This window comes from Procambarus clarkii, chromosome 28 (assembly GCF_040958095.1).
Source record: "Procambarus clarkii isolate CNS0578487 chromosome 28, FALCON_Pclarkii_2.0, whole genome shotgun sequence".
NCBI classification, from domain to species: Eukaryota; Metazoa; Arthropoda; class Malacostraca; order Decapoda; family Cambaridae; genus Procambarus; species Procambarus clarkii.
Window position 1 is genome coordinate 39,933,980 of NC_091177.1, and position 72,089 is coordinate 40,006,068.

General features: G+C 42.3%; 1 protein-coding gene across 2 annotated transcripts; it reads right to left on the reverse strand.

Moving 5' to 3' along the window:
- Positions 1-16,064: 16,064 nt before the first annotated feature.
- Positions 16,065-43,822, reverse strand: LOC123755064 (transcription and mRNA export factor ENY2). Of its 2 annotated transcripts, XM_069332946.1 has the most exons (4): positions 43,609-43,822; positions 36,264-36,351; positions 17,575-17,676; positions 16,065-16,861 (listed from the first exon to the last, which is right to left on the reverse strand). In XM_069332946.1, exons 1-3 carry the CDS (start codon positions 43,735-43,737, stop codon positions 17,603-17,605), a joined length of 291 nt encoding a protein of 96 aa, XP_069189047.1. In that variant the 5' UTR covers positions 43,738-43,822; the 3' UTR covers positions 16,065-16,861; positions 17,575-17,602. The 2 variants fall into 2 exon arrangements, with proteins under 2 accessions (XP_069189047.1, XP_069189046.1); XM_069332945.1 differs by having other exon boundaries at positions 16,065-17,676; positions 43,609-43,821.
- Positions 43,823-72,089: the final 28,267 nt, after the last annotated feature.

Below are 72,089 nucleotides of genomic sequence, written 5' to 3' on the forward strand. Positions count from 1 at the left end.
TATTCAAGGGGATGACCATAAAGTGACAAAGAGGGACGAAGAACAACCCGTTTCCGCGTAAAAGTCATGGCACAAGTCTTAGAAGTAGAGAACTTAAGCCATGATCGGTGGCCCAAGACGACACGGCATCAATTGTAAGTTGAAGCCGGCGCTGAAGGAGAGGCGAATCATCACCCTGACAGCAAAGGGTAAGATCATCGACATAAAGAGCAGAGAAGACACCAGAAGGAAGAGAGGCAAGAAGACCATTGAGGGCAACCAGAAAAAGAGTAGTGCTCAGAACACTACCCTGGGGCACACCTTCGATTTGCTGAAAAAGAGGCAGAGAGAGCGGTACCAAAGCACACCCGAAAGGAACGACGGGAGAAGAAGCTGCGGAGAAAGAGAGGGAGATGACCACGAAGGCCAAAAGAATGAAGTTGAGATAGAATACGATATTGCCAAGTGGTGTCGTAAGCCTTTTCCAGGTCAAAAAGGATGGCAACAACTGAGGTCTTCACAGCAAAAGCAGAACGAATATAGACCTCCAAGTTCACCAGGACATCTGTCGTGCTGCGGCACTTGCAGAAACCAAATTGAGAAGGGGAGAGGAGGTGATGGTGTTCCAGGAACCACATCAGACGAACGTTAACCATACGTTCAAAGAGTTTGCAGACACAACTTGTGAGAGCAATAGGGCGAAAGTCCTTAGGGGAAGTACCCAGAGACCCCGGTTTGCGAACAGGGAGGACAACGGCATAGAGCCAGTCCTCAGGGACTGACGACGACTCCCAGATCCGATTATACAGACTCAGTAAATACTGAGACGTGCACGGAGGGAGATGGCGAAGCATCTCATAATGAATACCATCGGAGCCCGCCGCCGTAGAACCGCAGAGGGCCAGGGCAGAACGAAGTTCAGAGAGAGAGAAGGGATCATTATAGGGAAGCTGAAGATGAGTGCAGAAATCTAAAGGACGAGACTCAAGGACAGGTTTACGAAGAAGAAAAGATTGGGGAAGATGAAGACCAGAGCTAACAGGATTAAAGTGGGAACCCAGTACGGAAGCGACCTGCAACGGGTCCGCCACAAGAGTATCATGGAGGTGAAACCGGGGAAACATCGGGAACGAACTTATCCGCTGTAACGGTTCTATTGTTACGTAAAGTATGGTGACAAATAAACACAGACACTAAGATACTATATATATATTTGGTCGAATATACAGAAGTACACAGGTGATACTTTGGTGTGAGTTGAGCGCACTGAGCGTCGGTACAGTGGTACAGTATCTTGCAAGTGTCTGCTCTAGACCACACTTGAAAGTAGACTCTGGTTAATGTTTGCTATTCTGCTGCTTATATGCTCGGGCAACTCCTCACCGTGTTGCCCGGGCAACGCCTCACCTCATTCATCTCCAAAGGTTGACAGGAATATTAACAATGCATTTGGAGCGAGTATATTATTGGGATAATCTACTCGCTACAGAACTCCCCCTCCCAGGGGATGAAAGGAAAAATACTTGACCGTGGAACTTAGCTGGTCGGTGAACTGTACGCCCTGCTCGCGTTACATAACCATCAAGGTTAACTTCCGACAAAGTGTCGGAAACGCAAGCTGTAAGTCCTGTACTGCGCAAAGGGCTTGAGTCGGCCAAGTATCAAAATGCAGTGAACATGTAGATGAATCTGATGACAGAGCAGCTGTCGTGGGCGTAGGACAAGCAGTGCCCTGGCAGCGACGGAGAGTCGGCAGGACAAGCTGTAGATCCCACATTATGTAGTTACTGATGAAGCTGCCAGATGAGTGAGTAGTGATCGTGGAGCAGCAAGCCGTAGTAGATGAAAATGCAGAGATGATCGCGATGAAAATCATAGCTGTGGCAAGGGTGTTGGCAACGTTCCACGACAGGTGGCTGCGGTCCACAGTAAGCAGCAGCAGTGGAGGTCCAGTGAGAGTCCATGTTGTAGTCCATCGTGGCTGGGTATCGTCGAAACTCTCCGGGGTCACCAATGTAACGGTTCTATTGTTACGTAAAGTATGGCGACAAATAAACACAGACACTAAGATACTATATATATATTTGGTCGAATATACAGAAGTACACAGGTGATACTTTGGTGTGAGTTGAGCGCACTGAGCGTCGGTACAGTATCTTGCAAGTGTCTGCTCTAGACCACACTTGAAAGTAGACTCTGGTTAATGTTTGCTATTCTGCTGCTTATATGCTCGGGCAACTCCTCACCGTGTTGCCCGGGCAACGCCTCACCTCATTCATCTCCAAAGGTTGACAGGAATATTAACAATGCATTTGGAGCGAGTATATTATTGGGATAATCTACTCGCAACACCGCTATCTTGCGGATACGCTTCCAGATCTGGGCCAGAGGAGTTTCAGACGTAATTGTTGAGACATAAGATGCCCAACATTCACGTTTAGCCGTACGGATGGCCCTACGGGCCACCGCACTCGCTTTCCGAAAGAAAAGAAAAGAATCGGTCATCTGCCTACGGCGGTGCCTCTTCCTGGCTGCACGCTTACAGTGGACAGCCCGAGCACAGTCCGCATTCCACCAGGGAACGCACTTCCGTGGACCCTGAGAGGAAGAGCGAGGGATAGAGCGGAGGGCAGCGTTGAAGACAGTGTCATGAAAAAGGAGGAGAGCGCGAGAGAGAGGCAGAAGGGAGAGGTCAGAGAGAGTAGCACTGAGGGTAAATAGGGTCCAGTCCGCCTTAGCAAACTGCCACCTAGGGAAAGAGAGGGAAGGGCGAAAAGAGAAAAAGGAAACAAGGATGGGGAAATGATCACTTCCATGGAGGTCATCAAGAACCTGCCACATGAAATCTAAGTAAAGAGAAGAAGAGCAGAGAGAAAGATCAAGACAAGAAAGGGTGTGAGTCCGAGAGTCCAAATGAGTGGGCTCACCAGAATTCAGAAAAGACAGGGAAGAAGAGAGGAGAAACGGCTCAAGAAGGCGACCCCGGGTATTCGTCAGAACGTCACCCCAAAGAGAATGACGACAATTGAAGTTATCCAGCAGGAGCACAGGCTCCGGCAAGGAGTCAAGGAGGTGTTTCAAATCAGGAAGAGAAAGCGGGACATTCAGGGGGAGATAAACGGAACAAACTGTGTACCATTTCCCCACAAAGATACGAGCAGCAGAACAATGGAGAGGCAAAGGAAAAAGTAAAGGAACAAAGGGAACGGAACATCAGCACGAATCAAGAGAGCAGAAGAATTAGAAGCCCCAGCAACGGCTGGGGGGGGGGGGGGGGAGAGAAAGGAATAGCCACGAAAACGACCAGGACGAGCACCAAGCATCGGCTCCTGGAGACAGACACAAAGGGGCGAAAACCGTGAAATCAGAAGTTGGAGTTCGAGGAAATTGGCGTAATAACCTCAAACGTTCCATTGAAGAATGGACAACGACGAGAAGAGAAAGGACAAAAACAGAGAACAAGGAAGAAACAAAGGCGAAAGAGCAACAGAGCACGTTAAAGAATATCAGGGTCAGCAAAGTCAGGGTTAGGGGGCATGGGTAAACTGAGCAAAGACGGAGAGAAGGAAACGGGAGAACAGATCAGAGGTGGGCGGGCGGGGTCCGGAGGAGGAGGAGGAGGAAGAAGAGGAGACAATGGAGAGGAGCAGTCAAGGACAGCAGCAGGAAGAGGGGGGGGGGGTAGAAAGAGGGGAGCGAACCTCAGCAAGGGCAGCAACCGAGAGGGAAGCGGGGACTGAAGAAACCTCCATAGCAGGAACAGGGGGCGCAACCACCGAAATGGGAGGGGAAGGAGCGAGAGAAGCAGAAGTAGGGGCCGAGGAAGAAAGCGAAACCTTCTTACCCGCCGGGGAGGAGAAAGGAGAGGAGCCAGGCTTACGCTTCTGACTTTAAGAGACAGGTGTCCCAGCAACCACGTACTGGGCAACGGATTCTAGCGTCTCAGCAGGAGAAGCTGAACGAGAGCACACATGACGGTCGTTTGGAGAGCGATGGACATCAGCCTGCACCGACAGGCGGCGGGGAGAGTCAAGAGACAGAGGGGAAGGATGGGAAGGAGGAACGGAGGGAGACGAGGAAGAAGACACAGGAGACACGACAGACCGGGTAGGAAGAAGGGGAACCCCAGACAGAGGACCAGGAGGTGGATCCTTCGGGAGAGAACCCAAAGGAACAGAGGAGGGGGCAGTGGGCGTATCAGGGTCCAAGGCCCAGAAACGGTTGTGAGTCTGAGGAAGGCGGGAAGGACGAGGAGAGGAAGAGCGCAACACGCGAGCATAAGAGATATTAGCATAAGGCGGGAGCCGGCGAACCTGGCGTCTCGCCTGAGGAAAAGATAAACGCTCCCGGTGCTTCAAGTTGAGGACGGCTGCCTCAAGCTTGTAATGGACACACACACGGGAGAAGGTAGGATGGGCCTCACCGCAGTTGAGGCAACGAGCCTGAGGAGAAGTGCACTCCTACTTTGAGTGACCTTCGCCACCACACAAAGGACAGAGAGAGACAGTCCCAGAGCAACGGAGGGCACCATGCCCAAACCTCCAGCACTTGTTACAGAGCCAAGGAGAAGGAATGTACTCCTGGACAGAGCACCTGGCACCAGCAAGAATGACAGAGAGTGGAAGGGTCCTACCATCAAAGGTAATCTTCACAACCCGGAGGGGTTGACGGCGACTACCACGAGGGGGACGAGTAAACGTGTCCACCTGGAGAATAGAATGGCCCTGGGCAGCAAGGATATGTCGAATATCGTCGTGGCAGTCGCGCAGGTCCTGAACACCGGTCGCAACATGGGGTGGGAGCAGAATAGTGCCAACACTCTCCATCCATGTATTTAAAAGCAATTCTAAGGTTAGAAAGTGTAGCATAGGCTCCTCGCACAATGTTCTTAATGTGGTCCTCAGGTGACATTTTTCTATCTAAAACCACCCCGAGATCCTTTTCTTTATCAGAATTCTTTAAAGATTTCTCACATAATTTATAGGTTGTGTGGGGTCTATGTTCTCCAATTCCACATTACATAACATGGCATTTATTCACATTAAATTCCATTTGCCAAGTGTTGCTCCATCTACTTATTTTGTCCAGGTCTTCTTGAAGGGCATGACAATCATCTAAATTTCTTATCCTTCCTATTATCTTAGCATCATCAGCAAACATGTTCATATAATTCTGTATACCAACTGGTAGATCATTTATGTAGACAATAAACATCACTGGTGCAAGAACTGAACCCTGTGGTACTCCACTTGTGACATTTCTCCATTCCGATACATTGCCTCTGATTACTGCCCTCATTTTTCTATCAGTCAGAAAATTTTTCATCCATGATAGAAGCTTACCTGTCACCCCTCCAATATTTTCCAGTTTCCAGAACAACCTCTTATGTGGAACTCTGTCAAAAGCCTTTTTTAGGTCCAGATAGATGCAGTCAACCCAACCATCTCTTTCCTGTAATATCTCTGTGGCTCTTTCATAGAAACTGAGTAAATTCGATACACAGGATCTTCCAGATCGAAAACCATACTGTCTGTCTGATATTATATCATTTCTCTCTAGGTGTTCTACCCATTTAGTTTTGATAAGTTTTTCCAATACTTTCACTATTACACTTGTCAATGATACAGGTCTATAATTGAGGGGGTCTTCCCTGCTGCCACTTTTGTAGATTGGAACTATGTTAGCCTGTTTCCACACGTCTGCTACGATTCCTGTACACAGGGATGCCTGAAAGATCAGGTGAAGTGGAATGCTGAGCTCAGATGCACATTCTCTCAGAACCCATGGTGAAACGCCATCTGGGCCAGCTGCTTTGTTCTTCCCGAGCTCCTTTAGCATATTTTCAACTTCATCTCTAGACACCTCTATCCGCTCTATGTTGTTCTCTGGAATTCTTATTGTGTCTGGTTCTCTGAAGATTTCATTTTGTACAAACACACTTTGGAACTTTTCATTTAATGTTTCACACATTTCCTTTTCATTTTCCGTGAATCTGTTTCCCATTTTCAACCTCTGGATATTATCCTTTACCTGCAATTTGTTGTTTATGAATTTGTAGAATAGGCCCGGTTCTGTTTTACATTTATCTGCTATCCCTTTTTCAAAATTTCTTTCTGCCTCTCTCCTTACTGCTGTATAGTTGTTTCTCGCATCTTTGTATCGCTGGTATGTTTGGGGGTTTGGCCTCTTCCTATACCGATTCCATTTTTGTGTCTTTTGGTCTCTTGCCCTCTCACAATTTCTGTCGAACCAATCCTGTTTTCTGGCTCTGCATCTCTGTTTTGGTATGAATGTTTGTGTGCCTTCCTCGTATAGTTTTAAAAATTTGGCATACATTTCATTTACTTCCCTGCCTAGCAACAATTCTGTCCAATTACACATTAAAAAAATTTCGAAGTTCCCCATAGTTGCCTCTCCTTAAATCGAGTTTATCAACTGTTTCAATGTCCCCATTTCCTTCTAGATGATATCTTAAAGCATACTTAATGTCTAACAGGACGTGATCACTCTTTCCCAAGGGAGGAAGGTACTGGATGTCAAAAATCTCTTCTTCTTTCCTGTGTGTGTGTGTGTGTGTGTGTGTGTGTGTGTGTGTGTGTGTGTGTGTGTGTGTGTGTGTGTGTGTGTGTGTGTGTGTGTGTGTGTGTACTCACCTAGTTCTCACCTAGTTGTGTTTGCGGGGGTTGAGCTCTGGCTCTTTGGTCCCGCCTCTCAACCGTCAATCAACAGGTGTACAGATTCCTGAGCCTATCGGGCTCTGTCATATCTACACTTGAAACTGTGTATGGAGTCAGCCTCCACCACATCACCCCCTAATGCATTCCATTTGTCAACCACTCTGACACTAAAAAAGTTCTTTCTAATATCTCTGTGGCTCATTTGGGCACTCAGTTTCCACCTGTGTCCCCTTGTGCGTGTTCCCCTTGTGTTAAATAGACTGTCTTTATCTACCCTATCAATCCCCTTCAGAATCTTGAATGTGGTGATCATGTCCCCCCTAACTCTTCTGTCTTCCAGCGAAGTGAGGTTTAATTCCCGTAGTCTCTCCTCGTAGCTCATACCTCTCAGCTCGGGTATGTGTGTGTGTGTGTGTGTGTGTGTGTGTGTGTGTTTGTGTGTGTGTGTGTTTGTTGTTACATATGACCGAAAAGGTAAGATTAATAATTCTAAAACAAATTTTCTCAATATTTCTAATGTTTCTTTTCACTGTCGATGGTAATTGAAAAATCAATTCTCCAAAATTTACTTTTATTTCTAGTCTGACGCGATGCCTGAACGCGTTTCATAATAACTTATTACATTTTCAAAGACTTTAATTTACATACACAACTGTAACCTGTAAACACGCAAATTCGTCCATACTTATAGTCGCATTATACTCGTGGGTGAGGTTATATGGTACAATAGTTTTGGGTGAGGTGAACAAACTTGTGACAAACACAAGACAAATCAGGAAACTATGGGTATTAATTGGATATGAGAACATAAGAATTGAAGTAACTGCAGAGGGCCTATTGGCCCATACTTCCTCTTGATGCTTCTATATTGGTTCGGAGTCTTGAAGTGGGTAGAATATAGTTGTGCATTAATTGGCTGTTGATTGCTGGTGTTGACTTTTTTATGTGTAGTGCCTCGCAGATGTCGAGCCTCCTACTATCGCTGTATCTATTGATGATTTCTATGTTGTTACCATGTTACAATACCGGCTTACTTGCATAGTTTTGGTGAATAAAACATGTAGATAGGTATACATAACATGTGTAAATAGTGTAATACAAACAATAACAGTATGGTGGGAGGAGCAATAGAGCAATGTTGGCGAGTAAGGTGTTTGAGGAGTGAGGGTGTGGCAGCTGACACACGCGGAGTTCTGAGCGTGTTGCTGGTGAATGTATATAGTGTGTGATAGTGTATAGTATGTAAATAGACTGTATATATACATAAATTAGCATGATACAATGGAAATATGTGCCGGATATGTGTACACATGTGTCATGCACGTAACAGTGTCTTTGGACAGTACGGATGTTCTCCTGCCATAATATAGTGTACGTATTCATTATACATAGGATTGGCACGTAAAAGCAAATAAAATGTATTTGGAACTGTGCACAGAAAATGAACAACAATATATTTGCGGCAACTCTGCATCCTGGCCCTGGCTCCCTATTGGCCCCGGGGTCATACACCACAGGCGACCAGGGAATGATGCCGTCACACGCGAACTTACGGACCCCATAGCAGCCAAACTACGTGCAATACCAACCTTCTGTTACTATACCTATACTCAGGGAAGGGTTTTTGACACATAACAAAAAAGAATTTTTTTCCAGCGAATTTATTTCCTGCGCACTGGGGGGGTTGTCATATTTGGAGGCCGCGCAGTTAAGGGGTTAAGGGTTAATGATCTAAAAATCAGTCCAACACTTTCGTACTCTCGTGGCGCCTAAACGAGTCACCAATTTTTCTCTCGAGACCAAGGATTTGACTCAAAAACGAGTCAAACAAAAAAATATTTGTATAAAACTCATTTTTTATCCGATCGACTTTGGGATAGTTTCAAAATGAGCGTCTTTAAATTGCGCATAATTTGATACTGTAATGAAAGATGTAACATGAAACTTGATGTCAAAACACTTGAAAGATTATAAATATGTTTTTGGGCCAAATTTTAAAACATTTGTTAAAATTCTATTTATTGTGCTAATATTATGGGGCTAGTTTTAAAATGCGCGCCTTTTGATTGTGAACAATTTGATACCAAAATGAAAGATGTAACATGAACATTTATGTCAGAACACTGGAAAGATATAAATAATTTTGTACTGACGAGCGTCCAAACTTAAAATATTTGTTAAAATTCCAGATATTGCTCTATTATTATGGGACTAGTTTTAAAATATGCGCCTTTATATTGCGAACAATTTGATACCAAAATGAAAGACGTAAGACGAAAATTGATGTTATCAAACTGAACGAGTATACACATTATACTCCACCAGCAGAACACTCACCAAGGAGGCGATTTGAGAAGGGACAGAAGAAAGTGAGCCTCAAAGCGATGTACACAAACATAGATGGAATTACAAATAAAGCAAATGAGCTTGGAGAACTGGTACTAGAGGAAAACCCAGACATAATAGCCCTCACAGAAACAAAGATCACGAAAACGATAACAAATGCAGTGTTCCCACAGGACTATTATGTTATGAGGAAAGAGAGGGAAGGAAGAGGTGGGGGTGGTGTAGCTCTGCTGGTAAGACAAGGCTGGGATTTTGAGGAGATGGATATTCAGGGCTGTGAAGGTTTTAGTGACTACATAGCAGGTACTGTAACAAATGGAGGGAAAAAAATTATAGTCGCAATCATATATAATCCACCACCAAATGACAGAAGACCTAGACAGGAATATGATAGAAACAACATGGCCACCATTAACATAATAGAAAGAGCAGCTTCTGTTGCTAGCAGGAATGGATCTGGACTACTAATTATGGGAGACTTCAACCATGGGAAGATAGATTGGAAGAACAGAGACCCGCATGGAGGACCAGAAACATGGAGAGCTAAGCTGCTGGACGTGGCAACAAGAAACTTTCTAAGCCAGCACACCAAAGAACCAACAAGAATGAGAGGAGAAGATGAACCAGCAATGCTTGATTTGATATTTACCCTAAATGAATGGGATATAAGGGAAGTTAAGATGGAAGCGCCCTTGGGAATGAGTGACCACAGTGTATTGAACTTTGAGTACCTGGTAGAGCTAGGACTTATCTCCCCCCAAAAAGAACTAGGAATCAAAAGGCTGGCATACCGAAAGGGGAATTATGAACAGATGAGAAGTTTCCTAAGTGAAATACCTTGGGACACAGACCTCAGAGACAAGTCTGTACAGGGTATGATGGACTATGTTACCCAAAAGTGTCAGGAGGCAGTAAACAGGTTCATCCCGGCCCAAAGGGAAAAATCCGAGAAGCAACAGAAGAATCCATGGTATAATAGGGCATGTATGGAAGCGAAGAAACTGAACAAAAAGGCGTGGAGGAACTTCCGGAATAACAGAACACCAGAAAGCAGAGAGAGATACCAGAGAACCAGGAATGAGTACGTCAGGGTGAGAAGAGAAGCAGAGAAAAATTTTGAAAATGATATAGCAAACAAAGCCAAGACCGAACCAAAGCTACTCCACAGTCACATCAGAAGGAAAACAACAGTGAAAGAACAGGTATTGAAACTTAGAACAGGCGAGGACAGGTATACAGAGAATGACAGAGAGGTGTGTGAGGAACTCAACAAGAGGTTCCAGGAGGTCTTCACAATAGAACAGGGTGAGGTCACTGTGCTAGGAGAAAGGGAGGTAAACCAGGCGGCCTTGGAGGAGTTCGAAATTACGAGAGAGGAGGTCAAGAGACACCTGCTGGATCTGGATGTTAGAAAGGCTGTTGGTCCAGATGGGATCTCACCATGGGTACTGAAAGAGTGTGCAGAGGCACTTTGCCTGCCACTCTCCATAGTGTATAGTAAGTCACTAGAGACGGGAGACCTACCAGAAATATGGAAGACGGCGAATGTGGTCCCAATATACAAAAAGGGCGACAGACAAGAGGCACTGAACTACAGGCCAGTGTCCTTGACTTGTATACCATGCAAGGTGATGGAGAAGATCGTGAGAAAAAACCTGGTAACACATCTGGAGAGAAGGGACTTCGTGACAAATCGCCAACATGGATTCAGGGAGGGTAAATCTTGCCTTACAGGCTTGATAGAATTCTACGATCAGGTGACACAGATTAAGCAAGAAAGAGAGGGCTGGGCGGACTGCATTTTCTTGGATTGTCGGAAAGCCTTTGACACAGTACCGCATAAGAGGCTGGTACATAAGCTGGAGAAACAGGCAGGTGTAGCTGGTAAGGTGCTCCAGTGGATAAGGGAGTATCTAAGCAATAGGAAGCAGAGAGTTACGGTGAGGGGTGAGACCTCCGATTGGCGTGAAGTCACCAGTGGAGTCCCACAGGGCTCTGTACTCGGTCCTATCTTGTTTCTGATATATGTAAATGATCTCCCGGAGGGTATCGATTCATTTCTCTCAATGTTTGCGGACGATGCTAAAATTATGAGAAGGATTAAAACAGAAGAGGACTGTTTGAGGCTTCAAGAAGACCTAGACAAGCTGAAGGAATGGTCGAACAAATGGTTGTTAGAGTTTAACCCAACCAAATGTAATGTAATGAAGATAGGTGTAGGGAGCAGGAGGCCAGATACAAGGTATCATCTGGGAGAGGAAATTCTTCAGGAGTCAGAGAAGGAAAAAGACTTGGGGGTTGATATCACGCCAGACCTGTCTCCTGCAGCACATATCAAGCGGATAACATCAGCGGCATATGCCAGGCTGGCCAACATACGAACGGCATTCAGAAACTTGTGTAAAGAATCATTCAGAACTTTGTATACCACATATGTCAGGCCAATCCTGGAGTATGCAGCCCCAGCATGGAGTCCATATCTAGTCAAGGATAAGACTAAACTGGAAAAGGTTCAAAGGTTTGCCACCAGACTAGTACCCGAGCTGAGAGGTATGAGCTACGAGGAGAGACTACGGGAATTAAACCTCACTTCGCTGGAAGACAGAAGAGTTAGGGGGGACATGATCACCACATTCAAGATTCTGAAGGGGATTGATAGGGTAGATAAAGACAGTCTATTTAACACAAGGGGCACGCGTACTAGGGGACACAGGTGGAAACTGAGTGCCCAAATGAGCCACAGAGATATTAGAAAGAACTTTTTTAGTGTCAGAGTGGTTGACAAATGGAATGCATTAGGAAGTGATGTGGTGGAGGCTGACTCCATACACAGTTTCAAGTGTAGATATGACAGAGCCCGATAGGCTCAGGAATCTGTACACCTGTTGATTGACGGTTGAGAGGCGGGACCAAAGAGCCAGAGCTCAACCCCCGCAAACACAACTAGGTGAGTACAACTAGGTGAGTACATTAGGCCGTGGTGTGCCAATTGCTGCTCATTCACGGGTAATTTTAGGCTTTGCTGTGGGGAGTCATTCCGGGCTTCTGGACATTATATGCACATACACCTGTAGGGAATTCTATTGCGAACTAAATGATACCAAAACGAACGACGTAGCACGAGAATTAAGGTGAGAAAACTGAAACGCGTCTACACATTTCGGTGTCGCGTGGGCTCGCCTGCACACCCGGAGTATGACCTCTAAATTTGTGGAGCACATGCAGGGCGCGAAAGTGTTGAATTGAGTGTATACTCAATTTAAGGATTTAACAAAATTTAGCAAAACATAGGTAGACATTTTAGGAGGTAAGGTAGGTTATGTACAGTTGATTAGGTAGTACTTATTTTTAACATCAGAGTGGTTTGCTGTGTCCTCTATATTGTTTACTCATGAAAATCCTAGTGTCACCTGCACAATGTTCGACAGAGTTCCACATAAGAGGTTGTTCTGGAAACTGGAAAATATTGGAGGAGTGACAGGTACGCTTCTAACATAGATGAAAAATTTTCTGACTGATAGAAAAATGAGGGCTGTGATCAGAGGCAATGTATTGGACTGAAGAAATGTCACAAGTGGAGTACCACAGGGTTCAATTCTTGCACCAGTGATGTTTATTGTCTACATAAATGATCTACCAGTTGGTATACAGAATTATATGAACATGTTTGCTGATGATGCTAAGATAATAGGAAGGAATAGAAACTTAGATGATTGTCATGCCCTTCAAGAAGACCTGGACAAAATAAGTACATGGAGCGCCACTTGGCAAATGGAATTTAATGTTAATAAATGCCATGTTATGGAATGTGGAATAGGAGAACATAGACCCCACACAACCTATATATTATGAGAGAAATCTTTAAAGAATTCTGATAAAGAAAGAGATCTAGGGGTGGTTCTAGATAGAAAACTATCACCTGAGGACCACATAAAGAATATTGTGCGAGGAGCCTATGCCACGCTTTCTAACTTCAGAATTGCTTTTAAATACATGGATGGCGATATACTAAAGAAATTGTTCACAAATTTTGTTAGGCCAAAGCCAGAATATGCAGCAGTTGTGTGGTGCCCATATCTGATCACTACATACAAAATAGTAACAGGAATTGATAAAATCGATAGGGAAGATTTCTTGAGACCTGGAACGTTAAGAACAAGAGGTCATAGATATAAACTAGCTAAACACAGATGCCGAAGAAATATAAGAAAATTCACTTTCGCAAACAGAGTAGTAGACGGTTGGAACAAGTTAGGGAAGAAGGTGGAGGAGGCCAAGACCGTCAGTAGTTTCAAAGCGTTATATGACAAAGAGTGCTGGGAAGACGGGACACCACGAGCGTAGCTCTCATCCTGTAACTACACTTAGGTAATTACAATGTTGTGATACGTCAATATTTCTCCTTGTGATGAGGGAATGCATTTTAAGGACAATTTTGTTTTTAATATTTTCTTATTACTTGTGCACATGGGTGTTGCATCATATAAATAGTAGTGCAGCGCAAAGGGTTATCACTTTATGCGGATCAGGACATAACCTGGAGTCCTGTTTCGCCTACCCGCTTCCGCAATGTGGACATAAAATGTCCTGAAAAAAATATTTGTATAAAATTCAATTTTAATCCGATTTACTTTGGGTTTGTTTCAAACTGCGCGCCATGAGGCTCTCTTTCTCACCACTAGGCTGCATAGTACAATAAGTTCATGAAAAGTGTGGACCACTTCAATCAAATGGTATTACCATTTTACTGTACCAGGAAAACTCACAAGTGGACCAAAAAGATAACGTTTTATTTCCTGCAAATGGCATTGCATAATGCCTTTGTTTTGTACAAATACAACACAACTGATCAAAAAAAGCTAACATTGCTACAGTTCCACGAGGTGGCAATTTGGGCCCTATTGTACTGGGACCCGGAAGATTGGCTTCAAACAGCAACAGTATCTCAACACTTGCGGCACGCTCCAGACATAAATGATGACACAGGTCCTGCCTATGCTGACGCCATGCAAACTCCCGGACCATCTGGTGTGAGGCGGCCCTTGTTCACTTCAACACCTCAAGCTGAAGCAGCAACCGAATCAGAACCCGAGATGTCTTGCACACTGCCATTTGACGAGACGGTTTTGTCAGATGACTCTGACTCTGACTCAAATGTTGAACCTCCAGCGATTCAGTTGATTCTGAAAATCGCATCAACTACAAACTGAAATGAGTATTTTGATACCAGAATGAACACTGTATCACATAAACTGCCGTAAGTAGACTCGAACCTTCATAGATTTTTTTTTGGGTGTAGCGTGTGTCTGCATGAGTGTCCCAAACGGGTTGCAGGTGGGTGACTTTAGCCGTTTATACTGGTAATGCTTCCCCCATATCATGTATTATATGCATATGTCTGTTTAGGGAATTTTATTCCGATCAATGTACAACCAAAAATAACTGTGTGCAACAAGTATAAACTTGACAAACATAACAACAGTAAAAACATTTCGTGTGTGTTTGACGCTCACTGATATGTTCCAGCTTTGTTTTATATTTGGCGCTATTCTATCTTACACTTTGTTGATCTTTTTTACCTACGGGCTCATAGAACATTCTATTGTGAACACATTGGCACAAAAATGAATGACGTACATAGAATAATAATGTCAGGACAGTGAAATAAGTATAAACTTTCAAAGCGCCATATCGCACATGTGTCGTCGCGTCACCGATACCGGGTAACAGTTCGGCCACTTCCCACTCTTGTGGGTGGGCCGCGACCATTATTCTACGTTTATATTCATATCACCGTGTTGGGAATTTCATTGCGAGTCCATTGATACCAAAATTACCGCTGTAGGACAAGTATGGAGGTGATAACAATCCCAAGAGTAAAAACATTTTGTTGCTGTTGGGTGCTCACGGCGAGTCATCTACGTAGTTATTTATTTGGTGCTGGTATCCCTATACCTTTCGTGACCTTTTTTATTGATGTTCTTCTAGAGAAATTTATTGCGAACACGTTGGTACCAAAATGAAATACATAGCTTGAGAACTAAGGTCAGGAGAGTAAAAAGAGTATACACATTTTTGTTTTGACGCTTAAGCGACAAAAACGCAGCGCGCACATACCGCTTTTTTTTTTTAACCTTAGCCGGGCGCGCGAAAGTGTTAATTAAAGTAATTATTATATATCTCTCCATGGGTCTCAAGAAAGCCAGTAATAAGGTTCAGGCCAAGAAAGCATATATTACAATGCAAACTTTTGTTGAAACGACTCACCCAGAGCAAACTGTAGTAGGCCGTTACATTAACCTTTTTAATGACACTGATGCCTTACTACAGACAAGTGTTACAACGAAGGGAAAAACAATCCTCTATGGATAGATTTTTAGTGAGAAGATCAAACAGTGAGCCACAAGCATGTCCTGGTGGTATGCAGGCAAAACGTGCCAGGTAGTGTACCCCAGAGAAGTCATCACTGCCTGATGTTATAATTGAAGAGGACTTACTTTCCAAACACTAACACCTCTCCTCCTCCCCATCTTCCATACGCCAACAACAGTCATCAATAAAGGTAAGCAATAACTTGTACATACTTTAGTACTAAAGATTTGGGTGAATTAGGTATAAAACTTATTTTGAAGTTAATTTTTTTGGGAGTGTGGAATGGATTAATTCAATTTACATTATTTCTTGTGGGAAAATTCGCTTCAGTTTATTAATTTTCGGGTTGCGAACCGTCTCTGGAAATGGATTAAATTCGTAAGCTGAGGAATTTAATTTAAAGTTTAATTCCATGGAATTCTTGGCTAACAGGGAAAATAATAAATGCATGTAGCATCACAATACAATGTTATATTTGTTCGGTAATATGTTTATTGTTTGTGATGTGTGTCTACATATGTATGAACATGTTGTACTGAACAGGGCGAGAATAGCTTGAGCTACCTCCTCCCTTCGTGTGTATTTTACCTCAATAAATGTATTTCAATTTCAATGTTATATGTATTATTTTCATCAACTTAAGCCTACCTCCATTTTATGATAGGATACTATATTATGATGGAAAAAAAGTTAACTGCCAGACATTTTTATTAATAAGTTACACTAGAAACAGAAAGGTTTATTGTCATGAAAGTATAACTTACATGCTTTATAAAAATCTTTTCCAAGGTCATCTTGTCCTCTTGTTACCTATAAATTCGCACCACAAGGCACAATGATTTTTTTTTTTTCAAAATTAGGAAATACATTTTTCCCTAGTCTAAGGTGAATCAAACTCCAATAAGACTGTTTATGATAGGAGCTATAATCTTGTATGTTCAAATATAGCAAATATCTAGTATAAAAAAGAGTAAATACTGTACTCTAAAATCACAGACATCAAAAGGGTTGTTAATTTTCAATTTGTACATTTTCACTCCAAATTAAAAAATGGTAATTTCCACATCAATAAAATTTCAAGCAACTGATCTGTTATGTATTTTAAATGTAAACCAAAAGGCATACAGAATGTACAGGTTAATAGTGAATAATAATAAAAAAAAGTGCTATGACACCACTGAATGACATTCATGTTTGCATTCGGATGATGCTAAAATATGTCATCCATACTCCAACAGTAAACGTTCCGACGACACTAAAACGTGTCATGTCATACGATTGTTATTCATAAAACATTCATATATTCATACTGTTGCTCATAATCTGTTGTAAATACATTTTTGTTCTTACTTCTGTTCTCTAGAGACTTCTTTGCAAACATTTTGATATGAAATTTAGTTATAATCCAATAAATAACTTAAGAGAATGTAAAATTAATGTAAACTTTTCTGCCAGCAACTTGCACTTTGCTGTATCAGGAACCAAGTCTGGGAAAGAGAATGGAAAATTGCTATTTATAACTACCCAGACATCTTCATATATATGTAGAGGAGAACCTGTACATTTCTAGACAGGCAATTGCATAGAAATACAACAGCCTCTATCTTGAAGTACGTAGCAGCAGCCCGGAGAGCACGGAACGATTACGGTCGGGAAAGAACAGAGGCGCCAGACACACAAAGTGTTAACAACATAAACAAGACTTACATGCACACTAAGTGTCAGCTCCATACAAGATAAAATTGAATTTGCCAGAAATGCATCTTTTTTGTCCTCAGTTTTAAAGTTTTATATGTAATACCTCGACTTAGTATGATAATTCTTGATACATCATATCAGGTTATTTAACAAAGCATTCTTGGTTCTTTTGTCATATTACAAATTCAACACATTTGCATACACCAACATTTAAATCAGGAATAGAAATGCCTGCTTAAAATACATAACATTCTCTGAAATTTTCTACATTTTGGTACCTGTAATATGTTGCAAGAATCATATTTCGGTGTGTTCTTTAAATTGGGTATTCTCAAATTATTGCATTACTTTTTGTTTTCTCAATAATATTAGTTGACCGATATTAAAAGCTTATACTGTACTGTATGAGTGAACTAAACAAACTTTACAATTTACATTCATTTATTCAAATTTAGCTTGACAAATGACAAATTGCCTGATAAGAAAAAATACACAGTTATACCTTTAAGGCAACAATGAACCACAGATGATCACTGTGCTTGTGAAGCCAGGAACTTTTTTATTTCTGCCAGCAACTCTCGCTTCACTGTATCGGGTACCAATTCTGTGGACGAGAATGGAAAATTGCTATTTACAACAACCTTGACATCTTCATAATATATTTAGAGGAGAACCTATACATAGGCGGTATGCCTAAGTGGTAGTGAGGAGGACAGACAAGATGATAACAGACCGTTTGAAGTAGTAGTGAACAAAAAGAAACAGAGAAATAATAACAGACAGCGAGACAGTGAGAGTGACGATGAGATTACAAAGAGACCAAAGAATGAGACCCTACTCAGCAAGACTCAAGACAAGCAAGACAAGACAAGACAAGAAGAAAGAGGCTGTTGTTCCCTACAACATGCCAATTGAATTTCCACCAAAAGCTAGAGTGGACGGTACGTCTAGCTAAACAATGTTTGGAATACGAACCACTTTTCAAGGAGGGTCTTCACCGGCCCTACATAACAGTTGGGACTGAACAGGCCGTGGAACGCCTCACGACGGTTGGTTTTGAAAATGTAGTGATGGTTCCTCCAGAAGAAGGTATGTTGCACACAAAGATCATAGTTTTCAAGTTTCCAACTTATTTGGATCCTGACTGTCTTCTTCTTAACAATGATAATGTTGTCTGGGCAAAGAGGAACAGTGTTCGTGGTGACAAACAAAGCCAGGTTGTTGCCTTGGTAAAGGGTGAGGCGCCGGAGAAAATTTTTGTGCAACGACTAGGCTATAGGAACGTTGCAAAATACGTTGAGGAGCCCATACTGTGCATGAAGTGTTCACGTTGGGGACATATGGCATGGAAATGCCAGTTTGACCCCAGGTGTCGGTATTGTGGGAAAAAACACGACTCGCGAGAGTGTAGAGTCAAGATTGAAAGAAGTGAAAAAATCATCCCATTTTGTTGCAACTGTCGAGGCAGCCACAATGCTGGTTCCTCTCTATGCCCCATGTAGCCTCATCTGAAAGAGACTAGGACGGGTCTTACAAGCAGGATAGATGTATCCTCGCAGCAAGGAAAGATTGTGCAAGAGGAACATGGAGGAAACAGTTGGAAGCCAACGGCAGCCCCTATGATCAATGTGTGGGAAAAAGGGACGGAGAAAGTAAAGGCGAGCTTAGGGAAAGTACATCATGCAGTGGAAAAACTGAAACCTTGTGACGACAAGGTTCAGGACAATATGGTCGCCTCTGAGGTTGGTAATCAAATTTTGGAGTATCTAAAAAAACTAGATAAGAGGATTGAGGCATTGGAAAAATTGGCTATGGAAGGTAGACGGGGTGAAGATGGTGGTGAAACAGGACGTGTAATTGAAAGTATAACGGGACGTGAAATGGAAAGTGAAACGTGTGTAGAAGAAAGTAATGATGTGCATGAGGTAACGATGATAGAGGATAGTCAGGAGAATACACTTTCTAGTAGTGTTCTCGGTGTTCAACCTCCTGTTGTGACAAATGGTGAAAGAACGGTTAGAGTAAAACGGGTTACAGAAATAACAAAGAAAATAGATATGAATAATATTACCTTCGATGTTAGTAGTAGTTGTGAAAGTGGGGAGAAATAAAAAATGTTACGGTGTTGGAAGGAAGTTTCTAAGGTACTCTCGTATCTCATGGAATGTGACGGACAGGGCAAAGGTAGTTTTATTATTAATCATGGATGAAAGTAAATTGAGAATATCTTGGAACATTAATGGATTAAAAACTAGAGCGGTGGATGTACACTATTATACTCTTAGAGAAGATATTGACATAGTAGCACTCCAAGAAACTGGGGATAGGGATGGTAGCATACTGAGGCTAAATGGCTATAGAGGCTTTCACTTATATGCTGATGGAGGAACTAGGGGGGTCTCATGTTATGTCAAAAGTACCATACCTGCCGAGATAACTGAAATCCCTCAGAGATATAGAGGTATTGAAAGTATTAGCTTGCGGATACAATTAAAGGACCAAGAGTTAAATTTCATTAATCTATACATCTCTGATAGCTACCTTGATTTAAGATACTTGCCAGATTCCTTCTTTTCTGAAGATACACTTGTGGTAGGGGATTTTAATGCCAGACACCCAGCTTTAGGATCAAGGGGTAAAGCAAATAGGAATGGTTGCAGATGGTACCAGTTTTTGCAGGAACATGAAGATGTTCAACTGCTGGGCGAGCCCTCTCCTACTCATTTGAGGGGAGGGAGATTAGATTATGCTTGTTTAATAAATGCTGAGGGCATAGAGGGGAATTGTCTTACTGTGGATGAAATGCTAAGTGATCATAATGCATTACAAATACAGCTTAAACTAGATAAAAAGCATGCCTGCCTTCAGAGGAAAAGGTTAAAGTTTAATGAGGGAGAATTAAGGGGTCTTGTTGGCCATATTAAGTCTTGGTATGATACTTATAAGCCAGTTTCAGCAGAAGCATTTTATGAAGATTTAATTAAGGAGGTAGATGTATTTAATGCAATATTGAACCGGAAAACATCTAGTATAAAAAGGCATCCCCCCAGAAAAGAAAATTATACACATGACAAGATGCTTAAGGGGTGGACATTAACAATGAGAAGAGCTCACAGGGATTGGAATAGGAATGGTAGGACTGAGGAAGGGAAGAATGCTTTACTGGCAGTTGCTAGGCTGTGTGGGGAGAAGAGAAAGGAAATTAGGAGCAAGTATTGGCAGGAATTTGCAGAGAAAGTTGGGAGTAACAGAAACTTGAAGGAAATCTGGCAAGATGTAAATAAAATAAGGGTTAAAAAGCATAATTTTGTTGCACATCCAGACCCGCAAGGAATTGCAAATGGGCTCGTAAATAAATGGGCGGAAGCTGCCAAACTTAGTTCATTACCCGCTGTAACGAGAGAGTCATTAGATTCTTGGAAAGATCTAAGAAAGGATTTTATACTTATAGCAGGTAACAGTGGTGATGTCACTTGCACAGGTATTACCAGAGAAGAACTAATAACGGCGATTAAAGTTGGGAAATCTACCGCACCTGGGGAGGATGGAGTAACTTATGAAATACTTAATGAACTTGCCATTATGACGAAAAGCCCACTTTTAGACCTCTTTAATATTAGTTATAAAGAGGGCAGTATTCCCAGTAAATGGAAAAAAGCTATGATCATCCCTATCCCTAAAGCCAATGGAGAGTATAGACCTGTGTCTTTAATCTCGTGTTTTTGTAAAATGATGGAGAGGATCATTTTAAATAGACTTTTATATATAATAGGTGATCAGCTGTCTAGTAATTTGTTCGGGTTCCTCAAAGGAAAAAGTACCTCTGATTGTATTATTAAATGTCTAGCTAATGAAAATGATTATGATAGAATTTTCATTGATTTACAAGGAGCTTTTGATAAAGCCAACAAAGGGGTTATTTTATATGAACTAGCTAGTCTTGGTGTTAAAGGGAAATTATTGCGCTGGATAGGGGATTATCTTTACGAAAGGAAGGCTCAGGTGTGGTATCAAGGTTGTATGTCAGGTGTGAGGTCTTTTGAACTCGGCACACCTCAAGGAGGAGTGTTGAGTCCCACCCTGTTTAATGTACTAATGAATAAGATCATCTGAGAGATACTCAAATGGGGTAACTCCGATCATATATGCCGATGATATTTTGTTTCAGGGCAAAGATATTTCAAAGGTTCAAACAGTGTTGGTCAAAATCGGAAACCTGTGTCACCATATGGGACTGGTGGTTAATGAAAATGAAACTAAGTTTGAATGTAGAAGTCGGAGCCCCATTGTATTGAAAATAAACGGTAAAAATATAGAGAGTTAATATATATAAATATTTAGGCATATATGTTGGATATATCCATGAGAGTTTGGAAGCCGAGATGAACAGACTGTTGGGTCAATGTCGGAAGAGATTACAACCTCTGAAGGCCTTAGCATGCTGTGGAAAGAGAGTGGGAGTCCCTGTGCTACGAATGATATACTTGAGTACTGTAAGATCTCTTATTGATTATGCTGCACCTGTCATTTCTTGTTTTGGTAAAGGTAGGATGGGCAAGTTGGAGAAGGTACAAAATGAAGCCATGAGAATTATCTTAGGATGCCCAAGAAATGCTATGACTGAGATAATGAGGATGGAGTTGAATCTGCAGAGTATTGGGGATAGAATTGAAGAGATAAATGTAGCCTCTGCCATTAGATTAATGAGAGGTGGGGGAGCTAATGAATTAATCCTTTCGGTTCAAAAGGTGGGAAGTAGTGAACAGTGTATGATGAAGAAGTGAGTATATATGAATAAATTATGTTTTAATGTTATAAAGTATGATATTATTACAGAGTGTATTGCTGTGCCCAAGAGAAAATTTACACCACCATGGGAGGATTGTAATGTAGATGTAGTAATTACTCCCTTGCATAAGAAAAAAAGTATGTATGAAATAGGAGAGCTGAGGGCAACATATGATTGTATAATTAAAAAACTGCCTACAGAAAACACTCTACATGTATATTGCGATGGGTCAGTAGCTAGGGATGGGAAGGCAGGATGTGGAGTCTTGATCAGGGAGTACACTGACATCGGCACTGTAGATACTGTTATTGGACGCCGCTTAACTGACAATGTCTCTTCAACGCAGGCTGAACTCCAAGGAGTATTAGCAGGATTACAGGAAGTAGTCAAATGTGGTAAAAATGTTTGCTTCTTTATTGACAGCAGAGGAGCGTTAGAGTCTTTAACCCTTACACTGCTCAGGGGTCATATGGACATTTACACCCCTGTGCGCAAGAAAAAAAAAAAATTCAAAATTTTTTTTTCGTCTTCTAAACATGTTAACACTTTCGCGCTTTATATTAGAGATAACTCGTCACTGGTTTTTCTTACGATTCCGCATAACTGCCTACTTTTCTCGTCAATCGAAAAAATATTTCTATAAATTCCAATTTTTAACCAAAATGGATGGGGATACTTTTGTTTTGTAGAGAATTTATTTGCGAATTTTTTGGTACCAGAATGAATATTATATCACATAAACTTCTATGAGTAAAAAAAAAAATACACAAAGTATGTTTGGGGGTGTGGCGAGCGTGTGGCGAGCGTGTGGCAGTGGGTTCCCTTTAGCCGTTGATATATCCAACACGTGGGAAATATTTGTATGTGTTATGTATATGTCTGTGTAGGGAATTTTACTGCGATCACTGTCATACAAATTATAAAATGTTTCAACAAGTATAAACATGACAAACATCAAACGAACGAAAACAATGCGTTCGTTTCTGCCGCGAACGCATACTGAGCGACGTGGTTCTATATTTGGCGCTTCTCTTACACATGCTTTGTACAAATGTTATACAGTTCATCTTATAGAAAATTTTATTGCGAACACATTGGTATAAAAAAGAAATACGTACATAGAAAAGTAGGGTCAGGAAACGTATAAACTTTCCAAGCATGATTTCCCACCTGTGTTTTCGACAGTGCGCTCGCGGCTAACTGCTCTCCACTTCACACACTCTTGCGGGTGGGCAATTACCTATATTAAACATTCATATGCATATGTCCGTGTAGAGAATTTTATTGCGATTCCAATGATACCAAAATTAGCGATGTAGGACAACTGTAGGCTTCGCAACCATTAAGAGAGAGGAAACATTTTGTTGCTGTTTGGCGCTCTCGGCGAGTGATCTGCATAGTTTTTTATTTGGTGTTGATACTCCTTATGCTTGGGCGGCATTTTATAGGTATGCTCTTATAGACAATTTCATTGCGAACACAGTGATACCAAATTTAAATACGTGCGCCTTCAATTATTGTCAGGACAGTCAAAAGAGTGTACACTTTTTCGGTCTTACCGCGTAGGCGCGCGAAGTGCCGAAAGCATCTGGGGTATTGTTTTTTTTTGAGCGCCGAGAGCGCGAAAGTATTAATTTGTGTCCCCTGAGCACGGAAAAAAAAAAAAATCGTAGGCGACATATTTTGGGCGCAATTGACCGAGGAAGTCTGGCAAAAAGTGGGCGTTGACAGAGCGGTCGTCAGACCCGGTCAGCGTCACCCGCGTTGACAGATGGGAGTTGCCACAAAGATATTATTACCTAATTGTTTCAATGTCTCCGATTGATTTTTTCTTAGTTTTTTTTGCAGTAATATTATTCAATAGTGTGTATTGTAATATATTTATATAATAAAAGTGGTTAATAATCGCTATACTCAAAAGTATGATGTGCATATTAGTGATTCAATTATTATGTTTATAAAACAATAAACAAATAGTTTTGCTGCTATTACACTCTATACACAGGTTATATATAAGTATCTGCATGTTTTGGTCACCATAACGAACCACTAAGTTGGTATTGAGTCGAAAAGCAACGAAGAGTTACCTCCACACACCAGCCAGCCACTCGCTGCCACTCCCTCAACACACGCACTAAACTTTCTCCCCCAACAATACCATTTGTGGTGTTATTACACTATATACAGACGTTATATATAAGTATGTGTATATTTTGTTCACCACAACTGTACAGCTAAGCTGATATAGTTAGTTCAGGCACTAAGAGTCGTCGCTATACACAGATGGCGGCTGACGGCTCCCTCACTCTTTCAAGGTCACACGCACTAAACTTTCTCCCCCAACAATACCTTTTGCAGTGTTATTACCCTATATACATATATTATATATAAATATCTACATGTTTTATGCACCGTAACTGTACACCTAAGCTTGTAGTGCGCCCAAAGAGCATAGTGGCCACCCTCTAAACAGCTAGACAAATCGTGCAGACGACGTCACCTCCGTCACCCATATGGCTCCTCCCCAGCATAATCCTTTTGCTTTTATTACACTAATACACACATTATATATAAGTATCTATATTTGTGTTCACCATAGAGAACCACTGACCTGGTATGGTGAACGCAAACAATAACAGGTGGCCACACAGTCAGTAAACGATGCTGTCTCCCTCCGTCTCTCAGCATCACTCCTCCCACAGCGCTAATTATTACAACAATCCTGCTATTATCACAACCCTGGTTATTTATATCACAGTCATTGGTCATCTGTAATATTGTCATCGCTAAATAATAACAATTATATATTTATTTTGACATTTTTCGGCGATGCTGTGGTCACAAGCTGAACATCAATGCTGTTCGCTCATGCTGCGTGCGCCGGCCTTGGTTGCTCCAACAGTACTGTGCCTCTCACACCTGAGAATATTGCCCACGATTTTTTTTTTAAATGGCATCTGTTTACAAAAGCCCTGAGGAAGCTACTGTGAACCCCGTGTAGCCGCGGGCCATTTGAATCAGGCCTGGCACCCTATGGCGTATATATACGCCATGCGCACCATGGGACATGTTACTCAGGGCGTATATATACGCCATGCGCAGTTTAAGGGTTAAATAGCAGACGCCCAGTATATCAGAATATTGTGATAGAGTGTAGAGAGAATGTTAAGAGACTAGAAAAAACTGGGTATAAAGTAAGATTCATGTGGATCCCTTCACATGTGGGAATACTGTTAAATGAGGTAGTTGATGACATAGCGAAGAGAGTCACTGAAAAAACTCTTGTTGATGTTGTATGTCAGTTAACCTTGAAACAAATAAAAACAAGAATCAAGATGATCCAGGAGGGTGAAGAAATGGTAAAGAGAATGGCAATGGTGGACAGTAGTAACACACTTAAGAATTATTCAATAATAAATACAAATTCGTCCTTCACTTATGGTAAAGGAAAGTCTACTTGGAAGGATTCAATTTACATGAGATTAAGATTAGGATACAAATATATCTGGCAATATGGTGTTGATGTCAGTGAAAAAGATAAGGAGTGTAAATTATGTAGTATGCCGCACGCCCACACCTTAGAACATTATGTATTAGAGTGTCAACTTATTGAAAACTATAGAAATAAGGAAATAAATAGTGTACCACATCAAATTGTTTGGATGTGTGATCATGGTTTGATAGACAGTATACTTAGGAGCTACAAGAATTTTGCCCCCAGAGTGTAACAATTATATGCTGTACTTACTATATAAACCTGCAATGTTAAATGGGATTCTTGTAATGTTATTTGTCTATTTGTACTCATTGAATTTGTGTGCCCCTTGAGGGACTTGAAGTAGAGGGGGGTAGAAATAGCCTAAGCTACTCTATCCCTTTGAGATGTATTTATTGCTTATCTCAATAAACATACTTGAACTTGAACTTTAACCTATACATTCTAGACAGGCAGTGTAGAAAAACAACAGCCTCAATCTTGAGCTATGTAGTAAAACTGGTAACAGGAGTGAATATTCTCCAAGCATGTACACACTAAGAAAACAGTAGGTTTAGGAAAAGGCCTCACTACTTAAAGGGAAAATGTCAGTGATTTTGGGATAGGAAAATATGAAATAGATAGGAATCGCCCCTTAAGAGCAATATTTCATGGAAATTTATTTTAAAGATAATATTTTTGGGGTGGAAGGATTAATTCAATTTATATTATTTCTCATGGGAAAATTTGTTTTGAGTTCTGAATTTTTGAGTTACGACACGTTTCTGGGAACGGATTAAATTCGTAAATGGAGGTACCACTGTAAAGGTTTCACTATGGCTGCACCAACAACATCAAATGTGGCAAATGCTTTGGTTCTCATTACACATGTGACTGTGTGTCAGATATACTCTGCTGTTCCAACTGTGGTGGTGATCATGCCATTACAATACAACCTCGATCCAACGTACCCAGATTTAACGAATCTCCGGCTAGGTCGCAACTTTTCAGGCCGGATTTACTCAATCGGTTCGACGAACAATGGTTCGCCGAAGCGGGGAATGTGCAGATTAGCTTACGATGTTGGAACAGAGTTCACAGACTGGTGGAAAACTTTCCCCATTCTATCACAGTTAATAATCCCTACATATGACAAGTTGGACCACAGAAGTGGACCATATCCACTTGTGTGGACAAGTGGACCAAGTGGGAAAGATTGACCATTGAGGATCACCCTAAACGGTGCCAAACAGATGAAAGAAGTACTAAGGAATGCTAAATAATTACAAAGTGACGAGGAAGGGAAAGTATGGTAGTTAAGACGAGATCTTTCAAAAGAAGACAGAGAGAAGCTGAAACTGAACCTCGTCGAGGCAAAACGTCTAAATGAGAGCAGGAATGAAGAAGAAATCAATTCTTTTTTCTACAAAATGATAGTGATAGGCAGACCAGTAAAATGGTACAAAAAGGCAAACCAACAAAATCACTAGAGAAAGGGGTAGTGAAGAATAAGGAGAGGGGGAAACATGTTCCTTAAAATTACAAACACCAACATAGAAGGAGTGAGATCAAAGATACTGGAGTTAAGTGATGTAATACAGCTGCAGACACCATACGAGTGATGAATGTAGAGAGAGGAGCGTATGCCTATCCGCCCCCCAAGAAGTACAGTATGGGACATACTTAAGGAGGGAAATGGCCTTAGAGCATTCAGCACAGAGGTAAGAGATATGGGCTGACCAAGACAAACAAGTGTCAAAGAGTAACCCCAGAAGCTTAGCGGAATCCTTGTACACAAGGGGATGTCCATAAAGAGACAAAGAGGGATAAAGAATGACACGCCTCTGAGTAAAAGTCATAGCTCAAGTCTTAGATGCAGAGAACTTGAAGCCATGATCGGTGGCCCAAGACGACACGGCATCAATTGCAAGTTGAAGCCGCCGTTGAAGGAGAGGCGAATCATCACCCCGACAGCAAAGGGTAAGATCATCGACGTAGAGAACGGAGAAGACGCCAGAAGGAAGGAAGGAAAGAAGACCATTGAGAGCAACAAGAAAAAGAGTAGAGCTCAGAACACTACCTTGGGGCACACCCTCATATTGCCGAAAAGGTGCAGAGAGAGTGGTACCGAGCCTCATTCAAAAGGAACGATGAGAGAGGAAACTTTGGAGGAAGAGAGGGAGATTCCCATGAAGGCCAAAAGAATGAAGTTGGGACAAAATATGACACCCAGGTAGTGTTATAAGCCTTTTCCAGGTCAAAAAGGACGGCAACAACGGAGGTCTTCGCAGCAAAAGCAGTACGAATATAGACCTCCAAATTCACCAGGACATCTGTTGTGCTGCGGCATTTGCGAAAACCAAATTGAGAAGGAGAAAGGAGGTGATAGTGCTCTAAGAACCACATCAGACGAACGTTAACCATACGTTCAAAGAGCTTGCAGACACAACTCGTGAGGCCGATTGGACGAAGTCCTTGGGGGAAGGCCCAAGAGACCCATGGTTTCCGAACAGGGAGAACAACAGCATCGAGCCAGTCCTCAGGGACTGATGACGACTCCCAGACCCGATTAAAAAGACTCAGTAAATGCTGAGACGAGCACAGAGGGTGATGTCGAAGCATCTCATAATGAATGCCATCGGAGCCTGCCGCTGTAGAACCACAGAGGGGCCAGGGCAGACTGGAGCTCAGAGAGAGAGAGAAGGGATCGTTATAGGGAAGGCAGAGATAGGTACAGAAATCCAAAGGATGAGATTCAAGAGGAGGCTTACGAAGGAAGGAAGGAATGGGGGGGATGAGAACCAGAGCTAACAAACGAAAAGTGGGAACCCAATTCAGTCGCGACCTGCAATGGGTCCGCCACAAGAGTACCACTAAGGTGAAGGACCGGTGAGACATCGGGAACGAACTTACCCGCTATCTTGCGGATACGCTTCCAGATCAGTGGTAGAGGAGTTTGGGACATGATGGTGGAGACATAAGACATCTAACATGCTTATTTAGCCGTACGGATGGTCCTACGGGCCACTGCACTTGCCTTCCAAAACAAAAGAAAAGATTCAGTAGTCTGCCGGCGACGATGTCTCTTCCAGGCTACATGCTTACAGCGGACAGCCTGAGCACAGTCCACATTCCACCAGGGAATGCACTTCCGCATTTCCCGAGAGGAACAGCGAGCAATAGAGAGGAGGGCAGTGTTGAAGACGGTGTCATACAAAAGGAGGAAGGCGCGAGGGAGAGGCAGAATGGAGAGGTCGGAGATAGTAGCACGGAGGGTAAAGAGAGGCCAGTCAGCCCCGGCAAACCGCCACCTAGGGAAGGAGAGGGGAGGGTGAAAAGAGAAAAAGGAAACAAGGATGGGAAAATGGTCACTGCCATATAGGTCATCAAGAACCCTCCACTTGAAATCTAAGTAAAGGGAAGACGAGCAAAGAGAAAGATCAAGACAGGGCAGGAAGCGAGTCCGAGTCTAATTGAGTGGGCTCACCAGAATTCAGAAGAGACGGGGAAGAAGAGAGGATGAACGGTTCGAGAAGGCGACCTCGGGAGTTTATCAGAACATCACCCCAAAGGGTATGTCGACAACTGAAATCACCTAGCAGGAGCACAGGCTCCGGCAAGGAGTCCAGAAGGTGTTTAAGATCAGGAAGTGAAAGCAGGACATTTGGGGGAAGTTGAATGGAACAAACCGTGTACCACTTACACACAAAGATACAGGCACCAGAACATTGGAAAAGTGATGGAAAAAAGTAAAGGGACGAGAGGAACATCAGAGCAAATCAAGAGAGCAGAAGAGTTATGGGCTCCAGCTGATGCTGGGGGGGGGGGGGGGGGGAGAGAAAGGAATAGCCACGGAAGCGACTAGGACGAGCACCAAGCATCGGCTCCTGGAGATAGACACAAAGGGGCGAAAACCGGGAAATCAGAAGTTGGAGTTCAAGGAAATTGGCGTAATATCCACGAATGTTCCACTGAAGAAGAGACATTAACAAAATGAGAAAAGATAGCAACAGAGAACAAGGAAGAAACAAAGGTGAAAGAGGAACACAGCATGTTAAAGAAGGTCAGGGTCGGGATCAGGGTCAGCAAAGTCAAGGTTAGGGGGCATGAGTAAACTGAGCAAAGACGGAGGGAAGGCAGCGGGAGAACAGACCAGAGGCGGACGAGTGAGATCCGGAGGAGGAGGAGGAGACAACTGAGAGGAACAGTCAAGGACAGCAGCAGCAGGAGGAGGAGCAGAAAGAGGGGGAGCGCACCTCAGCAAGGGCAGCAACCGAGAGGGAAGCTGGGGCCAAAGAAACCTCCATAGCAGGAACAGGGGGCGCAACTACCAAAACGGGAAGGGATGGAGTGAGAGAGTCAGAGGTAGGGGCGAGGAAGAAAGCGAAGCCTTCTTACCTGCCGGGGAGGAGGAGAGAAGAGGACCCAGGCTTATGCTTCTGACTCAAAGAGACAGGCGTCCCAGCAACAATGTACTGGGCAACAGATTCTAGCGTCTCAACAGGAGAAGCAGAACGAGAGCAAACACAATGGCCGTTGGGAGAGCGATGGACATCAGCTCACACTGACAGGCAGCATGAAGAGCCAACAGATGGAGAAGAAGGACGAGAAGGAGGATCGGAGGGAGACGAGGAAGAAGACATAGGAGACACGACAGACTGGGTAGAAAGGAGGGGGAGCCCCAGACAGAGAGCCATGAGGAGGACCCTTCAGGACAGATCTCAAAGGAACAGAGGAGGTGGCGGTGGGCGTGTCTGGGTCTAAGGCCCGGAAACGGTTGTGAGACCAAGGAAAGCGGGAAGGACAAGAGGAGAGGAAGAGCACAACATGTGAGCATAAGAGACGTTAGTGTAAGGTGGGAGACTGCAAACCTGGTGTTTTTCCTCAGGAAAAGACAAACGTTCCCGGTGCTTCAAGTTGAGGACGGCCGCCTCAAGCTTGTAATGCACACACACGCGCGGGAGAAGGCAGGGTGGGCCTCACTACAATTGAGGCAGCGAGACTGGGGAGAAGTGCACTCCGACTTAGAGTGACCCTCATTCCCACACACAGGACAGAGAGAGACAGTACTGGAGCAGCAGATGACTCCATGCCCAACCCTCCAGCACTTATTACAGAGCCAAGGAAAGGGAATGTACTCCTGGACAGAGCACCTGGCACCAGCAAGAATGACAGAGGGCAGAAGGGTCCTACCATCAAAGGTAATCTTCACAACCCGAAGGGTCTGACGGCGACGACCACGAGGGGACGAGTAAACGTGTCTACCTAGGGGACAGAATGGCCCTGGGCTTCGAGGATATGCCAAATATCAACCGAGCATTCTTGGAGACCCGAACAGGGTTCTCGCCAAGGCAGGATAAGGCAGCCAAGCAGGAGGCTGCATCCTGAGAAGGAGCAGCAACGACACGTGTACCGAGACAGGTGGGGTTGAAGGTAACAGAGGCATCCACGGAATCAACAAGATGCCGATGGAGGGAGAAATCGTCAGGAGGCGTAGAATCAAGAGGGAGGAGATCAAAGTATTTGGCAAATGAAGCGGGACTAAACAAGGCTTGATATGCATTAGTACGAGAAGGAATCGAGCAAGTGCGGCCATGGCGTGGACGGCGTCGAGAACCCCCAGAGAGAGAGAGAGAGAGGGGGGTTAAAATGCACAGTAGTCATAACGAGAGACTGAGCCGTGCCAGGAGACGAGGTGGTCACCACTGGGGGCTTGTGGCTCGACCCAACCACAGAGAAGGGAGGGGAGCCGAGGGGAAGTAGTCAGGAGGGTCAAAGGAGGAGCAAGGTCGGAGCCCAATGCAGCGGGGGGTACAGAGCCCGGTCTTCCAATACAGTCTGACTCGGGGGCTTGGTCGCCCACCCCACGAGCCTGAGAGGGTACAAAAGGAAAATTTACAGACAAAGACGAGAAGTAACACTTTCATTCACAAATGCGCCCCCCACACCCACCATGGAGCCACAATTAGAGGTAGGACACCTAACAAGAAGCTATCGCCGATCATGCTGGGGCCCCCAAGGGGTGCGTCATAAGTATACGCCCCACAAATGCCATCTTAAGAACCGTCAGTCTGTCGAGATCGGGTTCAGTGACAAAAGGAGGATTAACAATAAAAGGTTCCCCTCGCTCTCGACGTTGGGTACTATAGTTCTACGGGTGCAAGAGTATGCCTTATCAAACACCCGGGCATCATAACAAAAGAAGGCCAAAAGAATGAACAAAACAGGCACAAGGTCAACAGGAAATGACAATCTGAAAGGAGAAGAGGGGGGGGGGGGGGAGAAAAACAAAACAAAAGGAAAGGAAAAGGTGTCTGGCAAAATTCGTGAGGACAGCAGCAGGAGCATAAGACCACAAAAGGACAGAGGAATGGCCCATGGAGCATCACACTCCAGCAGCCGCCCACCAAGCCCCCTCACGGCATCAACGAGCCGGACAGGGAGGGGGAGAGAATAATAACAAACTCTGCTTTCAGACAACATTCAGCCCCCTTGTTTAAATCCCTAAACATACTAAACATAAACTCACTCCACACATTCTCTTGTGTCAATTACATTTACAAAGCCCTGTTCTTAAATGTAAACCCTGCTCTGAAACTCTCCCTGGACAGATGTAATAGGACCCATTATCACAACACCAGAAATAAATAGCATTTTGATATTCCCATAGTCAAACTAAATCTGTGTAAACACACTATGCAAATAAAGGGAGCTAGTCTACGGATTTCACTCCCTAATGAATTGAAAAGCTGTCCAACTTTTGCCTCGTACAAAAACAAAACTAAAAAGTACTGTACCTAATTTCATCTTCATAGTTTCCTACCTTGTGCTTTAAAATTGCACTGTATCTAGTGCTTCCCAATCTCCCAATCTTTATACCTGGTTGATACCTGGTTGATGGGGTTCTGGGAGTTCTTCTACTCCCCAAGCCCGGCCCGAGGCCAGGCTTGACTTGGTGAGAGTTTGGTCCACTAGGCTGTTGCTTGGAGCGGCCCGCAGGCCCCACATACCCACCACTGCCCGGTAGGTCCGGCACTCCTTGGAGGAATAAATCTAGTTTCCTCTTGAAGATGTCCACGGTTGTTCCGGCAATATTTCTTATACTTGCTGGGAGGACGTACCTCCCAGGATTATGTACCTAATCCAAACAATTTTACCATTGTGATCATGCTGTCTTCTTATATGTGCTATCAATATGCTGTATTGTGCGTATTAATCTTTGTTAAATTACCAATCAAGCTGTTCATTGCAATCAATCAGAGCTACCGATGTGCTTTAATATGCCTACTAATCTCTCTCATTTCATTTTTTTCTTGCAATGAACCTATCATTTTATAAATTCTGCTAGAATTTACCTACTTAAAATCATCTGTTAGATTAACCCTTGTATGGCGCCTGGCTATTTAACACTTTGACCCAGGGGTGGCGCCGGACATCATCACCAAGTTTTCTCTTGTGTCCGCATGGGTGACTCCGGCTGGAGTCTCGAGAAAAAATATTTGTATAAATTCCAATTTCTATCCGATCTATTTGGGGATAGTTTACAAATGTTCACCATGAAATTTACGTTTTCTCTAATAGCCAAAGAGCTTATTTGGGAGAACGGCATGGCAGTGAATCATCGTGGTACAACAATTGTATTATTGACATGACGAGTATAATCGTAGTTTTTTTATTTGTTGCCGGTTGAACGCATCCTTATGTGACGTTTTATACTTATGTTCTTCTAGAACATTCTATTGTGAACACATTGGTACAAAAATGAAATACGTACATCAAAAAATAATGTCAGGGCAGTGAATTGAATATACACTTTTCAATGCGGGTTTCGCCGATATGCCGCCGCGGGTAACACTTCGGCCACTTCCTACACTCTTGTGGGTGAGCTGCGACATTGATTCTATATTTACATGCATATGTCCGTGTAGAGAATTTTATTGCGATTTCAGTGATACCAAAATTAACCCTGTAGGACAAGTGTGGAGTTGACAACCCTGAAGATAGAAGAAACCTTTCATTGCTGTCTGGCGCTCACGGCTAGTGATCGACGTAGTTTTTTATTTGGTGCTGATCTAACTTATGTTTTGGTGACATTTTATACTTATATTCTTCTAGAACATTCTATTGCGAACACATTGGTACAAAAATGAAATACGTACATCGAAAATTAATGTCAAGACATTGACAAGAGTATACACTTTTAAATGTTGCCGCTCGATCGCCCGAAACGCCGCGCGCACGAGGGGAAAGTTTTTTCCATTCACCGGAGTGCAAAAGTGTTAACATGTCACTCACAGACGCATACAAAAAAAAAAATTTTTTTTTTTCTTCTAAACCTCTTAATTTGTGTTCACTGATCATGGGAAAAATAATAAAAAAATTGTAAGTGGCATATATTGCCCGCTATAGGGCGGGGAAGTCTGGAAAAAAACAGGCGCTGACTCGGCGTGCGTCCCAGATGGTTTATTGCTCGCCAGCTGTCAGGCCGGAGTTGCCACAAAGAGATAATTACCTAATTATTTCAATGTCTCTGATTGATTTTTCGTAGTTTTTTTTGCTGTAATATTATTCAATAGTGTGTAGTGTGATATATTTATATAATAAAATGAGTGAATCATTGCTGTACTCAAAAATATGGTGTGCATATTGTTGATTCAATTATGTTCATCAAACAGTGAACAAATACTTTGTCGGTTATTACACTATATACACAGGTTATAAATAAGTATCTGCATGTTTTGTTCACCATAACGAACCACTAAGTTGCTATTATGAGTCAAAAAGTAACGAGGAGTGACCACCACACACCAGCCAGTCACTCACTCCCTCAACACCTCACTCGCCCACAATCTCCTCCCACCATACTGTTTTTGCTTTTATTCACTATATACAGACGTTATATATAAGTATCTACATTCGTGTTCACCATAACGAACCACTAAGTTGGCATGCTGAGTGGCAGTGCCAGTGGCAGTCCGCCACTGGCTGCTACTTCCTCCCTCCCTCAAGTCACCTGACTCGCCCACATTCTCCTCCCACAATACTGTTTTTTATTTTATTCATTATATACAGACGCTATATATAAGTATTTACATTGGTGTTTACCATAACGAACCACTAAGTTGGTATGTCGAGTGGCAGTGGCAATGGCAGCCAGTGGCAACCTGCCACTGGCTGCCACTCCCTCCCTCCCTCACCTCACCTGACTTGCCACCATTCTCCTCCCACCATACTGTTTTTGCTTTAATATACAGATGTTATATATAAGTATTTACATGTTTTGTTCACCATAACTGTACATCTAAGCTTGTATGGTGAGTAAAGGCACAAAGACGTAGCTACTCACACAGTAAGCTGGTGGCGGCCGCCGTCAAGGCTAGACGCACTAATATTTCTCCTCCAACAATACTGTTTGTGGTGTTATTACACTATATACACACATTATATATAAGTGTCTACCTGTTTTATTCACCATACTTGTACAAGTAAACTGGTATGGTGCCCAAAGACCATAGTGGTCACCAGTAAACAACATGATAAGTCGTGCAGACGACATCACCTCCCTCACCAAAATGGCGGCTCCCAACCTTCTCCTATTACTGTTTATACCCTCTATAAACACGTTATATATAAGTATCTACATTTGTGTTCACCATAGCAAACCACTAAGCTGGTATGGTGAGTGCAGTCAATAAAAAGTGGCCACACACAGTCAGAAGACAATGCCACTACCCTCCCTCCCACAGCATTACTCCTCCCTCCATGGAGCACAGCGATAAATATCACCACAATCCTGCTATTATCAGAACCCTGGTCAGTTTTATCACAGTCAGGGGTCTTCTATAATAATATCATCGCTACATAATAGCATGAACAAGTATATTATGGCATTTTTAGGCGATGCTGTGGTCACAAGCTGAACAGCAGTGCTGTGAGCTCATGCTGCGTGCGTCAGGCTTGGTAGCTCACTCAATACTGAGGCCCCTAACACCCGGGAATTTGACCCACGATTTTTTTTTTAAATGGCGTCTGTTTACAAGAGCCCTGGTGAAGGTGTGGTGAACCCCGTGTATCCATGGGCCGTTTAAATCTTGCGTAGTACTCCAAAGCATCATATGATGCGATGTGTAATTTAAGGGTTAAGGACCTGCCCGAAACGCTGTGGGTACTAATGGCTTTACAAGAATGTAAATACCATGCTATGTATCCTCACAAACCCAATGTACTTTCTTGTATAGAAATAAATAAATAAATAAATAAACCCATGGCACCGCCTACCCGCTGAAGCCGTAAATGCCAAAATCCACTAGAAAATATCATTAGGACAATTGGCGGGACTTAACAAGCCCCCGGTTTTTTGTCCTCGTCGAGGCCACTATATAGATAGTGGCCCTTGGGTTACATATATACGTAAATAAATACCATCGCTTCTCAAATCTTGGGAGCTACAATGAAAGCTATACACTATCTCTTAGAATTATGTAGGTAAACAAAAAATGTAACATATTTGTATACTACAATGTCAGTGCTGACTGTACAAGTTGAAAAACATAATTTTACTTCAAAATGTACTAATTTTATAAGAAAATTTGATGTAAATAAGTAGCAAGTGGTCACGGATAAGCTCTGATATGCTAGCGTCGTGATTGGCTATAGCTGTAAGATGAAAAATGTTACCTTCTCTCTGATTGGCCAAACTAAAAGCCTAGTGACATCTAGCGAGACCTAAGTGAACTACTTAAAAATCTTTGTAAGTTTACTTTTCTGAATCGCCTTTTGGCACGTTCTTAGCTGGTACTTAGGAACCTTCGTAGCACACATACTTATGAAGAAATACACAGAGCTTTGTGAATCTAGGTCCATGATCCTTGTCAAGAGCACATGGCAAGTTGTACTTTAGAGAATAACCAAATACAATTGCTCTTACGTCTGCCTTGAGGTGTGATTTCCTTTACTAAATCATCAACAGTCACTTTCTGTAATCCTCGCTCTCGTACAATCTCTTTAGCATGTTCCTGAAAAAGATAACAGAATTATTTTGCATTGTATTTTTATTGCACAAGTAACAGTGAAAATCTTTATAAACTATTAGATTACTGTGCAGTACTGTACACTATATTGTACAGAACACAATAATATGTCAAATACTGATTATTTAAAATAATACATTAATATTCTAGAAATGTTTTACCGACCTTATACTGTATAATAAATTGTACAAGGATGTTTGCGATGTTTATTCTGAGGCATACTGTGAGGGTACACATACCAACCATGTGTTTTCTTTGTGTGAGGTTAGTCAGATCTCTCATTACTCAAGCATTTTTACAGGCTTTTCTTCTGAGATAATATTGGAGATAGAGCCATGTCATCCAGCAAAAGTAGTACCGTATGTGTAACAGCAAAGGGAAGATGTACTTCCTTACCATGGCTAAGAAGTCATCTGTTTTATTAGAAACATGATTGTGACTGAGGTGCTTAGATGATTATGGCAGTGGTACAAATATTGTTTCTGACTTAATAAACCAGTGTTGAATGTAATGAAACACCTCTTTCTGGTAGAGCCCCAGTGGCTCCCTGAAGCTATATCACTGAGATAGCTTACTGCATCATAACCTGGAATGGAATGGAATTCAATATTCATAAAGAAATGTAAAGTACCAGTTTAAATCTTGCGTAGTACTCCAACATGTCATATGACGTGATGCGCAGTTGACTGGAACAACTTCCAACACGTCATATGATGTGATGCGCACTTTAAGGGTTAAACAAAAAGTTCCAAAGTGTGTTTGTACAAAATGAAATCGTCAGGGAACCAGATACAATAAGAATTCCAGAGAACAACATACAGCACATAAAGGTGTCTAGAGACGAAGTGGAAAAAATGCTCACGGAGCTAAATAAGAACAAGGCAGTTGGTCCAGATGGAGTTTCACCATGGGTTATGAGAGAATGTGCACTTGAACTCAGCATTCCTCTAATTGATTTTTCAGTCATCCCTGTTTACAGGAGTTGTAGCTGATGTGTGGAAAAAGGCTAACATAGTTCCAATCTACAAAAGTAGAAGCAGGGAAGACCCCCTTAATTATAGACCGGTATCATTGACAAGTGTAATAGTCAAAATATTGGAAAAAATAATTAAAACTAAATGGGTAGAACACCTGGAGAGAAATGATATAATATCAGACAGACAGTATGGTTTTCGATCTGGAAGATCCTGTGTATCGAATTTACTCAGTTTCTATGATCGAGCAACAGATATATTACAGGAAAGAGATGGTTGGGTTGACTGCATCTATCTGGACCTAAAAAGGGCTTTTGACAGAGTTCCACATAAGAGGTTGTTCTGGAAACTGGATTTTTAAAAATGACATAGAAAATGACATAGAAAAATGAGGGCAGTGATCAGAGGCAATGTATCGGACTGGAGAAATGTCACAAGTGGAGTACCACAGGGTTCAGTTCTTGCACCAGTGATGTTTATTGTCTACATAAATGATCTACCAGTTGGTATACAGAATTATATGAACATGTTTGCTGATGATGCTAAGATAATAGGAAGGATAAGAAACTTTTTGATAAGAAACAAAAAAAATCGACAAATGAGTGTACAGAACTCCCCCAGGAACACGAACTAACAAGCATGACGTCACAGGAGCCGCGCCGCATGTCTGCGCAGCTCCCCCCTCCCCGGGAGGGGGAAGGGGGGAGCTGCGTCACCCTGAGACAAAGGGACAGAGAAACCCTCAACTCGCACAAAGCGAGAAGGGACGCAAGGGTCTCCACTATTGGACCCGAGAGCCCCTGGGGGGTTTCCCAGGGCCCCTAGACTGGGTCTGCTAAGGGTTATCCCAGGCAGGGCACTGCTAACTGGCGCCTCAAATTACCAAGCAAACTGCTAAAGCTGAACCCACGGGACGTGTCCACCCGTGAAGGCGAAGCAGGGGGGTGCCACCACACAAACGAACCTAATATAAGAGGGGGGGGGGAACACATGGCAGACCCCCCTACCAGACAAAAACAAATATAAAAGAAAAACCACACAAGTGGACAACGTACCTAGAGGGAACAGAGCCGACCGCTGTCATAGGTGAAAACTAGCTACGCAGTACCCTGCGCCCCACCAGTGCTATAACTACCACTTACCCCAAGGTAAACAAGGGAGGAAAACCCGCAAACACTCGGGGAGGCCAAACACCAAGCAGCGAAAAGCCAACAGAGGTAGACCCAAGGTGACTTGTGGAAGGCAACCCCAAGCCCCAAGGGCGATACTTACTGGGCACTCAGGGAAGGTGACCCTAAGCACATGCAGCCCGAGTACCTGAGAATATTACTCCCAGCTCACACGACCACCGTAAGAGCAGCACTGCAAACAAGTCACAGCACTGAGACAAGACCGGAGCTGGAGCCACACGACCGTGCATTATCCCATCAGCCGAGGAACTTGGGCGGAGATCGCCGGCGCGGGGGTTTGGGGCTCCCCCTTCCCCCTCCCGAGGAAGGGGGGGGGGGAAGCTGCGCAGACATGCGGCACAGCTCGTGTGACGTCATGCTTGTTAGTTCGTTTTCTTGTTCCGTATGACGAACGCTGATTTGAGTAACGTCAACACCACATGGTGGGGTCGTGCTGCTTCTTGCACATTCTTAGACGCCTCCGACGATGCACATAAATTATGTTGTTCTTGTTTAAAGATGCTAACGATGCTGGGATATAAAAGGGTGACTGCTGAGATGTTGGAAAGCATTGACGTTTTTGTAGGAAAAAAGAAATGCAATGTCTGATATACAACAAATGTCAAAAAGGTTCGTTCGGTGTTCGGCAGGTAGGCTGATCCATTATAACAATCTTTCTTTGTTTCAAATGTGTTCCATTTGTTTTGTATTTGTCATTTACGTCTCAATAATGGAGAAGCCTACCTTACATACACTGAATAAACCATTACGACATTTTCCTTTCTTCAAATGTGTTCAATATTTATTTTTCATTTGTCCTATAGCAAAAGGTTTGTTCGGTGGTCGGCAGGTAGGCTGCTCCATGTTTCTTACATACAAAAAACGTAAATAATAAAAAAATGAAGAATTTTGAAAACCAATACAAATGTCAAAAAGGTTCGTTCGGTGGTCTACAGGTCGGCTGCTCCATGTTTCTTAAATAAAAAAAAAAAATAAAAAAAAATAAAAGAACTGTTGAAACAATTTGAAAAATGGACAAATGCCTTAAAGGTTCGTTCAGTGTTTGTCGGGTACGCCGCTCCATTATTGAGAAGTAAGTGACAAATACAAAACAAATGGAACACATTTGAAACAAAGAAAGATTGTCATAATGGAGCAGCCTACCCAACAAACACTGAACGAACCTTTTGCTATAACGAATATGAAAGACAAGGGCTGCTGGCTGGGTTAGTACTGCGTGAGCAACCAATTGTGGCACACATGCCTCTGGCTCTCAAACACCTGTCTCACACGGTGTTGAAAGACTGCGCTCAGTCGGTGCAATTCAGACCCTATTGTTTGAAGAACATAAGGGTCATAACATTGGTGAAGCTAGGCGCAATAAGGGCTTAACACAACGGTCGGATGCCAGTGATACAGCACCTATGAGGATGATACAGCGAGCGTATCCAGTTGTAGCTCTGAGCCCCACCCTTGCCATCTCGAATTTATATAGATGATACATAGATGAATCGTTTTCTGCGTTCAGTGATGTTGCATCTGATACAAGTAGCATAGATGAACAGTGTTAGCGGCTTCCATGGTGGTGTTGTTCATTGATATTTTCAAGATTAGCTGAATCTCTTCCTGACTGATGGACACTCTTTGAGGCTAGCTGAATCTCTTCCTGTGCGGGACCTTACAAAGCGATCTTTTCAAGACTACCTTACAAATTGAGCTTTTCCTATAATCGTTTCAATACTACCTTATGCTTTACAAGCTTGGCTACATACCACCTATAGCCTACATACCACCTTGGACCTATACTGTTTCTGGTATATGTAAATGATCTCCCAGAGGGTATAGATTCGTTCCTCTCAATGTTTGCTGACGATGCAAAAATTATGAGGAGGATTGAAACAGAGGATGATAGTAGGAGGCTACAAGATGACCTAGACAGACTGAGTGAATGGTCCAACAAAGGCTGTTGAAGTTCAACTTGAGTAAATGCAAAGTAATGAAACTAGGCAGTGGAAACAGGAGGCCAGACACAGGATACAGAATAGGAGATGAAGTACTTAATAAAACAGACAGAGAGAAAGATCTAGGAGTTGATAACACACCAAACCTCTCTCCTGAAGCCCACATAAAGAGAATAACGTCTGCGGCATATGCGAGGCTAGCTAACATCAGAACAGCGTTCAGGAACCTGTGTAAGGAATCACTCAGAATCTTGTACACCACATATGTAAGACCAATCCTGGAGTATGCGGCCCCAGCATGGAGCCCGTACCTTGTCAAGCACAAGACGAAGCTGGAAAAAGTCCAAAGGTATGCTACTAGACTAGTCCCAGAACTAAGAGGCATGAGTTATGAGGAAAGGCTGCGGGAAATGCACCTTACGACATTGGAAGACAGAAGAGTAAGGGGGGGACATGATCACAATCTACAAAATCCTCAGGGGAATCGACCGGGTAAACAAGGATAAACTATTCAACACTGGCGGGACGTGAACAAGGGGACACAGGTGGAAGCTGAGTACGCAAATGAGCCACAGAGACATTAGAAAGAACTTTTTCAGTGTCAGAGTAGTTAGTAAATGGAATGCACTAGGAAGTGATGTGGTGGAGGCTGACTCCATACACAGTTTCAAATGTAGATATGACAGAGCCCAGCAGGCTCAGGAATCTGTACATCAGTTGATTGACGGTTGAGAGGCGGGACCAAAGAGCCAGAGCTCAACCCCCGCAAACACAACTAGGTGAGTACATACATGCTTCCGTCCCCTAACAAAACAAATTAATTACAAGACAAGAAACAAGGCATGACAGACCAGATCTCATCGAAGCTTTTAAAAAACTGTACTTGGAGGATGCTGATCCAAACAATTTCTTTCAAAGGTCAGATGTAACACCAACAAAGAGCAACGGTTTCAAGCTAAAAGCAAGGCCACACTGTAGGACTGAACACAGGAGATGCTTTTTCGCCCTCCCAGTGACTATAAGAAATATTGCCAGAACAACTGTGGACATCTTTAAGTAAAACTAGACTGTTTTCTAAAAGAAGTTCCGGACCAACTGGGCTGTGGTGAGTATGTAGGTATGTGAGTCTGCGGGCCGCTCCAAGCAACAGGCTGGTGGACCAAATACAACAAATACAAATATTTATTCAGGTAAAGTACATACATACAAGGTGAGATACAAAAAGTTGATGGATTTATAGATAGAGCTAGTACATACAATGCCTAAAGCCACTATTACGCAAAGCGTTTCAGGCAGGAAAAACACTAAGACTAAAACTTAATACTCGGTGAGACCAAACTTTCACAAGTCAGGCCGGGTTTGGGGAGAAGAACAACTCCCAGAACCCCATCGAGCAGGTACCTACAGGGTTATTAACACCGGAACCACCTACCCGCCGAAGCCGTCAAAGACAAAACTGCTACTTTTAAATGCAGCTGGAAAAAATCATCAGGGCAAATGTGGCTATGCAGCTAGCATCCTGCCCTCATCGAGGCCACTGAATTGTTAGCGGCCATCAAGTAAATTCAGGTAAATAATAATAATAATAATATTATTATTATTATTAATTTATTTAGGAAAAGTACATACATAGTTACAGAGTTACAGTACAGTACAAATATTCTGTTAGATTTAAAGATAGAGGTAGCACATACAATACCTAAAGCCACTAGTACGCATAGTGTTTCGGGCAAGGTGCGGTGGGGAAAAAAACACTTAGACTAAAACTTAATAGTAATTGAGCTTAAAAGTATAAATCGAGTTGAAAGAAAATAATAGAAGATGAAAAAAAAGGGGGGAACATGGTAGGAAATAGCCAATATACAAGTTGGTCAACAAACAGCATTTTTTTTTTAAATAGTAAGACATTGGTTGACATTTATAAGTAAGGTAGGTTACATGGAGTCAATTAGGTAGCACCTAGATTTCATCTCACTATGGCTGAGAGAGGTACAATCTTTGACATGATTGGGAAGGTCATTCCACATTATGGGTCCCTTGATTTGTAGAGCATTCCTAGTTTGATTAAGTCTCACTCTTGGAATATCAAATAGGTATTTGTTTCTGGTGTGGTGCACATGAGTTCTGTTACAACCTTCTAGGAAGCGTTGAAGGTCAGGATTGACATTACAATTCAATTTTAAATATATAGAGCACACAAGAGAGGATGTGCAGTGACTTAATATCTAACATATTCAGAGATTTGAGTAAGGGTGCCAAGTGCTGTCTGGGGCCAGTTAGATATTGTTCAAACAGCAGCTTTGTGTTGGGTATTTAGAGGACATAAGTGATTTTGGATATTATTCCCTAAGAGTCATCAAGTTTCTGTGGATCCCCTCCCATGTTGGAATATGTGGGAATGAACGAGCAGATGTGCTGGCTGCTGAAGGCACTGAAGGAGACCATATTGAATACTTCATACCCAATTCTCTACTACAAATTAGAGGTATTGTCAGGCAACATCACCGTGACAAGGTAACTGAGGAAAGGAGGATAGAAGCACAAATCAGTGAATCTGTACGCTGGTACAATATGGTTGCAGCTGGCAATCCCAATCATTATGGCCGAAGAGGAGGAGGACGAGGGAGATAATCAGTAATAGCGAGAATCCGTCTTGGATACAAATATCCATGGAGATATGGAATGGAAACAACAGTTGATCAGCGAAGTTGCAGAATCTGTGGTGAGAGTGATGGACACCGCCTTGACCACTATCTACGTAAATGTGAACACCTGAGAGAAATCAGAAGTATGTGTAGAGTAATAAACCCCACATTGTTTGAGTTAGGAAAACACTATTTGTCAAATATTGTTACTGTTCTTAAAAGATTTCTCCATTTTGCACCCGCAAGATAACGTAAACTTTTAAGGGTTGATAGATGTTAATCTTCTTGTTTGAAGAGCTGTTCACTTGAGACAGTTAAGCAAGTCCCAGCTGTGTCTGGGTACAAGTGACAGGATGAACAACCCAGCGGGTTTTCTTCCTATTGGGGAATGTTGTACATGCTGCTATGGCGGTATGTCCACTCACAAGATGAGTGGCGCTGCCCAATAAACTCGCCCCTCGGGTCAAAATTTAAAATTTAATTACTCCCTAACCTTGAGCTCGTCCCTCCAGCCACACTCCGTCAGCCGCTGCCGCAGCATATCCTTCAGCCTTTCCTTCTCTCCAGTCTCCACCAGTTTCTGGTTGATGGAGTTTTTCATTTGTGTGCTTCGGTCGGACATTGTCGTGGCAAACCTGGCAGGACTGCTTGTCGACCCGTTTGTTGTGGCGACGCGGAGCAGAGTGCCACAATTACAAGACTGTAATTACCAGGTTTTGTTTACATGCTGCCAGGTGGCGACTGTCTCTTGTTCGCCCGGCGCTCTACAGACTCGTTTATATTAGATTTAGATTTTTTTATTCAGGTAAAGGTACGTACATTGAGTTACATACATAATGTTGGATTTAAAGATAGAGATAGTACATACAATGCCTAAAGCCACTAGTACGCATAGCGTTTCGGGCTTTGCCCGAAATGTTATGCGTGCTAGTGGCTTAACAAGAATGTTAATTCACAGCCTTCAGACCGAACTGTTTGCCTTGATCCTTGCACTGAAATGTGTACAAGTCTCCAAACTTGATACATTAATTGTAAGTGACTCCTTATCATCCTTAAATGCTCTCAACTCTTTAAGACACAACTGTAACATGCTCGTGTCCGAAGCTAGACACAAATACAACAAAATTATTAAGGATGGTAACAGAGTCCATTTCATGTGGTCTCCATCTCATATTGGCCTCCGAATGCATGATAGAGCTGATAAGTTAGTCAAAGAATCTGCCTTTAAAGGAGCCGTTGAGAGTAACCTTGGATTGTCAATGAGCAATCTGAGAGCAGCAGTACACCGAGAACTCCAACAAGATCTTGTAGATCTGAAGCAAAGTGAAACTGACACCAGTAATTCCATCTATCATCATACTATCATGCAAGAGGAGCCACACATCTATGGATCATCCAATAAAATCATCAGACTTCTAGATGTTACTATTTCCAGGGACACATTCTAAACATATCAAAAAAAGTTTCAAAAACTGTGGGCATTCTTTCTAAGATCAGATATTATGTACCACGCCCTGCCCTGGTGACTCTCTATTACTCCCTTATCTATCCATATCTCAACTATGGTATTTGTGCTTGGGGCTCTACTACCCAAAATCACTTACGTCCTCTAATTACTCAACACAAAGCTGCTATTAGGACAATATCCAATTCTGGCCCCAGACATCACTCGGTACCCCTATTCAAATCCCTGAATATGTTAGACATTAAGTCACTGCACATTCTCTCATGTGTACTATACATATACAAAACGCTAAATTGTAATGCCAATCCTGATCTCAAAAGCTTCATAGAAGGTTGTAACAGAACCCATGAGCACCACACCAGAAATAAATACAGTTTTGATATTCCTAGAGTACGACTTAATCAAACCAGAAATGCTCTACAAATCAAGGAGCCCAGGATGTGAAATGACCTTCCCAACCATGTTAAAGACAGTACCTCTCTCAACCAGTTTAAGTTAAAAACGAAGCTATACCTAATAAATTCCCTGTAACCTACCTTACCTCTCTATTGTCAACCCATGTATGTTTTTTGTTTTTATTTTGTTTTACAAATCAACGCTGTTTTAATGTAATTTTCTGTAATAATTTGTAATTGTATTTGTGCTGTTTTTTCAACAATGTTCCCCCCTCTTTTACCTCTATTTTTATTTGTACTCAACGCATTTTTTTTCTTTTTACCCATTAGTTTTAAGCTTTAGTCAGTAGTGTTTTTTCCTGCCCGAAACGCTTTGCGTAATAGTGGCTTTAGGCATTGTATGTACTAGCTCTTATCTATAAAGCCAACAAACTTTGTAAAATCTCTTTATGTATGTACCTTTGCCTAAATAAAAATTATTATTATTATTGTTATTATTATACTGCTCGGCTTAGACTCGGTTACAAGTATCTCTGGGAATTCTCATTATCTGCTGATGTAGACCTGACCAAATGTAAACTGTGTCAACAAAATTATTCGCACACCCTCCGTCACTATGTGATGGAGTGCGAAAAGATACGTGAATTTAGAGACAATTCTATAACCAATGTTCCAGCGATGTGTCAATATTTCATTCAAAATGATCTGCTACCAGAAATTTTAGCCAAATATCACCAGTTTGCTAACTGTAGGTAGTAACTAAGTGATTGTAACCTATCCACCGCTGCCCACTGGATGGGGGGCGGTGTGCAGAACAAACATAAATTGTGACACTAGCTCTCCACATATGTCAGTTGCTTAATTTAGAACCTGTACTTGAGGTCGATCTCGAACCCATTGTTGATGTGATGACTTATATTGAATTTTGTAACTAGCTCATCAAGATTGTAACTTGCTTAGCTAAATGAATTGTGGGGTTCAGTCCCTGAGCCCATTATGTGCCACGGTAACCCTTTCCACTACCGCCCACAAGATGGGTATGGGGTGCATAATAAATGAACTAAACTAAACTAACTTCTCACAAACCCAATGTACCTTCTTGTATAATATATAAATAAATAAATAAATAAATAAATAAATAAGAGGAGCCACACATCTATGGATCATCCAATAAAATCAGCAGACTTCTAGATGTTACTGCTGCTCGGCTTAGACTCGGTTAATCACTAGACCTACTAGAATCACTGATAGTACTGCCACGACTCTAGATCACATCTGGACCAACATAACCTTTCCGCTTACTTCAGGTATAATCACCGATAGCACTACAGACCATTACCCCACATTTCTCTTAACAAACATTAACAAACCACCTCTAGAGACAAGGGAGTTAAGCTTTAGGCTGCACAATGAAACTGCTATAGACAATTTTATAACTGCTGCTGATAATGTCAACTGGGAGTCCGAGTTAGGTAACATAGGGGACATCAACTTAGCAGTGCAATCTTTTCTTCAAAAAACTCTCAGCCTTTATAACACCCACTGTCCTACGCTTACGAAACAAGTCACAACCAAAAGGCTTAACAATCCTTGGCTTACAAAGGGAATACTAAAATCCATTAATAAAAAACATGACCTTGAGAAGAAGTATAGGTTAGGAACCGTCTCTCCAAAGAATTCTCAAAGAATTACTCGTTATTGCTATCTAAAATAATTTGACGAGCCAAACTAAATACTACGAGGATAAATTTACCCAAATAAAGAGCAACATTAAAAAAACTTGGAGCACAATTTCACAAATATTGGGATCTAAGAAGATTTTAAATAACAAACCAACACTCCTTTCCAAAAACGTTGGTCAGCTTTCAGCCTCTGATTCTGCTATTGAGTTCAATAGGTTCTTCTCTTCCATTGGGTCATCCCTTGCAAATGATATTCCATCTTCCAGTACTGATGTTAAAGACTATCTTACATCAGTAAGTAACTATCCACAGTCTCTGTACCTAAAGCCCACTAATTCCACTGACGTTAATACAATACAATACAATACAATTTTATTTAGGTAAGGTACATACATACAATAAATATTTACAAGGATTGTTTGACTTATAGGTAGAGCTAGTACATACAATGCCTAAAGCCATTGGTTTGGAGTTTGGAGTAATGAGATAATCCTTTCCCTTAAAACCAAGTCTAGTGCCCTTGAGGAGATACCAACTTTAATTTACAAAAAAGCCTCCAGATCTTTAGCCCCTGCTATTGCATTGCTCTTCAACAAGTCACTTGAACTCCAAACCTTTCCAGATATGCTAAAAAAAAAAGCGAGAGTAACCCCAGTCCACAAATGTGGTGATCTCACAGATGTTAACAACTACAGACCTATATCAATCCTGCCTAACTTGTCAAAAATATTTGAAAAACTAATCTACAAGCAGCTTTACTCTTATTTAGCCAAATACAATATACTTAGCTCTTGTCAATATGGCTTCAGACCCAAAAAAAACACTAACGATGCACTTATTAGTATGATTAACTTGATTCATGCAGCTCTTGATAAAAATGAGTTCCCTGTTGGGTTATTTGTGGACCTGCGTAAGGCTTTTGACACTGTCAACCACCAAAACCTTCTTCTTAAATTACATCATTATGGAGTCAGAGGACACTCCCTGCAATACCTCAAATCTTATCTTACTGACAGGCTCCAGTATGTTTCTGTGAATAATTCAATTTCTCCCACCCTACCCATCAACATCGGTGTTCCTCAGGGCAGCATACTTGGCCCTCTCCTCTTTCTCATTTACATTAATGACCTTCCAAATGCCTCCCAATACCTCAAACCAATTCTATTTGCTGACGACACAACCTTCATTTACTCCAGTCCTGAACCCCTTGCTCTAAATGCCACAGTAAATACTGAGCTAAATAAAGTCCATCTTTGGCTAACGGCCAACAAACTCACCCTTAACATTGACAAAACTTTCTATATTCTGTTTGGCCATAAATCCTCTAATCAAATAAATCTCAGAATAAACAATACCCAAATTTGTAACAAATTAGAAGGCAAATTCCTTGGCGTTCTCATTGACCACATGCTGAATTTCCAAGGACACATTCTAAATATACCAGAAAAAGTTTCAAAAACTGTTGGCATTCTTTCTAAGATCAGATATTATGTACCCCGCCATGCCCTGGTGAAGCTCTATTACTCCCTCATCTATCCATATCTCAACTATGGTATTTGTGCTTGGGGTTCTACTACCCAAAATCATTTACGTCCTCTAATTACTCAACACAAAGCTGCTATTAGGACAATATCCAACTCTGGCCCCAGACATCACTCGGTACCCCTACTCAAATCTCTGAATATGTTAGATATTAAGTCACTGCACATTCTCTCATGTGAATTATACATATATAAAATGCTGAACTGTAATGCCAATCCTGACCTCAAAAGCTTCATTGAAGGTTGTAACAGATCCCATGAGCACCACACCAGAAATAAATTCAGTTTTGATATTCCAAGAGTACGACTTAATCAAACTAGAAATGCTCTACAAATCAAAGGACCCAGAATGTGGAATGACCTTCCCTATCATGTTAAAGACTGTACCTCTCTCAACCAGTTTAAGTTAAAAACGAAGCACTACCTAATAAATTCCCTGTAACCTACCTTTAATTACCCCTCTATTGTCAACCCATGTCTGTTTTTTTAAACAACGCGGTTTGTCGACCTAATTGTATTTGTGCTGCTTTTTCAGTCATGTTCCCCCCTTTTTTATCCTTATTTTTATTTGTTCTCAACACATTTTATTCTTTATACTCAATCAGTATTAAGTTTTTAGTCTTTAATGTTTTTCCTGCCCGAAACGCTTTGCGTAATAGTGGCTTTAGGCATTGTATGTACTAGCTCTATCTATAAATCGATCAATTTATGTAAAATCTCTTGTATGTATGTACCTTACCTGAATAAACATTTTATTTACAAGTATCTCTGAGAATTCTCATTATCTGCTGATGTAGACCTGACCAAATGTAAACTGTGTCAACAAAATTATTCGCACACCCTCCGTCACTATGTAATGGAGTGCGAAAAGATACGTGAATTTAGAGACAATTCTATAACCAATGTTCCAGCGATGTGTAAATATTTCATTGAAAATGATCTGCTTCCAGAAATTTTAGCCAAATATCACCAGTTTGCTAACTGTAGGTAGTAACTAAGTGATTGTAACCTATCCACCGCTGCCCACTGGATGGGGGGCGGTGTGCAGAACAAACATAAATTGTGACACTAGCTCTCCACATATGTCAGTTGCTTAATTTAGAACCTGTATTTGCGGTCGATCTGTTCACAAATGTGGTGGTCTCACAGGTGTTAACATCTACAGACCTATATCAATCCTGCCTAACTTGTCAAAAATATTTGAAAACTAATCTACAAGCAGCCTTACTCTTATCTAGCCAAACACAATATACTTAGCTCTTGCCAATATGGCTTCAGACCCAAAAAAAACAGCACTAACGATGCACTTATTAGCATGATTAACTTGTTTCATGTAGCTCTTGATAAAAATGAGTTTCCCGTTGGGTTATTTGTGGACCTGCGTAAGGTTTTTGACACTGTCAAACACCAAAACCTTCTTCTTAAATCACATCATTATGGAGTCAGAGGACACTCCCTACAATACCTCAAGTCTTACCTAACTGACAGGCTCCAGTATGTTTCTGTGAATAATTCAATTTCTCCCACCCTACCCATCAACATTGGTGTTCCTCAGGGCAGCATACTTGGCCCTCTCTTCATTCTCATTTACATTAATGACCTTCCAAATGCCTCCCAACATCTCAAACCAATTCTATTTGCTGACGACACAACCTTCATTTACTCCAGTCCTGACCCCCCTTGCTCTAAATGCCTCAGTAAATACTGAGCTAAATAAAGTCCATCTTTGGGAACATATAAATTGTGACACTAGCTCTCCACATATGTCAGTTGCTTAATTTAGAACCTGTACTTGAGGTCGATCTCGAACCCATTAATTGTTGATGTGACGACTTACATTGAATTTTGTAACTAGCTCATCAAGATTGTAACTTGCTTAGCTAAATGAATTGTGGGGTTCAGTCCCTGAGCCCATTATGTGCCTCTGTAACCCTTTCCACTACCGCCCACAAGATGGGTATGGGGTGCATAATAAATGAACTAAACTAACATATTTTCTATATTCTCTGTTAACCCCCAATGTAACTTCTTGTATAGAAATAAATAAATAATTAATAAATAAGGCGAGGGAGAAAAAAAAGCACTTAGACTGAAACTTAATAGTAATTGAGCTAACAGATATTCTAAAAAAAGCGAGAGTAACCCCTGTCCACAAATGTGGTGATCCCACTGATGTTAACAACTTCAGACCTATATCAATTCTGCCTAACTTGTCAAAAATAATTGAAAAACTAATCTACAAGCAGCTTTACTCTTATCTAGCCTAACACAATATACTTAGCTCCTGTCAATATGGCTTCAGACCCCCAAAAAGCACTAACGATGCACTTATTAGTATAATTAACTTGATACATACAGCTCTTGATAAAAATGAGTTCCCTGTTGAGTTATTTGTAGACCTGCGTAAGGCTTTTGACACTGTTAACCACCAAAGCCTTCTTCTTAAATTACAACATTATGGAGTCAAAGGTCACTCCTTGCAGTACATTAAGTCTTACCTTACTGACAGGCTCCAGTATGTTTCTGTGAATAATTCAATTTCTCCCATCCTACCCATCAATACTGGTGTTCCTCAGGGCAGCATACTTGGCCCTCTCCTCTTTCTCATCTACATTAATGACCTTCCAAATGCCTCCCAACATCTCAAATCAATTCTATTTGCTGACGATACGACCTTCATTTACTCCAGTCCTGATCCCCTTGCTCTAAATGTCACAGTGAATACTGAGCTAAATAATAATAAAAATAAATAATAAATTAATAATAAATAAATGTTTATTCAGGTAAGGTACATACATACAAGAGATTTTTACAAAAAATGATAGGTTTATAGATAGAGCTAGTACATACAATGCCTAAAGCCACTATTACGCAAAGCGTTTCGGGCAGGAAAAACAATAAAGACTAAAACTTAATACTAATTGAGTTTAAAGTATAAAATGTGTTGAGAACAAATAAAAATAAGAAAGGGGGGAACATGGCTGAAAAAGCAGCACAAATATAATTAGGTCGACAAACAGCGGTGTTTAAAAAAAACAGACATGGGTTGACAATATAGGGGTAAGGTAGATTACAGGAAATTTATTAGGTAGTGCTACGTTTTTATTTTAAATTGGTTGAGAGAGGTACAGTCTTTAACATGATTGGGAAGGTCATTCCACATTCTGGGTGTCTAGATTTTTAGAGCATTTCTAGTTTGATTAAGTCGTACTCTTGCAATATCAAAACTGTATTTGTTTCTGGTGTGGTGCTCATGGATTCTGTTACAACCTTCAGTGAAGCTTTTGTCAGGATTGGCATTAAAGTTCAGCGTTTTATATATGTATAATACACATGAGAGAATGTGCAGTGACTTAATGTCTAACATATTCAGAGATTTGAGTAGGGGTACCGAGTGATGTCGGACTTGAGTTGGATATTGTCCTAATTCCAGCTTTGTGTTGAGTAATTAGAGGACGTAAATGATTTTGGGTAGTAGAACCCCAAGCACAAATACCATAGTTGAGATATGGATAGATGAGGGAGTAATAGAGCATCACCAGGGCAGGAGCCGGGTACATAATATCTGATCTTAGAAAAAATGCCAACAGCTTTTGAAACTTTTTTTGATATATTTAGAATGTGTCCCTGGAAATTCAGCTTGTGGTCAATGAGAACGCCAAGGAATTTGCCATCTGTTTTGTTACAAATTTGGGTATTGTTTATTCTGAGATTTATTTGATTAAAGGATTTATTGCCAAACAGAATACATAAAGTCCATCACTAGCTAACTGCCAACAAACTCACTCTCAATATTGACAAAACTTTCTATATTTTGTTTGGCAATAAATCCTCAAATCAAATAAATCTCAGGATTTGTAACAAAGTAGATGGCAAATTCCTTGGCGTTCTCATTGACTTAAAGCTGAATTTCCAGGGACACATTCTAAATGTATAAAAAAAAGTTTCGAAAACTGTTGGCATTCTTTCTAAGATCAGATATTATGTACCCCGCCATGCCCTGGTGAGACTCTATTATTCTCTCATCTATCCTTATCTCAACTACGGTATTTGTGCTTGGGGTTCTACTACCCAAAATCATTTACGTCCTCTAATTACTCAACACAAAGCTGCTATTAGGACAATATCTCACTCTGGCCCCAGACATCACTCGGTACCCTTACTCAAATCTCTGAATATGTTAGATATTAAGTCCCTGTACATCCTCTCATGTGTATTTTATATATATAAAATGCTGAACTGTAATGTCAGTCCTGACCTTAAAAGCTTCCTAGAAGGTTGTAACAGATCCCATGAGCACCACACCAGAAACAAATTCCTATCTGATATTCCAAGAGTATGACTTAGTCAAACTAGAAATGCTTTACAAATCAAGGGACCTCGAATGTGGAATGACCTTCCCAATTATGTTAAAGACTGTACCTCTCCCAACCAGTTTAAGATAAAAACTAAGTACCACCTAATTAACTCAATGTAACCTACCTCACCTCCAAAATGTCAACCCATGTCTTCTATTTTAAACAATGCTGTTTGTTGACCAAATTGTATTTTTTTTTTTTCTGCCATGTTTCCCCCCCCCCTTTTTCCATTCTTTTCTTACTTTTTCTGAACACAGTTTATACTTTAATCTCAATTAGTATTAAGTTTTAGTCTTAGTGTTTTTCCTGCCCGAAACGCTTTGCGTAATAGTGGCTTAGGCATTGTATGTACTAGCCCTATCTATAAATCCATCAACTTTTGTATCTTATCTTGTATGTATGTACCTTACCAGAATAAAAAATTATTTATTTATTTATTTATTAGTTAGTTTATTTCATTTATTATGCACCCTATACCCATCTTGTTGGCGGTAGTGGAAAGGGTTACAGAGGCACATAATGGGCTCAGGGACTGAACTCCACAATTCATTTAGCTATGCAAGTTACAATCTTGATGAGCTAGTTACAAAATTCAATATAAGTCATCACATCAACAATGGGTTCGAGATCGACCTCAAGTACAGGTTCTAAATTAAGCAACTGACATATGTGGAGAGCTAGTGTCAAAATTTATATGTAAAACCCGGTAGAAAATCATTAGGTGCATACCATAATATACCAATTAAGGTCTATGGCAATGTGTCGGCAAAAGTAGGCTATAATGGAAAAGAAATTGTCCATGATTTTTGTGTAGTGGATTCACCAAATCCTAGCCTATGTGGTAAGGATCTCATGGAAAAGGTGGGAATTTTCTTTGCGGCCCTGGATGAATTGTCGATAGTTAAAACAATTAAAAGTGCCAAAGATATGTTGGAAAAATATTCAGTGGAGGCAGATAAACCAATTAATAGCATGGTGGCAAAAATTCACCTGAAAAGTGGGGCTTCACCTAAATTTTTTCGTGCAAGAAAAGTTCCGTTACATTACAAGCAACTGGTAGAATCAGCCATGGGAAGGCATGTGACAGAAGGCATCTTAGAACCAATTACACATAGTGAGTGGCAGCCCCAATTGTACCAGTGTTGAAGGTAGACCGAAAATCCATGAGAATCTGTGCAGATGTTAAAGAATTAAATAACCGCATTCATTGTGAGAAGTACCCTTAACCTAAGATAGATGAGTTGTTGTTGTCAGTGGTCTGCAAGGGGGAAATCTTTTCTAAGATTGATCTGAAAGTTGCCTACTTGCACGAACTAGAGGGTTCAGTTCCTGAACCGATTATGTGCCTCTGTAATCCTTTACACCACCGCCCACGGGATGGGTATGGGGTGCATAATAAAAATAATAAATTGGAAAAAAAATGCAAATTCCTGTAGAGGATGAGAGCCAGAAATTGTTAGTGATTAATACCCACAAGGGGTTATTTAAGTATAAAAAACTTGAGACTTCCTTTTGGACTCTCCTCGTCTCCAGCAATTATTTAGAGTTTCATGTTCCAATTGTTAGTAAACATTGAGGGGGTGGCTAGCTTTTTAGATGACATTATTGTATGCTGGGAGAATGAGGAAGTGCATGATGCTAGATTAAAACAGGTTTTGAATATTTTGCAAGAGCACAATGTGAAGATTAATAAGTGTAAAACAACATTGAAGACCAAGGCCATTGAATACCTGGGGTACCATATTTCAGTAAAGGGTTTTACTCCTTCTCACAAAAATGTAGCTGCTATAGTAGATGCCCCAGCCCCAACATCAGTTGAGGAAGTACAGTCTTTTGTGGGGATGGTAACATATTTTTGAGGTTCGTTAAGAACTTTTCAACAAAATTAGCGCCCTTGTATGAATTGTTGAAAAAAAGGCTAGATTTAAGTGGACAGCAAGAGAGGAGAAGGCCTTCAGGAATATTATGCTGGAATTGATAAATTCCCCGGTGCTCACTAATTTTACTGGTAGACTCCCTTTAAAACTGAAGGTAGATGTTTCCCCAGTATGAGTGGGTTGTGCATTATTACAAGAAGTAGATGGTCAGGATAAAGTAGTATATTTCGTTAGCAAGAAATTATCTCCATGTAAAATAGAGCTATTCTCAGTTAGACAAAGAAGCCTTAGATTTGGTATATGCTGTAAAAAAGCTGAGGTATTTTCAGCTGGTAGGAAATTTCTTGCTAGAACAGACCATAAACCCCTGCTAGGATTGTTTGGCAGAGGTAAACACATTCCAGTTAATGCTAATGGTAGAATTCAAAGATGGGCAATGCTACTCTCGCAGATTGAGTATGATTTAGAGTTTAAGCCAGGCAAGGATAATGTAGTAGCTGATGCATTAAGTAGATTGCCTGTGACAGAAGAATTGAATTCCAGTATTCTAGTGGCATTTATTAACCTGGTGGAATCTATGTCTTTTGAGGATATTTCATTCCAGACTATTAGGAAGGCAACTAGTAGAGATTCCAAATTAAATCTGTTGATGAAGTATGTCAAATATGGTTGGAATGATAGTCTATTATATTCAGAGTATACTGCAGTAAAGGCCTTAGTATTCACCAGGATGTACTCTTGTATAGGAATAGAGTGGTGGTGCCTGGGGAACTGAGATGTAAGATTTTGGAACAACTGTTTGTAGGCCATAATGACATAAATGCTATAAAAGCAGAAGCTAGAAGTTGGGTTTGGTGGCCGAAAATAGACCAGGATATTGCTGAGGTAACTAAGAATTGTCACATTTGCTTTAAGAATTATCAGAAACCACAGGCCCCAGTACTTTCCTGGACATGCACTGGGAAACCCTGGTCTAGACTTCATATAGATTATGCTGGATCTATGGATAACAAATATTACTTGGTGGTGGTTGATTCAAACACAAAATTTCTGGATGTTCATGTGTGTAATTCCACCACATCGTCTGTAACTTGTGAAATGCTAAGGAAAACATTTCGTAATTTTGGATTGCCAGACATGGCTGTGTCAGACATGGCTTCTTATTTTGTTTCTGGGGAAATGGAGGATTTTTTTCTAGAAAAAATGGTATTAAACATGTAACACCTGCCCCCTATAATCCTTCTTCAAATGCTCTGGCGGAGAGAGCAGTGAGATCCGTGAGAGAAGGATTAAAGCATTTTATGGAAGGTACTATTAATACAAGGTTTTGTTGATTTTTTTATAGTAAAAAAAAACTGTTCATTCTACTACTGGTAAATCTCCTTCTGGATTACTGCTTAATAGGCATTTTAAAGTGCACATGGAAGCAGTAAAGACAGATCCAGATAAAGAGAAATCGGTAACAAGCTTGGCCAGTCAGTTGGCTCAGGGAGAGAAATTTTTGTTTAACGAGGGGGATGCTGTATATGCAAGGAATTTTGGAATTAGTAAGCCTTGAGTAGAAGGAAAAATTAGGGAAATCTTGGGACGCAGGAATTTCACCGTGCAAGTGCAGAGTTTTGGGAACGTTAATTGAAAAAGACATGCAGATCAACTCATGCCAAGGTTCACTGGGAGTTTTGAAGACCCTTCAGGTGGGGTGGAGCAACTAGTGATACCCATTCTAATAATGAAGGGGTAGCAGCACCTACAGGAGACAGGGAGGCAGAGCATGGGGCAACAGAGGGTAATGGGGATACAGTTAACCCTATGGACTCTGCAGTTAGTAGTTCAGACGAAGGTTCCCCAGAAGTAACAGGTCTGGATCCCAGTTGAGAAAATCAGGAAGAGTCATACGACCGCCTGATAGACTTAACCTGTAAGGGTAGAGTTTAATTAAAAGGGGAGGAATGTTAGGATTAAGAACTACTGACGTTAAGTATAGCATGTTTTGAGCAGTTGCTCTTTTGTTTATAACCTAGTAAATAGTAAGTTATGTAATGTATACCTGTGACGTCATTGTTGTTGCTGTTGAGAATAAACCCTAAGTGGACGAAGATTCTTTCTCTTCCTGCCTAAACGTAACAGTTATGGTACCACTAACTGCAAACAGATTCGCCGCCCTGAAGACTGCACTAATTGCTGCAGCCAAGGCATGTAGAAGCTGAAAGCATGACCTGCTCCTCATCAATAGTCAACCCGTCCTCGACTCAAGTCCATTACATTCAGCGGGAGTTGCTCCCTAGCTCCGGTGGGTGCAGACGTGTTGCCTGAACTCTCCGGCTGTTGGTGGTTGTTTGCCAGTTTGGCCGGTTGGGGGCGTGTGTGGCGTGTGTGTCTCTGCCCTCCTGTGCTGACGTGGAGTTCACGATGGGGGTTCCTCTTCACCCTGTAGTGCGGGCTCAGTCTGTGGGCTTTGAATTTTCTGTACGGGCTGGGTACCCGGAGGTAGTGCTGGTGTGGGATTTGCTTTCTGTCCCTGTGATGGACATTTATGGAGTCGAGTTGGTAACAGCACGTCGGGCGATCATGAAGTTTACGGAGGAGTTGGCGTATCAGGAATTTCTCCGTCGATACAAGGGGCGGACCTTACCCTTGCCGGATGATGCAGGCACTGTGACCCTCTCTGATCGGAGTGGTGCCCTCACTTACGTCAGTGTACATGGGGCGCCCTTGGAGTTTCCGGAGGGTCTGCTACGGCGGTACTTCGGCCGTTTTGGTGCCGTAGTTAGTGTGCGGTTGCACATGATATCTTCCAGTCCGCTCAAGGGTGTGAGGACTAACATTCGCACCCTGGGCATGCAGCTCCGAGCAGACATTCTGTCCTTTGTGCGACTTATGGGATACAACATTCGGGTGTTTTACGCCCGCCAGCCTCGGACGTGTTATCGTTGTGGCCTCTTGGGCCATCAGGTTGCTGACTGTTCTGCACCTGCCGTTGCACCCGTGAACCTCTTCTGCGAGGGGGATTTTCAGCCTCTTCCTGTGGAGGAGGCTTCGGTGGATGTGGACGTCTCTATAGCCGCGGATGTGCCCCCTGTGTCGACTGTTGTGCTGCGTGTTGCGCCCCCTGTTGTTGTCGCCTCTCCTCCGGAGGTTGTGTCATTGCCTGGTGATCGTCCTGCTCTGACTGGTGTCCCTGGGGTTCTTCCAACTGCCTTCTGCTCGAATCCCTCGCTTTCCAGTTCTTCCTCTGCTGCGTCTGACCCTGTCCCTGCACCCTCGCCGTCTGTTCCGGCTGTGCTGGGTGCTGGGGTGGATCTGGCGCTTACTCCTGTGTCTGGCCTGGTGCCCCATGTGGTTGAGGATGCTGCCATTCTATGATGTGTATCGGTTCGCCTGGCTTGTGTTGCATGTGTCTCTGAGTCAGCCTCCGGGTCTGATGATGTGCGGCCAGAGCCTAAGCGTTTCCGGCGTTCTTCTTCTGCATGGGCTGATGTTGGCGATTTCGACGATTGTGGATCTTCCGGCGACGGCGGGGTGGCTCCGGTTGCGTTGCATACTACGTCGGTGGTGGAAGTGCATTTGCCTGCGGATGCCGGTGCCGGTATTTTGGCCTCTACTTCTGGTATGGTGTCTGCAGATCCTGCTTCGGGTGCGTCGCCTGCGTTGGATGGCTCCAGTTCTTCGTGGGAGGTGGTTCCCCCTGCTGAGGTTCGTGGTGAGCGAGGTGGCCTGGTGGTGGTGTTGAAAAAGGCTGCTCGCTCTGGGGTTTCTGTAACCCCTTCCTCGTTCCCCATTTCATCGGCGGCGGTCTCGATGCCTCTTCCGTCTCCGGCCGTCTCTTCAGTGTCTCCTGCGGTCTCGGTGGAGGTGTTACCATCTCGTCGACCGTCCCCTGCTCCTGTGTGTACGGCGACGCGGCCGTCTCGGCAGCCCTCGTACGCTTCTTCGGTGTCTTCTGCTTCCTCGAAGGACGTGGTTTGCGCTCCCCAGTCTCGTTATGCGACTTGCATCGGTGAGCTTCAGGCGTGGCCGTTTCCGCCTGATCTGGTGATTCCTGAGTTTATGCAGGGCCCACGGCGGCAGGGAGATCGTCCCCCTACCGACTTGGAATATTTGATTTGGGAGGCCTTTAAGTGAAAGTATCCTTGGGATTCGTTCCCTGAGAAATATGTTCCTGTCTCTGAGATATGTATTCCTCGCCCATGATTCCTTTGTATATTGTGTGTTGTGGGTTGTTTCCATTTGTGTGCATGGTTGTGGGGTGCGGGTCGCGTGTGTGTGTGTGTGGGTGGGGCGGGTTTGTTACCTGGTTCCTGCGTACCCCGGTATGTGTGTGTCCAGTTCCTGTGTGGTCCGGGGTTTGGTTAGTGTGTGTTGTGTTTGGTTGTGGATGTCATGTTCTTATGTTATGTTTTTGTGGTTCTATGTTTTTTGGTGCTGTTTATGCGTTTGTTTGTGTCGTGTTGAGTGCCCTTCAGGCTGTTTGCGTGACCCAACCTGGGTTTGTGCTCTTTGTCATGTTTTGCCATTGTGCTTTTCTTTTTGTTTGTTACATAATTATATTTCCTTTCTTGTTATTATTATTTTCGCTTTAAAATAAATAAATATAAATAAATGTTTATTCAGGTAAAGTAAATACATACAAGAGGCTTTACAAAAATTGATAGATTTATAGATAGAGCTAGTACATACAATGCCTAAAGCCACTATTACGCAAAGCGTTTTGGGCAGGAAAAACATTAAAGACTAAAACTTAATACTAATTGAGATTAAAGTATAAATTGTGTTGAGAACAAATAAAAATAAAAAAGGGGGGAACATGGCAGAAAAAGCAGCACAAATACAATTAGGTCGACAAACAGCGTTGTTTAAAAAAACAGACATGGGTTGACGATAGAGGGGTAAGGTAGGTTACAGGGAATTTATTAGGTAGTGTTTAGTTTTTATCTTAAACTGGTTGAGAGAGGTACAGTCTTTAACATGATAGGGAAGGTCATTCCACATTCTGGGTCCCTTGATTGGTAGAGCATTTCTAGTTTGATTAAATCGTACTCTTGGAATATCAAAACTGTATTTGTTTCTGGTGTGGTGCTCATGGGTTCTGTTACAACCTTCAATGAAGCTTTTGCGGTCAGGATTGGCATTACTGTTCAGCATTTTATATATGTATAATATTTATTATTTTTATTATTATTATTTTTTATTTTTTATTTATATATATACAAGAAGGTACATTGGGTTTGAGAGAATACATTGGATAGTACAGTATTTACATTCTTGTAAAGCCACTAGTACGCGCAGCGTTTCGGGCAGGTCCTTAATCTAGCAGATAATTTTAAGTAGGTAATTTCAATCAGAATTGATAAATGAAAGATACATTACAAGAGAAAAATGAGATGAGAGAGATAAGTAAGTATATTAAAGCACATTGTATATTAAAGCTCTGATTGATTACATTGACAGCTTGATTAGTAATTTAAACAAGATTAATAGACACCATACAGCAGATTGACAGCACATATAAGACAGCAATGATCACAATGGTAAAGATGTTCAGAATGGGTACATAAAGATTGGGAGACTGGGTAGCAAAAGATACAGATAACAAGATTTATAAACACCATACAACAGATTGGCAGCACATATAAGAAGACAGCATTGATCTCAATGGTAAAGATGTTCAAATTGGGAACATAAAGGTTGGGAGATTGGGTAGCAATAGATACAGTGCAATTTTAAGGCAAAAGGTGAAAAACTATGAAGATGAAATTAGGTACTTTTTAGTATTGATTTTGAATGATGTAAAAGTTGGACAGCTTTTCAATTCAGTAGGGAGTGAGTTCCATAAACTGGGTCCCTTTATTAGCATAGAGTGTTTACACAGATTAAGTTTAACTCTGGGGATATCGAAGAGATATTTATTTATGGTGTGGTGATAATGGGTCCTATTACATCTGTTCAGGAAGAGTTTCAGACAAGGATTTGCATTTAAGAACAGGGTTTTGTAAATGTAGTTGACACAGGAGAATTTGTGGAGTGAGATTATGTTTAGCATGTTTAGGGAGTTAAACAAGGGGGCTGTGTGTTGTCTGAAAGCAGAATTTGATATTATTCTGATAGCAGATTTTTGCTGGGTGATGATGGACTTGAGGTGGTTTGCAGTGGTTGAACCCCATGCACAGATACCATAGTTGAGATAGAGATAGATTAGTGCATAATATAGAGAGATGAGAGCAGAGTTAGGAACATAATATCTGATTTTGGAGAGTATACCAACTGTTTTAGAGACTTTCTTAGTTATGTGTTGTATGTGGGTACTGAAGTTGAGTCTCTTGTCTAGGAATATGCCAAGAAACTTTCCATAATTTTTATTGCTAATGTTTACATTGTCAATCTGAAGCTGAATTGCATTTGTAGATTTGCTTCCAAATAGGATGTAGTAGGTCTTTTCTATGTTAAGTGTTAGTTTGTTGGTTGACATCCATAAGTGGACTTTTTTTTAGTTCATTATTAACAACATCATTTAGTGTATGTGGGTTGGGGTTGGAGTAAATGAGGGTAGTATCATCAGCAAACAAAATAGGTTTCAGAATGTTAGAGACATTAGGCAGATCATTAATGTATATAAGAAATAGTAGGGGTCCCAAGATGCTGCCCTGTGGCACTCCAACGGTTATTGGTAGAATGGGAGAGATTATATTATTGATGGCTACACATTGGTGTCTATCACTAAGATAGGATTGGATATAGTCCAGTGCATGGCCTCGGATTCCATAATGATGGAGTTTACATAAGAGGTAATCGTGATTAACAGTATCAAAGGCCTTTCTCAGGTCAATGAAGAGTCCAATTGGAAACTCATTTTTGTCAAGGGCTGAGTAAATTATATCAAGGAGACTAATAATTGCATCGTTGGTACTCTTTTGAGAGCGGAAGCCAAACTGACAGGGGCTAAGAATGTCGAATTTTACGAGATAGGAGTAGAGCTGTTTGTAGATAATTTTTTCGAATATTTTTGATAGTATGGGTAGGTTCGATATTGGTCTGTAGTTGTTTATGTCTGACGGATTACCTCCTTTATGAACTGGCGTTACTCTTGCGTTTTTAAGGATATCAGGGAAGGTATGACACTCAAGGGATTTGTTGAACAGCAGAGCTATAGATGGTGCAAGGGCATGGGAAGCGCTCTTGTATACAATGGATGGGATTTCACTGATGTTCCCAGCTTTGGTTTTTAGTGAGTGTATGATGGACACAACATCTGACGGGCTGACTGGTGAGAGGAGAAGAGAGTTTGGATAGCTGCCTGAGAGATATGTGTTGATATGTGTCTGAGTCTGTGGGATTTTACTTGCAAGGTTAGCACCAACCGATGAAAAGAAGCTATTAAATTCCTTCGCCATTTCTAAGTCAGATGACAGTGGAAAGCCATCCTTAGAGAGTGTTATCTGGTTGTGGGAGTGTTGTTTAGTTCCCAGGATGTTAGAGATGGTATTCCATGTGCTTTTCATGTTGCCTTTTGCTTCTTTGAATCTAGTCTCATAATATGAAAGTTTTGCTTTTCTTATGATACTGGTAAGCACTGATGAGTACCTTTTAACTACTTCCATTGAAACTAGGCCACTCCTAAATTTCTTTTCGTATTCATGTTTTTTGTTGATTGATTTAATTATGCCACTTGTGAGCCACGGGTTATTTTTTCTTTTATCAGTTACTTGTTTGGTAAGGAGGGGACAGTGAGTGTTGTAGAGGCTTAGAGTTTTGGAGAGAAAGAGGTTAGTTGATGAGTTTATATCCTGTGAATTATTAAATTCAGATTCCCAGTTAATATTGTGAAGTGCATTAGAGAGATTGCCTAAAGCTGATTCACTATGTAGCCTGAATGAAAGTTTTTTGGTTTCTGGTGGTGATGTGTCAATGTTTGCTATGAGGAAGGTAGGATAGTGGTCAGTTGTTCTGTCATAAATTACTCCAGATGTAAGGGGAGCTGTTATATTAGTCCATAGGTGATCCAAGGTAGTGGCAGATGTTTGAGTGACTCGGGTGGGCTTGGTGATTGTGGGGATTAGCATACAGGAGTGCATGCTGTTACGGAAATAGTCAACTTGAGGGTTGTTTTGAAGACCCAGGTCAATATTGAAATCACCTCCCTGAATGATGTGATTTTTGTTGAGATTGTTATTTATGATAAGATTCCTTACATTGTCAGAGAATAAAGCTATATTGGTATTAGGAAATCTATAGATGGCACCGATTATCAGGGAGGATTTAAGGGATTTACTGGAGAACTTGGCAAAGGTATATTCACAGAAGTCGTCTCTATCACTAATGACACTATTGCAAATGAAGGTATCTTTGTAATATATTGCTGTACCGCCACCTTTTTTATTAGGCCTGCAGTTATGAATGGCTTTATAACCAGCTAAATTGTAGAGTTGGGTATAGTCATTACTTAGCCAAGTTTCTGTTAAAATGATGAAAGATAATTTAGTACCTAGTGCTGTAAGTAGTGCATTTATATCATCAAAATGTTTACCAAGTGACCTAACATTTTGGTTGTAAACTGATAAGCAGGTGCTGTTTAGGAGTTTGTTTTTTGCAAGATTTGCTGTGTAGTACCTGCAATAATGATGATCAATGTGCTGATTAGTGTGGATATGGGACAGAAGATTTCGATCAGGATCATTACACATGATGTGTTACATGATGTGTTACATGATGTGTTACATGATGTGTCACATGATGTGACACATGATCATTACACATGATCATTACACATCATTACACAGGATAATACACATGAGAGAATGTGCAGTGACTTAATATCTAACATATTCAGAGATTTGAGTAAGGGTACCGAGTGATGTCTGGGGCCAGAGTTAGATATTGTCCTAATAGCAGCTTTGTGTTGAGTAATTAGAGGACGTAAATGATTTTGGGTAGTAGAACCCCAAGCACAAATACCATAGTTGAGATATGGATAGATGAGGGAGTAATAGAACGTCACCAGGGCAGGGCGTGGTACATAATATCTGATCTTAGAATGAATGCCAACAGTTTTTGAAACTTTTTTTGATATATTTAGAATGTGTCCCTGGAAATTCAGCGTGTGGTCAATGAAAACGCCAAGGAATTTGCCATCTATTTTGTTACAAATTTGGGTATTGTTTATCCTGAGATTTATTTGATTAGAGGATTTATTGCCAAACAGAATATAGAAAGTTTTGTCAATGTTAAGAGTGAGTTTGTTGGCAGTTAGCCAAAGATGGACTTTATTTAGCTCAGCATTCACTGTGACATTTAGAGCAAGGGGATCAGGACTGGAGTAAATGAAGGTTGTGTCGTCAGCAAATAGAATTGGTTTGAGGTGTTGGGAGGATTGGAAGGTCATTAATGTTGATGAGAAAAAGGAGAGGGGCCAATTATGCTGCCCTGAGGAACACCGATGTTGATGGGTAGGGTGGGGGAAATTGAATTATTCACAGAAACATGCTGGAGCCTGTCAGTAAGGTAAGATTTGAGGTATTGTAGGGAGTGTCCTCTGACTCCATAATGATGAAATTTAAGAAGAAGGTTTTGGTGGTTGACAGTGTCAAAAGCCTTACGCAGGTCCACAAATAACCCAACAGGGAACTCATTTTTATCAAGAGCTGCATGAATCAAGTTAATCATACTAATAAGTGCATCGTTAGTACCTTTTTTGGGTCTGAAGCCATATTGACAAGAGCTAAGTATATTGTGTTTGGCTAGATAAGAGTAAAGCTGCTTATAGATTGGTTTTTCAAATATTTTGACAAGTTAGGCAGGTTTGATATAGGTCTGTAGTTGTTAACATCTGTGGGATCACCACATTTGTGGACAGGGGTTACTCTCGCTTTTTTTAGAATATCTGGAAAGGTTTGGAGTTCAAGTGACTTGTTGAAGAACAATGTAATAGCAGGGGCTAAAGATCTGGAGGCTTTTTTGTAAATTGAAGTTGGTATCTCCTCAAGGGCACTAGACTTGGTTTTAAGGGAAAAGATTATCTCATTAACATCAGTGGAATTTGTAGGCTTTAGGTGCATATATATGGGTTTTGTGTTGGTGCCTCTCCGTGTGTGTTTGAGGGGCTGGTAAGCTTGTTCTGTATGATTATGTTCTGGTGTTTCATTTCTGTATTGTATTCCGCTGTGTTTAAATTTATTGTTGTGTTTTGTTTGTAACTATTGTTGTTTTGTGGTCGGCCCTTCCAGCCGGCGTTTCTGTGTTTAGTAATTTTGTTCCTTTGTACTTTTGCAAGTTTGTGCTTTGTCATTTTGTACTTTTGTTCTATGTTGTATTTGTTTCCTTTTAATGTACTTATAAGCATGCTTGCATGTAAAAAAAAAAAAAAATACATCCAGCGGTCGACCCCACAGACGCATTCATAAATTCTAACATGTTGTTTATTCAAAACAGGCATTTTCTCAAATATAAATTAATATTAGAGTATATTAGCATATTGTGCATATATATGGGCATAGGCTAAGTTAGGTATTTAGGTTCTGTTGGCGATTATTTGTATTTGTAGCACGTTTGTGTAGCATTTACAGCATTGTGGTTCGAACAAAATTTGTTAATGAAGGACTTGTTCCGAAAGTGTTCGAACGACATCAGTTGTGAGTCGTGTGTAAACCAATTTTTGTTAACTACCATTCAAGCTGTCATTGCAATCAATCTGAGCTACCTATGTGCTTTAATATACCTACAATTTTCTCTCATCATTTTTTTCTTGCCTTGTAACTGCTATCATTTTTTATAAATTTTGCAAGTATTTACCTACTTAAAATTTTCTTAGATTAAGGACCTGCCCAAAACGCTGCGCGTACTAGTGGCTTTACAAGATTGTAATTACCATATTATGTATCCTCACAATCCCAATGTACCTTCTTGTATATATATAAATAAATAAATAAATAAATAAATAAATATATAAATAAACCGTTTTCATTCATAAACAGGGGTTAGGCGGGTGCATGGAATCACTTTTGGGTCTTTGTTTGGACGATGGGCTGCAACAGTAGCAACCCGTCCTCGACTCAAGTCCATTACATTCATCGGTCGACCCAACAGACGCATTCATAAATTTTAATATGCTGTTCATTTAAAACGGGAATTTTCTCAAGTATAAATTAATATTATAATATATTGGCATATTGTGTATATATAGGCATAGGTTAGGTTAGGTTAGGTGTTTAGGTTCTGTTGGCGATTATTTGTATTTATAGTACGTGGGTGAAGCATTTATAGCGTTGTGATTCGAACAAAATTCGTCAGTGAAGCACTTGTTCCGGATATGTTCGAACGTCAGCAGTTGTGAGTCGTGTGTAAACCGCTTTTCATTCATAAACAGGGGGTTTGGCGGGTGCATGGAATCACTTTTGGATCTTTGTTTGGAGGACGGGCGAGTTGCGTGGTGACCACCGGCCAGGTCGGACGCTCCTGAGGTCTCTCCGCACTGGCTAGTGTTTACGTTGGGTGATTGCTTGTTTGCCCTGCTGGTGGTGGTTTGCCACTGACAGGGTGACGTTTGCCTTCGCCATGGGGTCATCTCGCCCTCCAGTGCAGAGGACATTGTCGGCTGGTCTAGCGTTTACGGTGCCGGTGGACCATCCATTGGTTGGTGTCGCCCTGGTGGACGTGCTTCATGTGCAGCTGTCGGACCTGGTGGGCGTCCAGCTGCTTCAGGGCAACCGTGCTGTGGTAAAGTTCCGCCTCCAGGCTGCCTTTCAGGTGTTTCTCGAGCGTTGTGAGGGGCGTGTTTACCCACTCCCTGATTCAGCTGGCTCAGTTAAGGTGGTGAATCTTAGTGTCACCTTGACGTCTGTGGCGGTGCATGGTGCCCCCTTCGAATTTCAGGACGACTTTTTAACCTCCTGTTTTGAGCGATTTGGGACCGTGTTAAGTGTTCGTTGGAACAAGGTCGTTGCCGGGCACTGTGTTGGTATGCTTGACGGCTCCCGCACCCTGACGATGTCGCTGAAGTGTAGTGTACCGTCGTCGATGTCCGTGTTGGGTTACACGCTCCGCTGCCTGTACCGGGGTCAACCGCGCACCTGTTATCGGTGTGGTCACGAGGGTCACCTGGCTGCGGCGTGCGACGTGGGTGCAACTGGTAGGGTGCATGTTTTTCGTGCAGAGGATTTCCCGCCCTTGTTACGTTCGGACGGTTCTGAGGATGGAGTAGGTGCTGTGCCTGAGGCGCCTGATTGCCTGTCTGCTGCTCCGCCTGTTGGGGCGAGTTCCACGGCGACACGTCAGGTGACTGCTATGGCCCCTGGGGTTGTTGAGCCGGTGTGTGTGGGTGTCGGGCCGTCGCCTGAGCTGCGTGTAGTGAAGGATGTCTCGGTGGAGGTCCATGTCCCGCCCCCGCCTGTGGATGTGATACCGGCTCCCGGGGACGCGGGTTCTGCTGTTTTAGAGGGGGTGCTTCGGCAGGGGGAGGTGCCTGCCGTGTCTGTGTGTGTTGGTGAGTGTAGTTCTGCTCTTTCCGTCCCTTTGCAGAAGCGTGCGCGTCGGTGTTCTGAGGCTGTTTCCCTGGATGATGTGGACAGTGTGGGTGATGTGGCCTCTGTGGACTCTTCGGACGGTGCGGGTGTGGCCTGTGTGGATGTAAAGATGGTGGCCGTGCCTGCGGCGGGGCCTGCTGGGCGTGGTGTGGTGAGGCCTGTCTCGAAGCGTTCACGGCGGGCTCGGAGTGTGTCTCCCCTTCGTGGTGTGCCTTGGGAGGAGGTGGGGGAGTATGGTAATCTGGCGCCCCCCGCCGAGAATGGTGGTGCTGTGAGGGGCTCCGACGTTGCTACCTGTGCCTCTCCTCCTGCGTCTCCTGCTGTTGGATCTCCGCAGTGGGGGGTTGTCCCTGCTGATCGGGACCTCGTCGTGATGTTGCGGAAAGATGTGCGCCAGAGGGCCTCGGCTCCTGTGCCCGGTGGTGGGGTCGGTGCCGCGCCTGCGTCCCCTGCTGTATCCCCTCCTTCCTTGCTCCAGTCTGGGGATTGCCTAGTCCCGTCTGCTGGGGTCGTGCCCTGTGAGGGTCCGGAGTTGGGCCCTTATCGGGATGCCCGGGTGCTTCCGATCCCGTGGTGCTCGTCCACTGTCTGGGTGTCGCGGGTGAAGGAGTTTGTGTATAGGGTGCCGGATAGGATGTCTCAGCCGAGGGCGCCGCCTGGTGGCCGGCTGCCCGCTGACCTGCGGGTGATATGGGAAGCGTACTGCTTGCGCTTTCCGATACACAAGTTTCCGGAGAAGTATTAGTTCCCGTCTTGCGCACGCTGCTAAGCCGTGCATGGATCAGCTGCCACCGTGATCACGACGCCCCGCCCCCCGGTGCGGGGAGTCTCCCTCTAACGTTCGCCTCTGTTTTCGTCGCCACTCCTCTCTCTACGGCCCATCACATCTACCGCTTTTGACTTTCTTCTCCTCCTGACCGTCAACGCGTCTCCTTACATCTGTCCTGGTGCAGTCATCGGGAGGGTTACCCCTTCATGCAAACTGCGCCTATTCTCAAGAAGAAGAAGGAGGACGGGCTGACAGTAGCTATTGCAGCCTCTGATGAACTGGTGAACCCGTGAGTGATGTCTCGGTACTGGTGTTGTGAACCCTTGAGTGATGTCTCGGTACTGGTGTTGTGAGCCCTTGAGTGATGTCTCGGTACTGGTGTTGTGAGCCCTTGAGTGATGTCTCGGTACTGGTGTTGTGAACCCTTGAGTGATGTCTCGGTACTGGTGTTGTGAACCCGTGAGTGATGTCTCGGTACTGGTGTTGTGAACCCTTGAGTGATGTCTCGGTACTGGTGTTGTGAACCCTTGAGTGATGTCTCGGTACTGGTGTTGTGAACCCTTGAGTGATGTCTCGGTACTGGTGTTGTGAACCCTTGAGTGATGTCTCGGTACTGGTGTTGTGAACCCTTGAGTGATGTCTCGGTACTGGTGTTGTGAACCCTTGAGTGATGTCTCGGTACTGGTGTTGTGAACCCTTGAGTGATGTCTCGGTACTGGTGTTGTGAACCCTTGAGTGATGTCTCGGTACTGGTGTTGTGAACCCTTGAGTGATGTCTCGGTACTGGTGTTGTGAACCCTTGAGTGATGTCTCGGTACTGGTGTTGTGAACCCGTGAGTGATGTCATGGTACTGGTCCAGTCTCACTTTTAGACAGGTTGGTACAACCAGTCACGCTCTATGACTGGTTGGTACGACCAGTCTCGCTTTATGACTGACTGGTACGACCAGTCTCGCTTTATGACTGACTGGTACGACCAGTCTCGCTTTATGACTGACTGGTACGACCAGTCTCGCTTTATGACTGACTGGTACGACCAGTCTCGCTTTATGACTGACTGGTACGACCAGTCTCGCTTTATGACTGGTTGGTATGACCAGTCTCGCTTTATGACTGACTGGTACGACCAGTCTCGCTCTATGACTGGTTGGTACGACCAGTCTCGCTCTATGACTGGTTGGTACGACCAGTCTCGCTCTATGACTGGTTGGTACGACCAGTCACGCTTTTGGACAGGTTGGGGGTTTGGAAAAGTCATCTATGATGCTTATTCTGTGGCATTTATTAAGTGCGAGTAACATTAATTAGTGAACATGAAGACTTTGATAATGGAAAAAATAATAAGAGCAACAACAATTACAATTTTTTTTTATAAAAACCAAACAAAAAATCAACAAAGTATTGTCTTGTCTGTGGTTTTGGCCGTAGCGATGATTCTCTCGATCTTGGCCAGCTCGATCTCTCTCAGCTTGTGCTCGTCGGCTCCCTTGGCCTCCTTGTGGGGCCGCCTCAGGTTTGGTGAGAGTTTGAGGGTGAGCAGGTAGCCTCTGCCGGGGAAGAGAGAGAGATTGATTAATAGGGAAGGGAATTATCAGGGAAAAGCCAAACCATTACGACTATTTAGCACTAGGAAGGGATCAGGATTTGGGATGGGATGGGGGGGGGGGGGGGGAAGGAATGGTGCCCTCCCATGTCCAACTTGGACGGTCGGGGATTGAAGGCCACCTGCATGAGGTGAGACTGTCGTTCTACCGTCCAGACGCCTAGCCGTTACTCACAAGCTCACGCTCCAGTCACTGGCATTATCCCTCACTGAAGTAACACTTATACTCCCACGTTCCCACACGAAACAATACCCAATAAGACCACAGAGTTTAGAAAGTTAAAGTCTTCTTGTAATAAAGAAAACACTAAATATTATGGAAGACGTGATGCATCATTTTTTTATTTATTATTTATTTATTTATTTATATACAAGAAGGTACATTAGGGGTTAAGAGAGAACATAGTAATAATGTTGATTTTACAATCTTGTAAAGCTACTAGCACGCATAGCGTTTCGGCCAACTCGTTAAACTAACAGATAATTTTAAGTAGATAATTTACAGTAGAATTGACAACAAATGTTTATAGGTACTTTACAGGTACAGGTACAGGTACAGGTACAGGTACTTTACAGGTACAGGTATAGGTACTTTACAGGTACAGGTATAGGTACTTTACAGGTACAGGTATAGGTACTTTACAGGTACAGGTACAGGTAATTTTAAGCAGATAAATTACATTAAGACTGACAAAAATTGTCTACAGGTCAACAAAAATAAAGATTAGAATAATACACAATAATAACAAAACACTATAATGAACAAGGATTTCTAGCTACATTGGGATACTTTAGGATAAATTTTAGATAAAATATCAGGGTTATACATTGATATTTTAGACAAAATATCAGGGTTATACATTGATATTTTAGACAAAATATCAGGGTTATACATTGATATTTTAGACAAAATATCAGGGTTATACATTGGTTCACTGTAGCACAGTTTGAGGATCATTTCAAGGAATAATGCAGCAGAATATGTACTCAATATTACAACTATGATATCAGATCTAAGATTACAATGGAAAAGTAATATGGCTTAGGTACTTATATTGGGGGATTTGGTAGCACTAGATACAGTGCGAGTTAAAGCATTCGGTAGGAAACTATGAAGATGAAATTAGGTACTTTTTGGTTTTATTTTGGAATAAGGCAAAAGTTGGACAGCTTTTCAATTCATTAGGGAGTGTGTTCCAAAGACTAGGTCCATTTATTTGCATAGAGTGTTGTTACGAACCCAACAACCTCATCGGAGCAGGGAGTAGTGACTTCAGCGCTATCTGTGAGTCTGCTCTCTAACTCCCATGCTATCGGACACCATACGAACAACACCACTTGGTGGTAGTAACCTGGTAACAGCAAATGGCTCCAGTTTCCTGCCTTGGACAGCCAGAGAGGTCATTGTGGGTGACCTCTGGTGAGGTGGCGAATTAAAACCAGTGCCACCTACGTTGTGCTAAGGAGCACAATGTCACTTCTCCAGTGGGTTAGTGTTACTTCCTAGTTTCACCAGTACCGGTAAGTTTATTGATGACGTGTTTGTATCCACAGAGGTGACGTCTGGGGGCAGCGGTACTGGAGACGGCAGTTCATCTTGGGCAGTTCACGGTCTCCCGACATGGTCCTGGAAAAACGACCAAGTAAGCCGCCGCCGATCTAAAGCAGTGTGGTAGCTGCTAATTACATAATGTTGAAAGAGATCGGTATACCTCTAGGATTGGCTTAGGGGAGAAACTGACGGCAGGGAAGTCCCTTTTGAGTAGTGCTGCTAACTGGTCGCTGTACTGGTGCTGCTGCCAGGGGATTGCTACCCCTGTATTGGTTTGTGACCCCGCTCAGCGTGTGGCTGAGGTCCTCTGCCATCGAGTAGCTGGAGAGCGGTCGTGGGGGTACAGGCACCTCGTGACACTGTCGGTGGGCTGACCCACGTACAGGTGAACTCGTCAGTGTTTCTCAGTAAGGTTGGATAAGCTACTGGGCAGTGGAGAAACACTGGGTTTTGACGAACTCTGCACGTGAGCGCGCTTAATATCCCGAGTGAAAGGATATCATTGTATATAGGTGGAAAAATAGCCTATCTGTTTTTTTATATATATTTAACGGTGATGGTGGTCATATATATATATATATATATATATATATATATATATATATATAATATACTTAACGGTGATGGTGAAATATATAATACACTGGTGAAAGGAACAGTGTTTTGTTCATCCCCCCTCCCCCTTTATTTTGCACTATATAGCCATTTTCTTGAAAGCGTACTACCGACTCGGGATCGGATACTACATAAAAGGTTTTCCATCTAGAACCCGGTTACTGGTCATTCGTGACGGTAACAAAGTGTTTACACAGATTAGGTTTGACTCTGGGGATATCAAAGACATTTATGTCTGGTGTGGTGAGTGTGATCTATTACATCTGTCCAGGAAGAGTTTCAGAACAGGGTTTGTACTTAAGAAACGGGTTTTATAAATGTAATTGACACAAGAGAATGTATGGAGAGAATTTGTTTAGCATGTTTAGGGATTTAAACAGGGGAGCTGTGTGTTGTCTGAAAGCAGAGTTTGTTATTGTCCTAATAGCCGATTTTTGTTGGGTGGTGATGGGCTTGAGATAGTTTGCAGAGGTTGAACCCCATGCACAAATACCGTAAGTAAGATAGGGTTAGACAAGTGCATAATAGAGTGAGAGGAGAGCAGAGTAGGGTATTGTGGTTGGTGTTGTCGTTGATCCTTCTTTATGGACAACCCAACCCAAAAC

Coding starts and splice junctions, on each gene's coding strand:
- LOC123755064 (XM_069332946.1), bottom strand. CDS start 43,737: ATGTCCGACCGAAGCACACAAATGAAAAACTCCATCAACCAGAAACTG. Junction 36,352..43,608: donor GCTGGAGGGACGAGCTCAAG/GTTAGGGAGTAA, acceptor TATCTTTTTCAG/GAACATGCTAAAGAGATTGT. Junction 17,677..36,263: donor AATCACACCTCAAGGCAGAC/GTAAGAGCAATT, acceptor TCTCGTCCACAG/AATTGGTACCCGATACAGTG.